Raw genomic sequence first — 56,928 nt, 5'->3', positions numbered from 1 at the left:
ATTAAAAAGGTCTAATTTGGAATCACATCAGCTGTTAGAAGACAATGGTAGAAAGATGCTGGATTAATGAATCTATCAACTTTTGCCATATCAAAAAGTAAGTATTCATAGGTAATGAGGTATCTATAGTACCACGGGTTTTGAAAAGGACATGGAAAATTGAAAGCAGATAGCCTGACACTTCCGGAGTTTTCAGCTTTATATTTATTTTAAAAGTCAGGAAAATGACTTTAAAATAAGAAAATATGTTGAGCTGGATGCAGGTGGCACACACCTGTAATCCCAGTGACTCAGGAGAGGTATTTCTAATTAACCGAAAAATAGCATACAGTTTTGTGTAGTTCAAGTAGTAGAATGATAGCATTGAGAGAAAGAGCCCTGAGGTGCATGATGCCCCAAGTTCATGGCCCTGTTCTACTACCCCTACCCTGAACACACACACTCAAAATAAGATCTATTCAATGAAGTAAGTCAGGTTCAGGAAAAGAAACGAGGTAAATTTTCTCTTCTAGGTAATGTTGGGTAGAAAATAGGAACCTGAGCCATTCAAAACATATATGGAACATATACATATCCACTTGTAAATATACGTAATCAATCTGACTGAATTATGTTACAAATTGGATAGAATTCCTTGGTGTACCCTCTCTGCAAAACAGACAGTATAAAAAATGAACACCAGAAAACAGAAGCATATCTTCTCTGAACAGAGGGAGAGATGTTAAGGGGATGTGGTAAGAGTCAGAGGAATAAATCTGTGGATGGCTGGGCAAATACAACATGGTATTCAACGTACATATGGGAGAATAGAACTAGTAAGCTCAGGGAATAAGAGAGGTTGATAAAGATGACAGCAGTTGACGTAAACGGTGACAGAGATCAAGGGGCAATGTACAAACTTATTGATACATTGTACATTAATTTTTAAAAGATTATTTCTTTCAAAAATGAAAAGAGAAACCTAGTTTCCACCAGTTTCACATGCTTATACAATATACGTAATGACTGGAATTATGATGGGTGGTATCTTCTCATTCATGGAGAATCCAATTTTCATTCCCTTTATCTCACCTCTGGGTCTTTTAATCATGGCCTGAGTGACCATATCAAGTTCCCTGCTCTCTATCAGATGGCTCCAAAGGACACATCGATGGCCACTGCCATGGTCTCCTTACTGCTTCACTTCAGATGGAACTGGGTGGGACTGATAACCTTAGAAGATGAGAATGGCTTGTGGATTCTTCCTAAACTGAAAGAAGAGATGGACAAGAACAGGGTTTGTATAGCCTTTGAGGTCGCAATCCTAAGTTATGGCCTATCATTTGAAATCATGGCACTGTATAACCAGATTAACAAATCTTCAGGAAATGTCCTCATCATATACGGTGATAAGAAATACACACTACATTTATTAGTTTGTATTGATCAGTATTTAATAAAAGGTAAGTTTGTATCCTGAACTCACAGTGGGAGTTACCCATGAGGAGGAGATATTTCATGCGAGGTTCATTCCATGTCCCTCTCGCTTTTTCACACCATCACCCAGATGTTTCCGGATTCACAGATTTTGTCAAGGCAGTGAACCCTTCCACATACCCAGAAGACTTTTTCCTTGCGAGGCTGTGGTTTCTCTCTTTTAATTGCTCAGATTCTGAGTCTGACTGTGTAACATGGGAGAACTCTCCTCACAAAGCCTCCTTGGATTGGTTGCCAGGGCACATTTTTGACATGACTGTGTCTGGAGACAGTTACAATATATACAAGGCTGTGTATGCTGTGGCCCAGGCGCTCCATGAGATGCTTCTTCACCAAACAGAAGTACAGACAATGGGAAAAAGAAAAGGGATGGTGCCTTCCCCTACAGAGGTAAATCCTTCTGTTTTAGATGGCACACACCAAGAAGAACATCAGTACATAGAGGGCTTTCTTACTGTATGAAATTAAACATTTCATGTATTTTCCCAAAAACCCCCAGACTATACTTCTTTAATTATATGTGAGATCTCTGTACATGTCTTCTTCAGGAAAAGCTGGCCATGAACAAGGACAAAATGTACTCCACTTTTCTAAAACTTCTCTTATTTACAAACAACTTCAACGTGGCAATAACTAATATTTTGAAAAGTGTAAAATTGCCATTTCCCTCTGTATTTCTTAAATAATTTCAAATGAGGACCTCCTGCATGGGAATTATATGTATGTCTCATAAGTGATTAAGTTTTGTTCTACTTTACATATTAAAATGTATCAAGCTTAAACTAGAGACAATCATATTAGTAAATGTGGAAATCTAGCTAGTGGGATGAAAATTGTCTTATTTATAACTGATTATGTTAAAAAGAGGCCTTCTAGTGCTTGGCTGAGTGACCAGGGTTTAGAAACATCTTTATTCCTCCATATCTTTCCTTTTGGGATACTTCATTAAGTGTCTCTCCTATTCTTGAATTCTGGATCAGAAATATAAGCCAATCAGGAGCTTCACTTAGTTTAGCTTTTCCATTTTAACCCTTGTATGTACTTCACCACAGTATGTTGTATCTCTTTTAGCTGCATCCTTTTCTGAAAAACATCCAATTTCACAATCATGCTGGAGATCAAGTGATTTTGCAAGAGAAAAGGAAATTGGAGGCAAAGTATGACATTGTGAACATTTGGAATTTTCCAGAAGGTCTTGATCTAAAAGTGAAAGTAGGAAAATTTTCTCCATATACTCATTCTGGCTATCAACGATCTTTATCTAAAGATTTGGTAGAGTGGGCCATAGAATTGACAGAGGAGTGTTGGATTTCTTTGTAATGACTTTAAGGACATATAAGTAATCAAACATTACCCTTAAAATTAGTATCTTATTGGGTGCCACCAATTTACTCCTGTAATACTAGCTACTTAGCTGGCTGAGATATGAATATCATCATATACTCAAATCAGTCCTAGTAGGAAAGCATGTAAGAGGCATCTCCAATTAACAATCAATAAACATGGAAGTGGAGCATTAGAGTGTTCCCTTAAGCACCAAGCTCAGATACACAGCCTAGGCTCTCAGTTCAATACTAAGACAGGAAAACACACAAACACACATGCACACACACAAATTCATACCCTGTGTACTTACTAACAACCAAGTGTTATACATTTAAGAATTTACAACTTAAGAAATTGTATTGATTTACTGTTGGATAGGAAAGGAACAAAATAATTGAACAGGCTGGGCTCTGGTGGCTCATACTTGTAATCCTGTCGACTTGGGCAGCTGACTGCCTCTCATCTAAGATTACTGGCCAGTTTAAAGCTCAAAAGGGTAGAAAAGTCCAGAAGACACTTATCTCCATTAACTACCAAGAAGCTCAAGAGGAAATTTTGCTCAAGTGGTAGATGCTAATCTTGAAGGAAAAAAAATCTCAAGGGTAGTCCTCAGACTCTGAGTTCAATTTCTAGGACCATACTTATTGAGGATGTCATCATACAATATAAAATACATCTTTTAGCTGGTTTCTGTGAGGTGACAAGGTATTGGTGGTATCACTTTACATGGTTTAAAGGTTTATTTTGCTCCACTGTGGAAGTTCCATTCAATGGCTAGTTGCCTTCTAATTAGGCATCCTTGGTGAGATGAATCAATGAAGGAGACTGAGCCACAAGACAATTCTTACAGTATGGCCACTGGAAAAGTAAGAAGATATGATAGGCTTGGGGTTCAACTAACCTTAAAAAAAGGGAGACTTGTGTATTGCCTTCCAGCATCATTTTAAAGCTTCAAAGAGGATTCTTTCTACTCCTCCGCAGTAACAACTGAGTGGGAGGTAATTATTAATGACATGAATTAAAGAAAACTTCATAGCATTGGCCTCTAGGACTTACTTTCTCACTATGAATCTCCAACATTTAAAGGTAGTGACTGACACGTGTCTGATTTTCCTCAGCCTCCACATTCTTTCTGCGGTGAGAGTTGTGGTCCTGGATTCAGGAAATCCCCTCAGGAGGGAAAGGCTGCTTGTTGCTTTGATTGTGCCCCTTGCTCAGAGAATGAGATGGCTAATGGGACAGGTAAGTTCATGACTCGGGGAGAAATTCATACTCTCTCCTAGTGTCCTCAAATCCATAGAATGTAATATTTCTGTTTTGAAATTGAAGCATCATATTTTTTTCTGCCTTCAGATAGTAATTTAGTTGTGACCATGGGAGATGCTGCTCCTTGAACAAAAGATCATGGGCTCTGAATTACATAAAGGATTAATTATTTCCACTTTGTTACATGCATTTTTATTCAAATAATCACTGATGTTTGTTTCATATTTGTCATATTAAGTACAAAGCCTTTGTAAAGATAAGGTTTTTATGTTTTTAAAAATGAACTTGAGCATACAAAGAACACAGTGATCTTTGACATCTTTATTTCCTAGTGCTGAGAAATGTTCTTGCAACAGATCAAGTCCTCTGGGTTAAGTTTTGTGTAAGAACAGGCACAAGGGGATTGTGCACAATATGACTTTAGATCTTCAAAGAGCAATTTGATTTTCTGTTGCCAACACCTCACAGGTAAGTTGGAGAAACAAAAGTAACAATGGCAAGGAAGGGCTACAGAACTCCTACTTATATTGCACAGAGACATACAGGGAAATGTAAGCTTTATGGTGAACAATTTGGGGTGAGTATAATGATGACAGCATGAAAAGGTATAGAAAAATTTTGGTGGCATGTTAGAAAGGATAAGAAATAGTCTGTGTCATAGTCACTTTGATTAAAGTAGTGAGAATTTGGAAATTGTGTCAGAATATGATGAAGGCATAAAACAATACTGAACATATCCGGTAATATTATGCTAATATGTTTTGACATGTTAGAATCAGCTCTATGTAGGGATTTCATTTTAAGCACTGGAAAGTAAGTAATGATTATTTGACTTCTTCACCCGACATGGAGCGGTGTGTGAAGTGCCTCGATCACCAGTATGCCAACACACAGAGAAACCAGTGCCTCCCAAGAGCTGTAAACTTCCTGGCTTATGGGGAGCCCCTGGGAATGGCCTTGGCCTGCATGGCTCTTGGTTTATCGACACTCACAGTAGCTGTTCTTGGGGTCTTTGTGAAATATCACAACACCCCCATTGTCAAAGTGAATAACCAGGCTCTCAGCTACATTCTGCTCCTCTCCCTCATCTTCTGTTTCCTCTGTTCCTTGCTCTTTATTGGTCGTCCCAACACAGTCACTTGCATTCTACAGCAAACCACACTTGGAGTCGCATTCACTGTCCTGTTTCTGCTGTTTTGGCCAAAACTGCAACTGTGGTTCTGGCATTCAAGGTCACTTCTCTGGGGAGAAGGATGAGGTTGCTCTAGGTGTAAGGGGCTCCTAACTTCATAATTCCCATCTGCACCCTGATCCAGGTGATGGTCTGTGGACTCTAGCTGGGAACCTCTCCTCCCTTCATTGACACAGACGCAAACTCTGAACATGGACACATCATCATCCTGTGTAACGAGGGCTCCCTTGCTGCCTTATACTGTGTCTTGGGAAACCTGGGCTCCCTGGCCCTGGCCAGCTTCACTATGGCTTTCCTGGCCAGGAACCTGCCTGATACCTTCAATGAAGCCAAGTTCCTGACCTTCAGCATGCTGGTATTCTGCAGTGTGTGGCTCACCTTCCTGCCTGTCTACCACAGTGCCAAGGGCAAGGTCATGGTGGCTGTGCAATTCTTCTCCATATTGTTCTCCAGTGCAGGGCTCCTGGGCTGCATCTTTGTCCCCAAGTGCTACATCATCTTGGTAAGGCCAGATAGGAATGTTCTGCATGGCTCCTTGGATAAAAGACATGGAAGCAGAAATAAGCATCAGTAAGACTAAACTTATATATTTGATTACTATATAGAATTCCTGAACTAAATCTACGGTAAATTTCCAGTCCTATATTTGTTTATATTATGGATGTTTTACTCCAATGAATAGGGACTATTGCTTTCAATTTTTCTTGTGAGTTTTTCATTCCTTCTACTTAATATGTATTTAATCTTTATCCCCTCTTCTTAGTGCATTTTGGACTAAATCCTAGGTGAAGAGCTACGTGTATGCATAGTGACACATAACAGTGGTAAATTCTCTTCTCAAGGTACATTCATCCCAGCAGGGTGTTAGGGAACCCAGAAGGAGAGCAACATCATATTACCAAGATAGCCTCAAGAAATCTGAGGGGGATGAGGTGGCCATTCATTTCACAGGATAAAGACCTGCGTAATGATTGTGGAGCGTAGGTTTACTGTGAATAAAGTGAGGAGGGAAAAGGAGAAAAGAAGAACATAGAGAAAAAAAGAGATAGGAGAGATTAATGAAGGGGAGGGAGAGGAGGAAGAGACAGTGACAGACAGAGATAGAGATGTCAGAAGCAAAGAGAAAGAGAGAAATGCGACACAATGTATTGTTACTTTGGGTACACACAGAAGGCAGATCATTCACAGTAAATGTTTATCAATTTTGCTTTTACTAGGAAGATGTTATTCCTTTCTTTGCATTGTTTAATTGTTATTTGCAATTACAAAAGTCATAGAAAGAGTACATTTCTTTTTTTTTCTTTTTTTGCCATTCATGGGGCTTAAACTCAGGGCCTGAGCACTGTCCCTGGTTTCTTTTTGGTCAAGTCTAGCATTCTACCACTAAAGCCACTGTGCCACTTCCAGCTTTTTCTATATATATGGTGCTGAGGAATACATCCCAGAGCTTCATGTTTATAAGGTGAGCACTTTGCCACTGGCATATTCCCAGCCCAGTACATTTCTTTTTTCTCTGTCCCACTTTTTCTCTCCCATCCCCACCCACAATTTTTATCCTTCCTTTTCAACATAGTTTCCAGCATGCTCTCCCACTTAGTTTCTTTACCTTTGGTCCCTCCATGTCTGTGCCCACACTTACACTCCTCAAGACAATAAATGAATAAACAAGACCCAAGGGAAAGAAGACAAAAACAGCAACCAAAAAACCCCAAAAGTTTGTTTCCATTTACTTGAATTCATTTCAATAAACAGCATTTTATGTCATGAGATGCACATAGCTATTGTGCCTTTGTGTTCCTCTCCTAAGAAAATCTTCCATCGGTCTCACTCTTTGTGAATGCCTAGTCACAAAGTACACAGGCTCTTCCTTTAATTTCTTTTTCTTTTTTATTTTTTTAGTGCCAATCTTGCAGCTTGAATTCAAGGCCTGTTTACTGTCCCTGAATTGTTTTTTTTTTTTTTTTTCTCATGGCTAGTACTCTACTACTTGGGCCACACATTCACTTCAGACTTCTTGGTGATTAACTAGAGATAAGAGTCTCACAGACTATTCTGCTTATTCTGGCTTTGAACTGAAATCCTCAGATCTCAGGCTACTGAGAAGATAGGATTATAGGCGTGAGCTACTGAGTGGTGGCCTGGCTATTTCTGCCCGTTTTTATCTGTTCACCAGAAGTTGTTGTGCTTTATCAACATGCTACTAGATATGATAAATCAGCCACACCTTTTAATTTAGTTCCAGTAGAATATCACACTCTTCTTTGGCTAGGTGACAGAGAGCTGTCCAAAGTCTGCATTTTCCATAGCACAGCTTTTATTTTCTTAAAATTTAAGTCTCATTTTAGTGAGCCTCCAGCATTATATGAGTTTGAGCTAAGCCTTTCCACATTTGTGTAAATACAATATTTTTTTAATCAATGGATAGAACATTTTTGTTTTATTTTTATTTTCTAAGCAATTAATGTCTCAGAGAGAAAGGAGTTTGATCTAGATTTTATTCATATTTTGGGGGAAAATTTAGGTTTAATTATTTCAACTTAAATAGCTTTTATGTTGAAGAAGTGGAATAACTTAAGGTAATGCAGAGATTTTGATGAAATTTTTTTGTGAATATAGTTCTATTGGAGACTTGAGATACTATCGCAAATCTCACATACTCTGTTTAAAATTAAAAATGTAATTAGTTAAATGTAAATGTACAAAATCTAATTCCATGCTGTAATTAAAGTCTTGATGTTTCATGACTATTTTGCTACTATGTCACCTCAAACTTCTCATTTTATGGGTCTCTTAAATCACACCCTCTGATTTACACTTGCTTCTTAGGAAGGACCTCTTTCAAGTCCCAATATATTGCCCCACATCACATAGTAAAATTCTACTCAGATGCTTTTAAAAATTGTTTTGAGGATAAATCACAAACCATTATGGTGAACTATATAAAGGGTGGAATAGCCAGACTATTCCTCTCAACCTTGTATTTGGAAATAGCTGAATCTCCCATTAGAATACACTATGCAGAGCCTCTCACCAAGTAAAGAGAATAATACCAAAGAGATCACAGAGGAAGTTATCACAGATGAAAATGAAAACAAGTTCAAACAACTCAAAATTGACCCAATGAGGACGGAAAGCAGTGACTCCTCTTTAGCTTAGAAAAAGAAGCACCTCAGAATATGGTGCCTCAGAATGTTAGTACAATTTCAAGGGAAGATACTTGGGTGGTTTTGCCCTCATTCTCCCTGTCTCTAGAAAAAAAATCAAGGAAATACTTGTGAGAATATAACCCAAGAAAACCAACAACAACTTGTAGGCCAAAAGCTTCAGTAGGCCAAAAGCTGAATTAAGTTTGAAAGGTAGAGAGGCCCAAGGCACACTGGGCTCATAGAAAATTATCAGAGGACAGAATTATTTCTATTTGGTGCTCTCTGTGTGTGTGTGTGTGTGTATGTGTGTGTGTGTGTGTGTGTGTGTGTCCCCTTCATATTCTGTATCTACACACACACACACACACACACACACACACACACACACACACACACACTTTGGTCCACCCAGGAATATTAGCCCTTCTTTTCTTTTTCTCTCCATGTATAAGTAGATATAGACCTCCATCCCATTTGTTCCCTCTCCATTCAGGACTGCACCTGGTCTTCCACCCAGTACCTGTAACCAAGGTAAATGGTTACTGCCCACCTGCAGGACAGTGGAGGTCCTCCAGGCTCTGAGGCCACTTCCACCTCCTCTGAGGTCCCTCCCTCCTTCACTTGAGCCATACTTCTTTCCTTCCCCTGTGGCATGTCTCTCCATGAGTAGTCAGGCTGCTACATGCTAGACCCTACTCTGGAGTAGAACCCTGAAATTTGGCCCTCCCAAATAAACTATTTTCTGCCTGAACCACATGGCTGTCTAATTTCATGAGCCATATATATATATATATATATATATATATATATATATATGAGCCATATATATATATATGTATGTAGATATAGATATAGATGCACATACATATATTCTCTATGTATACATATATAGTTTTGTCACAACTAATATCTGTATATACATACATACAGAGAGAGAGAGATAGAGAGAGGCTTAGCCTAGTTTGTGTGTGTGTGTGTGTGTGTATGTGTGCGTGCATGTGAGTGCTATGCTCAGTGGCTGGAGCAATGCCATTGCACACTTATCTTCTGCAATGTGTAAGGACAACCAGCTCCTTGTCAGATAATCCTGTGTGGCTAGAGTCTCTCCTTCTCTCAGCATCCTTGTGTGTATCTAGGTTAAGGCTTATCTTTCAATATAGAATCTGGTACTGCCTTCCTGAATAAGTCTTCTTTCTCTCATGCACATAGCAATTGAGCCATTGTGAGTCTCTTACCTAGAATCCTGTATTGTTTATGTTGTGGAAGTGTATTCTTTTGACTTTTACTATTGAGTGTGTTTATTTGTAAAATTGCAGGCATAATTGTCATTACAACAAATGAGGGAAGCCATGAAACCTTGGATTTACTTGGGTCTGGCTTATGTTGCTTGATAATTTTTTTCCCAAGTCTTCCCATTTCCTCCCAAATGGTACAATATCTTTCTTTGTGATGTAAGTGTAGACTCCCATTGTGTTCATATGCCACATTTTCTTGGTCTATTCATGAATTGAATTGCTTTTCTCACAGTCCTGTGAGTAAGGCTGGCTACAGAGGCTCTTCTGGTTTATAAGCCAGCCAGGTTCCCTCTGGCTGCAAAGGCCCCACACAGGGACCCACATGGCCAGTATATGTGCTAATTGAATGGCTCCCTTCTCAGAGTTTCTTTCTCTGTGATCATACTTGTGGCCGTCTTCTCCTAAATAATGTTCCTAGGAAACGTTAAACTGCGAATGACCTTGGGGTTTGTTTTTACCTTGATTTTCGAGCCCCCAAATATTAAAGAGTACAAGCTTAAGGTAAAGCACTACAGCACAAATGACAAAAACAATGAAAAAATTTCTATAGGCAGCAAATAAAGGCAAGAATTGGCAAAGGGGATTATATCAAACTAAAACCTTTGGCACATGAAGTAAAGAGTCATTAGACTGAATATATGGCCTACAGATTTTGCATATTAAACACATGGTAAGGGATTAGTAACCAGAATATGCTGGAAGCACAGAAACATAAACTCCTAAGGAATAAATTTGGCTAAATAGCTAAAAAAGAATAAATTACTTAAGGATCAACCTAACAAAGGGAAATCAAAGAAGACACAAGGAGATGGAAAGACCTCCCATGCTTATGGGTAGGCAGAATCAATATAGTGAAAATGGCCATATTTCCCAAATTGTTATACAAATTCAATGCAATCCCCATCAAGATCCCAGCTACATTCTTCACTGAAATAGAGAAAGCAATCCATAAATTCAGATGGAACAGCAAAAGACCTAGAATAGCCAAAGCAATTCTAGGCAAAAAAAGCAATGCAGGAAGTATCACAATACCAGAATTCACGCTCTATTATAGAGCCATCATAACAAAAACAGCCTGATATTGGTATAAAAACAGATTTGAAGACCAATGGAATAGAATAGAAGACCCAGAATTAAAGCCGTACTCTTACAGTCATTTGATATTCGACAAAGGAACTAAAAACATACAATGTTAAAAACATAGCCTTTTCAACTACTGGTGCTGGGATAACTGGGCAGCCATATGTAGAAAACGCAAAGTAGACCCTAGCCTATCATCATGCATGAAGATCAACTCAAAACGGATCAAGGACCTCAACATCAGACCTGAATCCTTGAAACTACTGAAGGACAGAGTAGAAAAGATGCTAGAACTTATAGGCACAGGAAGAACAACAGGGGAACAACAGATAGGGGAGAGTCTCAACAAATGGGACTACTACAAAATAAAAAGTTTCTGCACAGCTAAAGACATAGCCACCAAACCAGAAAGACAGCCAACCATATGGGAAAGTATCTTTACCAGCACAGCAACAGACTAGGCCTAATATCTGTCATCTATAGAGAACTCAAAAACTAACCCCCTCCAAGCCCAGTAAACCAATTAGGAAATGGGCAAAGGTGCTAAAGAGAGCCTTCACAGGAGAAGAGATAAAAATGGCAAAGAAACATATGAGGAAATGTTCAACATCCCTTGCAGTAAAGGAAATGCAAATAAAACAACCCTGAGATACCACCTTACTCCAGTTAGAATGTCCTATACTCTGAACTCTGGCATCAACAAATGCTGGAGGGGATGCGGGGAATGAGGAACCCTTCTCCATTGTTGGTAGAAGTGCAAATCAGTACAACCACTTTGGAGAACAGTATGGAGGTTCCTCAAAAAGACCCAGCCATACCACTCACTCCTAGGTATCGATCCTGAACAACAGGTCTCAGGATATCAAAAAGATATCTGCACATCCATGTTTATCGCTGCACAATTCACAATAGCCAAAATAGGGAAACAACCTAGGTGCCCCTCTACAGATGAATGGATCCTAAAAATGTGGTACCTATACACAATGGAATACTACATAGCGATTAGAAATGATGAAATATTGGTATTCACAGGGATATGGTAAGAACTTGAACAAATAATGTTGAGCAAGACAAGCGTAGAACACAGCAAACAAAGGGGTATGGTCTCCTTGATATATGACTGTTAAGGTAGGGGGAGGGGGAGACAGTAGAGACCAGGTCTGTGAAACAAATTACTTCTTGTCAAATGGTATTTCCCACAGGTTTGTGTCAGTGACATTACATTATGTAACTAAAACCAAACCACTACTAAACATAAAAAGGTCTAAAATAGACCTCTCTGTGGATCACAATAGCTCAAAATCTATGTATGTATGATCATATAAGACAATGATAAGCAAACTCTATTGTTGACGTTATATTTAAAGTTCTAAGTGAATTTCTTTTGGCGTATGCCACGTGGATTCTGTATATGTTTTTGGTACACTGTGTATTTTATGTATATATCTACCTGATCTATGGAAGGGAAAGAAAAACGAGGGTGTAAGATATCACAAGAAAGTACACACTGCCCTATTATGTAACTGTACCCCTTTTGCACAACACCTTGTCAACAAAATTTAATAAATAAATAAATAAATAAATAAACAAACCTCCGGGTTTGTGCCCCGTCCCTGAATTCAAGCCCTAGTCCAGTACAAAAATATAAGTAAATAAAACAAAAAATAAAATCCATGTAACATCTATCCTTAGGCCATGGACCAAACACCTACAAATATCTTTGAAAAGCATCATGCTTTCCAAAATGAAAAGAAATGCTTCTTAAATTTTGTTAAGCCAAGGCCAGTAATAATTTTTGCCATGACTTCTACCAATAGTGATTGTTTATCTCCCTCACTGAAGAGGGAATGATCATTTTGTGAAGCTGATAGGGGCTGCAATTTCACTCTGACTTTGAAGAAAGTTGGAAATAAATAGTTTTGATTAAAAAAAAAAGCTAGGTGCAATGCCTATGTGCATCTGATCTTACAAAACAATATTTATCAAAATAAACTCCTGGAAATAGAAAAAAAACAGAAGTATACGTGGCTCACAAAAGTATACAAAGATTTCAAAAAAGCATACAAAGATATACTAAACATCTTTGGCAGAAAAAAAATGCAAAACCAAATGACACTGAATTTTATCTCACTCCAGTGACAGTACCTATCATCAACAAGACTAATAACAAACGCTGCCAAGAATGAACAAAAGTGCACTTACACACAAATCATGGGAATTTAGTTGCATGGACACATTAGGCAAATCTGTATGTCTGTTCCACAAGACATATATTTGTGATATCATTCACAACTATTACATTGAGGCTTAGGCTCGTTGCATGCATACATGTTCATATCTCAAGAAGACCTCTCTCTATATATATATGCTACCAAGAATCTATAAATTCAGTGATAAAATACTGTATATTGTAACGAATAGTCAGGTATAATAGACCACTATCAACCTCATTAGAAAGCGTTTTTTTTTTGTCTCCTTCATTTTTAAATTTCTTATACTGCCAAGTCCTTCCTGCAGACTGTGATAAGTATTTTGTGATAGCCACTCCATGTCCATAGACAAGTGTACCATAATACACACCTAACACTGCAGGCATGCAGAGTGTGTTCACTGCCCTGCGCAAGCTGTCTTCTCCAGGGTCACTAAAGTCTGCATGGAATTTGGTTCTAATATATTTTAACAAGCAGAAAACATAGACTTGGTTTCAATATGGATTAAGCCTTATGATAAAGAGGAATTTCATCCATCACTACATGTTTTCAGACAAGTATATCAGGGGAATAATTGATCTATGTTTGAAAGTTCAATACACATGACCTGTTAGAAGATAAAAGTGCAGAATGGAAATGGGCAACTCAATTTGGGCATGGACCTTGAATTTTTGAAGTGAAATTGCTGGTTTTGGCGGCTTTGCTGCTTACTTGGGCATTAGTAAATGGGTGCTTTTGTGGCGGGCTTTGCACATGGAATTCTTATTGAAACCTGCTTGAATCCGCCAGTAATATCTAGTGGCTGTAATGGACATTGGGTGTGTGAACCGACCCTGTGTGTACAATGTACTAGGAACTTTGACGTAGATTGTATTCTGGCCATTTCCATGCAGCCTCTGCTGCAATCCAGTTGCTCATCCCAAATGGCTTTCATGCAAAAAGTTTCTGGACGCAGATGTGAAAACATAGATATCAAAAATAACTTCATCCCCGGGGCCTCACTATCTGTGATGTGAGAGAAATCACAGCACCTGCGATGAAGAAGGAGAATGGCAAACACATTTTCCAAATAATATTTTTCTCCTGGATGCAAGGCCTCAGATGAAGAGCCTCAGAGAAGGGTTTACACATTGTCCCTGGGGATTCACAAGTAGCTACAGGGAAAGATGGATAACAGTGTATCTCCCGGTTAATAAAAAGACACATGTGCACCTGTACAAAGATATATGACTATACATACTGGACACTGTGTGTCTCGGTTCCAGCCAGAATTTCAGCTTGGCAGATGCTTCAGGGATGTGCCCTTTGATTTTCATACTCGTTTTCCTCCAGTTTCTACTCCCTGTCAATTCCTTGGCTGGCACTACCTGCTTTTCAACCATGAAGCAACAAGCACACATGGATGGAGATGTGATGTTTGTTGCGTTTTTCCCTCTCTACACTTTGGAAACAGATCGCAGTAACAGCGATGCTTCCAAATATGAAGACAAGCCGTAAGTAACATGTCATCTTATTTCCATGTCCTGTTTTATTCTCAGGATTTTAAATCTCTGAGGGAACTCTAGATGCACACTAGATGAATGCTCTCTATTTCCTCTCCCCTGGCCTCCTATCCCTTTCATCAGCAGAACTAAAGCCCCCAAATGGTATTATTTGCTTTTTGTAATACTGTTGTCAACTTTTCACAAAACCTTATCAACATATCCTCCATATGTGTACATTCAATTAGATTTTCTTCAAGCTCACTATTTTCTCACCCTGAGAAGACATAAATTAACATGATAGGCTTCCATTATGAAATTTCACTTATATAAACGCTTCTTTTTAATCACTTTATCCTATCATTTGGATTTCCATCCTTCCTCTATTGTTTCCTTCTGAAAACAACAAGTTTTTAATTTCATAAGAATGTATGGGCTTACACACACATACCTTTATACTCACAGACATGTCAGATAGAAAGTTACTTTGGTCATTTTTACTCCCCTGTATTTTTGCTTTCCAGTTTCTCAATCTAACTGTATTAGGAAGAGAGTAGTGATCATTGCATTTTACAATGGTGTCCTTAGAACTGGCATTTCAACATGAAGCTTGCTTACAATTTTCTCCTCATCCCCCATGTTGGAGGCTCCTTTCTCCAAGATGAGGTCCTCAAAGTTGGATGCATCCCTTTTGTTTTGTTAGATAAGAGAAAATAAAATTCCATGTCTCATATTTGAGCTTTTGTCCTGGTTAATGTCACAGGAAGCTGTTCAATACGTTGGGTCTGTGAGCAGAGCTTGCTATGGAATTTTAAATGACACTATGCTTCTGAAAAATGCTCTTCAACTGAGGATTTGTTACTTGGCCTGGCCCTGGGACAGGTGGAGGTGGTTACTCCAAGAAAACCACAACAGAATATTTGGTGTCTCTGATAATTTTGTAGGACTCTAGGCATTCACACACTGAGGCCAAAAGAGTATAGGCGTAGGAGTGGTTGACAAATCCTTAATAGCTATGTGCAGATGGTTATAGAAAATAATGCTCTATGAAATGAACTCCAAGGAAAGGAGACATTTTCAGTTGCCATTGTTGCTGTTTTTGTTTTCTTTTCCTTTTGTCCTGTTTGTATTTGAGTGGATAATGCAGTGTACATAAAAGGTTGAAGAAAGGTGAACAAGTACAATAGTGGTGCCCACTAGAAAGTAGATGGAAAATGAAGTGTATATCTTGTGGGTAGGGACAGAAGGAAAATACCAGGAGAAAACGACATAAGGGGAGACATGGTTCAAAAAGGATTATTCTCTTTATTCATTACCTGAACTATGTAACTATAATCCCTCTTTATATAACCTCTATAATAATAATAAAAATTAAATAACTAAATTAATAAAAATATATTGTCTGATGAGCAAAAAATGAATATTTGGTGTCTCATGATAGCTTATTCCTTCTTTAGTGTGCAAGAGGTTTTCACTGCTATACCTGAAGTAGCAGGGAACAAATAGTCTCTTATTCTTGGCATAAGTGACTTTCTGAATCTCATAACAAATTACCTGCATATCCTTATCTAATTTATATGCATCATTAGACACTATATACACTTTCCATCTCCATTATGGGTGGTGTTTTAACATATTCCTAGGCAGAAAAGCAAGGATTCAGTCCACCAAAATAATAAGTTTCAACTACTCTGAAATTTCTATGCTAATTACACAGGCTTACCTTCAAGAACTATCAGTTTGTTTTGGCCTTGACTTTTGCTATGGAAGAGATCAACAAAACTCCTGCTCTTTTACATAATTTAACTCTGGGATTTGATATCTGTAATGTTGAAGAAGGATTGCTAACAACATTTAAAAATACCTTCATTTGCTTTTTTGGGAATTACACTGTTCCTAACTACTCGTGTATAATTGGCAGCAAATCTATAGGAGCACTTACAGAACCATCAGGAGTAACATCTGCCCAGATAGGCACATTGCTGAACCTCTACAGGTTTCCACAGGTGAGGTTGGGAGGAGTGTCTGATTTGGTGCCATTTCAGGTGTTCAGAAGAGAATGAGAAATAGTGACTGCATTCATGATTCTACTAAATTTTGTGATATCAAGGAATAAGTATTCAAGAAAATGGGCTATCTATGCTCCCATCATTTGGAAAAGGATTAAAAATTCAGAGCATAAAAAGGGACTATTTGGAGTTTTTTAAATTATGAATAATTGTTTTTAAAAATTTAGGATATGGGAAATGACTTTAAAGTGTAAAGGTATGCTGAGCTGGGTGTTGGTGTCTCACACATGTAAACCTAGCTACTTAGGAAACATATATCTAATTACCCTGCAAAAATCAGGAAGTAAGGTGTGGTTCAAGTCTTGAGGAAAAATCCAAGAAAGTGCATGGGGCTCTGACAGTTAATAGTCCTGTACACACACACACACACACACACACACACACACACACACACACACACACACCTGCCCAGCAGAATGTGAAAGATATTATGTTGAAAGAAGAAAGTGAGGCCCTGGAAGAGAAAGGAGGCATTTGTTCTCTCACTCATAAATATTAAATCTAACATACAAATATGAAATATGATATAAGGGTAGAACACATATCAGTTATATAGGTGATTGCATATATATATATATATGATTAACCTATGAAGTAGGTTAAACCATAAATGTGGAATTCCATGCTACAATCTCTCTAATCAAATAACAAATTATATACAAATGAACACCAGACAAATATAGCAAGTATTGTCTGAAGGGTGCGGGTGTTAAGGAGATGTGCAAAGGACCAAATGAATAGGAAATAGATGGGTGGCAAAATACAACATACTATTCCAGGTACATATAGAAAAATGGAACTAGGAATATATAGCTGGGAGTATAATAGAAAGGAGGATTCATTGGAAGTAGTGACAGAGATAAAGAGACAATTTAGTAACAAATTGACATGTTGCACATATATTAAAATTTTTAATGTTATTTCAAACAGTAAAAGAAAATCCTGTCACCTAGTTCGACAGGTTATTTAATATACATCATGGCTGAGATTGTGATGGATAGAAATATTCTCATTCATGGAGCATCCAATTTTCATGCCTTTTAGCTCACCATTGGGCCTTTTGATCAGGCCTTGAATGACCACAGGAAGTTCCCTGCTCTCTATCAGATGGCCTCAAAGGACATGTCCATAGCCACTGCCATGGTCTCCTTACTGCTTTACTTCAGATGGAACTGGGTGGGACTGTTAACCTTTCTAGATGATAATGGCTTGTGGATTCTTCATCTACTGAAAGAAGAGATGGACAAGAACAGAGTTTGTGTAGCCTTCGAGCTAGCAATCCAAAACTATAGCTTATCATTTGAAACCATGGCACGGTATAACCAGATTAACAAATCTTCAGCAAATGTCCTCATCATATACGGTGATAAGGAATATGCACTAGATTTCATGGAGTTTATTGAGCAGTATTTAATAAAAGGTAAAGTATGTATCCTGAACTCACAGTGGGAGTTACCCATGAGGAGGAGATTTTTCATGCGAGGTTCATTCCATGTCCCTTTCACTTTTTCACATCATCACCCAGATGTTTCCGGATTCACAGATTTTGTCAAGGCAGTGAACCCTTCCACATACCGAGAAGACTTTTTCCTTGCTCGGCTGTGGTTTCACTCTTTTAATTGCTCAGATTCTGAGTCTGACTGTGTAACATGGGAGAACTGTCCTCACAAAGCCTCCTTGGATTGGTTGCCAGGGCACATTTTTGACATGACTATGTCTGGAGACAGTTACAATATATACAATGCTGTGTATGCTGTGGCCCAGGCTCTCCATGAGATGCTACTACATGAAACAGAAGTACAAACAATAGAAAACAGGAATGAGACAGTGCCTTCCCCTGCACAGGTAAGACCTTCTATTTTGAATGGCACGCACAATAAGCACAGTCCATTCCTAGCGGACTTCCTTACCACATGAAAATAAATCTTTTAGTTATGTTCCCCAAAGTAAAAAAAAATTAAATTTCTATAAATGTCTGTGAGGTTTTCTAGACATACTCCTGTGCTCTTATGGAAAACAGGCCAGTAGCAAGAAAGAAATCAATTCCATACTTGTATACCTTATTCTAGTAACTAATAATTTCCACATACACATAGGTAATGTTGTGAAAACAGTATAATCACCTTTTCCCTATGAGTTTCTAAGGATGACCTGCTGAGCACAAGTATCTCTATTTTTCATAAGTAATCTAGATTCATTCTCCTATAGGTATTATATAACCTGAACAAGCTCAAGCTATAACTACTGACACCCATAAAATTAGTTGTTGTGGAAAACTCTAGGCACCTGAAAATTGATGCATTTATGCTTATTTAAATGAAATAGGGTACTCTTGAAAAGAGGCCTTCTAGCACTTTGCTGTGTGACCAGCTTTCAGGAAAATTATTCTTATTCCTCCAAAGACTTTCTTCTGGAGTGTGTTATCAGGTGTCTGTGCTTCTCTTGAATTCTGAATCAGAGATTAAAGACACTCAGGAGCTTTTCTATGTCTTTTCTTTTTTCTATTTTTTAAAGCACATTAGAGTCTTTATTGCAAGCTTAAGCCTGGGCTCACGCTTGTCACTGATGCAGTGGATCTGAATCTAGTCCCAACCTTCTCAGGAGCTTTTCTTAATTTAGCGTTTCTGTCTAACCACTGGGATATACTTCAACATAAGATGATGTGTCTCTTGTAGCTGCACCCTTTTCTGAAGAACACCCAATTTCAGAATCCTGCTGGAGATCAGGTGATTTTAGATAACAAAAAAAAATTGGAGGCAGAGTATGACATTGTGAACATTTGGAATTTTCCACAAGGTCTTGATCTTAAGGTGAAAATAGGACATTTTTCTCCATTTGCTCTACATGATCATCAACTATCTTTATCTGAAGATTTGGTAGAGTGGGCCATAGGAACTACAGAGGTGAGTTGTTACTTAATTGTAACGATTTTAAGAACATATAAGTAAGTCAATTGTATACCTGATTGAATGCCAGCACTGACTCCTGTAATAGTGCTGTGCCAAGTCGCAAGACCACCCCCAAGAAGACCACCGAGATTCAGACACTCCGAAATGCAAAAGCAAGGCAAGGCTTTATTTAACGAGCTGCCAACTCGGGCCTCGTCCTACCCACCGACACAGCGGAGGTTAGGAGGAAGCCCCGAGCTGTGATTACACAGGGCTTATAAAGGCAAAGAACAAGGTTACAACAATCAGCTGTGCAAGCAAGATTAGAACACAGGTACAAATCTGATTGGCTCAGGGTTCGATTCTAAAATGGCGTTCACGTGGTGGGGCCTGACTTCAAAGTCTGGCACCTCAATAGTAGCTCTTCAGTTCTGAATGTCATGATTTGAATTCAGGCCCATCAGGAATACCTGTGAGACCCTTTTCTTCATTTAACCACCACAAAAGAGGTCCTGGGTGCTGGCTGATGATTCTAATTCTCTCTACTTGGGAGGCTGACATCCTCGGATCTCAGATTATAGCTCATTTTAGAGCCCCACTAGGCAAAAAATATGTGAGAATCTATGTCACTAAAACACCTCAAAACTAAGCTAGAGCTGTGGATCAAGTGGCCGATCATTTATCTTGAAAACAGAATAGCTCAAGGACATTGCTTTGACACTGACTTCAAGCTCCTGGATCAGCACCCTCCAAGAAAAATTCAGTTTGTTTCTAAATGTGAATTTTGAATATTGTCATAAAATACACATTGCATGTTTCTTAGCGGAGTTCTAACACCAACGAAGTACCAAAGGAATTTCTTTATGTATTTGAAAGGTTTACTTAGTTCCCTTTGCTGGTAGTTTCATTTAATGATTAATTGAGCTGCTACTTAGATCTCTTTCATGAGAGGAATAATTGAATTAGGTAACACATAAAACTTTTGTGGTGACAGGATGTGGAATCCATAGCAGCATTCAATTCACTGACTGGATTTATGTGTATTGATATACTACTCTAAAGAATCAAAGTCATTCAACTAAGGAAACTTTGGGAATGTTAGGAAAAGCCTTAATAGTTTCTGACACATATTTGATGTTCCTCAGCCTGTTCATTCTGTCTGCAGTGAGAGTTGTGGTCCTGGATTCAGGAAATCCCTTCAGGAGGGAAAAGCTGCCTGTTGCTTTGATTGTACCCCTTGCTCAGAGAATGAGATGGCTAATGAGACAGGTAAGTTCACGGCAGAGAGAGAAATACAGGTTTTATCCTAGTCCCCCAAAACCATGAAAAGCACAACCAATGTTATGTATTGGAATTGTAGTCAAAGTCTTCGTTCATTCACTTAGTAGTTTAATTACAACAATGGATGATACTGCTTCTTGAAAATAAAAAAAAAAAAACCCATGGGCTCTGAATTGTGTATAGGATTAACTTTTTCTTATACAATGTATGCATGTTTATTTAAATACTCAGTAATGTTAGCATATTTTCTATCTTATGAAATACAAAATCCTTTTAAGAATGAGGCCTCTATGTTTTGCAGTTTTTTTACATTATAAAGAAAACACAGATCTTTATTTCCTAGTTGTCCAGAACTGTTATTAAAGAAGAGAAAATTCACTCGTTTGGTTCAACTCTTGTACATGGCCTGACTTCAAAGAATGATTATATTCTCTGTTTTCTAGTGCTTTACAGGTGAGTAGGAGAAGCAAATATCACAATTACAAGGAAGGACCACACTGCTCCTATCTATATGACACAGAGACAGAAAAAAATGCAACATCTTTTAGTCTTCATTTTAAATAAGGAATTTGAGTTGTGTAAAAAAAAGGCTGAAAAATATTATGGAAGAATGAAGAGATGTCTAAAACTATTATTAGGACATTAGGAATGGCAAAGAAGAAAATGAATGATTTTCATTGCAAATTAATAGTTTCAACTATAATTTGGAGCCAAGTGTAGAAACATGATGAAGTTATGAAAAAATAATGCTAAACATGTCTGGTTATACTTGGTCAAATGAAGTTGATGCTAGTAATTATCAATATGTCAGAATTTTTTTTCTAGGTAGCGATTTCCTAATTTCATATTAAGCACTGGAAAGGAACTAATGGTTATTTGTCTTCCTCACCAGACATGGAGCAGTGTGTGAAGTGTCCAGATCACCCATATGCCAACACACAGAGAAACCAGTGCCTCCCAAGAACTGTAAGCTTCCTGGCTTATGGGGAGCCCTTGGGGATGGCCTTGGCCTGCATGGCTCTTGGTTTATCTACACTCACAGTAGCTGTTCTTGGGGTCTTTGTGAAACATCACAACACCCCCATTGTCAAGGCAAATAACCAGGCTCTCAGCTACATCCTGCTCTTCTCCCTCATCTTTTGTTTCCTCTGTTCCTTGCTCTTTATTGGCCGTCCCAACACAGTCACTTGCATTTTACAGCAAACCACATTTGGGGTTGTATTCACTGTCGCTGTTTCTGCTGTTTTAGCCAAAACTGTAACTGTGGTTCTAGCCTTCAAGGTCACTTCTCCAGGGACAAAGATGAGGTGGTTGCTGGTGTCAGGGGCTCCTAACTTCATCATTCCCATCTTCACCCTGATCCAGGTGACTCTCTGTGGACTCTGGCTGGGAACCTCTCCTCCCTTCATTGACACAGATGCAAACTCTGAACATGGACACATCATCATCCTGTGTAACAAGGGTTCCCTCACTACCTTCTACTGTGTCTTGGGATACCTGGGCTCCCTGGCTCTGGCCAGCTTCACTATGGCTTTCCTGGCCAGGAACCTGCCTGACACCTTTAATGAAGCCAAGTTCCTGACCTTCAGCATGCTGGTGTTCTGCAGTGTGTGGCTCACCTTCCTGCCTGTCTACCACAGTGCCAAGGGCAAGGTCATGGTGGCTGTGGAGGTCTTCTCCATCTTGGCCTCCAGTGCAGGGCTTCTGGGCTGCATCTTTGTCCCCAAGTGCTACATCATCTTGATAAGGCCTGATATAAATTGTGTGCATGGCTTTAGGGATAGAAAATTCCCTGGGCAAATTAAGCCCTCCTAAGAAGAATCTTACATATTTGTTCAAGCGGGTATTTTTTGCCATTAGATATTAGTTTACATAGTTGGAATCATTTCAACAAATAAGCAGCTTTTACTCATTTTTCTAGTAATGGCACAGTGAGAAGTTGTAGCTAGAGACAGGTCAATTTGAATTTCGTTTCATATATTTTTGGTTCTTTCTATTTACTATGAACTTAGTTCCAGTTTTCTGATGGTTCAGAGATATTTGAAGAAAACCAAAGTATATCAGCTCTTGGCACACTGTCAATCCTCAAATCCTTGCTGATCAGGTGACTGACTGCTCTTTGAGGACCACAGTTCAAAGCCAGCCCCAGCAGGAAAAGTCTCTGAGACTCCATGTCCAATAAACCCCCACCAAGAAGCTGGAAGTGCAACTGTGTCTCAAGTGGTAGAACACTAGCCTTAAGCATACTTGCTTAATGATAATGCACAGTCCTTGTGTTCTAGTGCCAGGACAGGCACACACACAAACACACCCACACAAACAGAGAGAGAGAGAGAGAGAGAAAAAATACCACTACTTGTGGTGTGGGGGAGAAGAAGGAGGTCAAGGGGAATCAGGGTAAATGAATGGACAGAGGGAAGGTGGGCAAATGAATTTCTCATATTCAATGCCTAAATGTGGAAATGAAACTATCACACATGAGAGGGTGGGTTGGGAGAGATGGGGGAGAAAGATGTAAGTGGTGTCATGGACCAAGATGCCTTGCACTCACAAGGTGACATGGTGAATTGCAGCCTTTCTCTATGTGTGTGTGTGTGTGTGCGCGCGCGCGTGTGTGTGTTCTAGTACTGAGGTTGGCACTCTGGGCCTGAGTGATGTCCCTGAGCTTCTCTTGTTCAAGCCTATGTCTCTACCACTTGAGCAACAGCACTACTTCCAGCTTTCTCTGAGTAGAATGTTTCTGCCTTGGCTGGCTTTGAACTTGATCTTCGATGTTAGCTTCCTGAGTTGCTATGAAGACAACTGTGAGCTACTCATGCCCAGCATTTTTTTCAAATGTAGTATGGCAAGTTCCCCTCCCTCCCAGGACCACCACCTTTGCATGTCTCTGGTCAGCTGGGTGTTTTGAGATTGCCTTGCTTATGAGCCTGATTCATGTGGCAAAGCCCTGAACCAGAACTCCTCCTTGTGCCGCACCCCTCTGTTCCTTATCCCTCCTCAGCACCACAGATTTTGGGCACCAAAAAAAAAAAAGTTAAGTCAACTGGACTACACTTGATACACATAGAAAATGCACAGGACTCAACTGGGAAATTCTGGCATGTAGTGTTGTGTTGGGGACCTTCCTGAGATCATTTCATACTCCTTTATCTCTGGTCCTGAGGATAAAAATGAAGCTGAAGGTAGTGTTGGTTGTTGTGGGGAAATTTTTTTCTGCAATATGATAGGACCTGTTGGTACTCATAATCCCTCTCTCAGATCTGCACTGAGAACCCCTGCATCTGGCTTGGTTTTATTTTCTAGATGCTTCACTTTGACAATTTTTTCCTTTGTGTAACTCCTTTTTCCATCTCTTTCAACTTGAGTCAGGGTTTCATCATGATTCTTCCTTTTTAGCATGATAGTCCAAAATTTGCTGCACCTTAAAATGTGGCCCTGCTTCATAAAGGTGAACCACAAGTCAAGGTTTTATCAGGAAATCCAAAAGTGCCATGATAACCTGGAACAGATACTTATTGCAGAGATTTGCATAGTACGCAAGTAGGCTCGAGATGAGTGCACAGCTCTACAGAAAGGCTATAGAGCCACAGTGAAGGACCAGAGTAACTCCATATTGTACTAAGACCCCATTCTGTATCTGACTGACCTTACTGTAAGCCCTACTCCCCACCCCTCACTTCCCAGTAAAGACCATAAAATCTTACAGAGAGTTCACAGAAAAACCGTAAACAACTATAAGATTGACCAGCAGAGAAGAGAAACATAGCTGCAGTAGCCCTCTTGGTAAAAGATGCAGATAAGTTGACTCTGGGACAGAACCTGACTGTGGCCACTCCGCACGCTCTAGAGGGGGTGCTAAAAGAACCGCCCAACTGATAGATGAGCAATGCTCGCATGGTCCATTACCAGACCTTGTTATTTAACCCGGCACATATCAGCTTCTGTGTACCTACAGCATTAAACCCAGCAACTCTGCTGCCGGATCCGGATGTGGAAGAGCCTCTGCATGATTGTGAGCAGATCCTGGCCCAAGCACATAGCCACTGGCCAGACTTGCTGGATTCGCCTCTATCACATGCCAAGCACACCTGGTTCACCGATGTCAGCAGCTTCATTCTGGATGGAAAAAGGTTTGCGGGTGCGACGGTTACTATGGACACTGAGATAGTGTGGGCGGAGGCATTCCCTCAGGGAACTTCTGCACAAAGAGCAGAACTAGTGGCACTAACAAAAGCCTTACAGATGGGAAAAGGAAAGAGACTAAATATCTATACGGGCACCCGGTACGCTTTTGCCACTGTACACGCCCATGGAGCCATCTACCAAGAGTCGGGGCTACTGACAGCCCAAGGAAAGGCCATTAGAAACAAGCACATTTTGAGACTCATCCGGGCCCTATGGGAACCAGCAAAGATTGCCATTATGCACTGTCCAGGTCATCAAAAGGGAGTTGATTCGGTGACTAGAGGGAATAATCTGGCCGACCAGGCAGCCAAGGAAGCAGCCCTCCAGCCCAGAGCAGAAGTATTGACTCTAGTAGACCCAGGGAGATGAGCTTTGCCTCCTGTGCCCCAGTATTCCCAAGACTTGGAGTGGATAAAGAAAATTCCCATGTCCCACAAAACCCCAGACAGAGAAGTAAACAATGACTGGTGGAAAACTTGTGAAGGGAAACTTATCTTGCCACAAGGGCTGGGTAAGGGGACCCTTCAGAGAATCCACCAAGCTTCTCATATGGGAACCTGAAGAATACAGGACTTGCTCCAACACCCCAAAGTGATAATTAGACAAGGAGATCAACTTATTGAAGATATTGTTAAAAATTGTAAGGCTTATCATCTCACCAATGCCCCCAATCAACAAGTTACTAAAGGAGCTCGCCTCCATGGGGATAGGCCAGGCATGTATTGGGAAGTAGATTTCACAGAAATTAAACCTGGAAAATTTGGATACAAATATTTGCTAGTTTTTGTAGACACCTTTTCAGGATGGGTGGAAGCTTATCCAACAAAGCATGAGACCGTGAATGTAGTGGCTAAGAAGATCCTGGAAGAAATCCTACCCAGGTATGGCTTCCCATCCACCATTTGTTTGGACAATGGACTGGCCTTCATCTCAAAAGTAAGTCAGGGAATAGCCGCTGCACTGGGGACGGATTGGAAATTGCATAGTGCTTATAGACCCCAGAGTTCAGGAGAGGTAGAGAGAATGAATCAGAGTCTAAAAGAGACCTTAACTAAATTGGCCTTAGAGACTGGCGCAAAGTGGGTGTCACTCCTTCATTTTGCTCTGCTTAGACTAAGAAATACTCCCTATCAGCTTGGCTTTACTCCTTTTGAAATAATGTATGGGTACCCCCCACCCATTATCCCTAGCCTTCAGACTGAATTGCTTGCAGATTTGGATGATACTGAATTTTTGTGTAAACTTGATTATTTGCATCTCATGCACAAGAATATGTGGCCCCAGCTTAAGGCATTATATGATTCTGATTCTGTCCCTACCCCCCATTTATTCAGACCAGGGCACTGGGTGTTTGTCCGGAGACTTAACCCCAAATCCTTAGAACCATGGTGGAAGGAAACCTACGTAGTGCTACTGACTACTCCCACTGCCCTCAAGGTAGATGGCATCTCCACTTGGGTCCATTGTTCCCATGCCAGGCCAGCTAACTCCTTTGTCCTGGACGACGACTACCATGGTGGTACATGGGAGGTCTTCAATCACCTGACTCAGCCGCTTCACCGTCGCCTCAAGAAAAGAAAGTTAGACTGAATATTGTCATAATTTTTTTTTCAAATTTTTATTATCAAACTGATGTACAGAGAGGTTACAGCTTCATACGTTAGGCATTGGATACATTTCTTGTACTGTTTGTTAACTTGTCTGTCATACCCCTCTCCCACCTCCCCCTTTCTCTTTCCCCCCCTGAGGTGTTCAGTTCACTTACACCAAATAGTTTTGCAAGTATTGCTTTTGTAGTTGTTTGTCTTTTTTTAACCCTGTGTCTCTCAATTTTGGTATTCCCTTTCAATTTCCTAGTTCCAATACCAGTATACACGGCTTCCAATATACTCAGATAAGACTACAGAGATAGTGTAGGTACAACCACAGGAAGGTGATACAAGATCATCATAATTTTCTTTTTGCCTTCTTTTCTTGCTACCCAGGCTGATGTTGATGCTATTTTGGCAGCTCACTCCAAAGTGGGGTGACCCTCTTATTTTAGCAACTAGCAGGAGTCCTTTAAAGTTCCATGCAAGAAGGCATTGGTAGTTTGGGGCTTGCTCAGGAATATAGCCACCCAACCCTTAGAGCACAGCTGAGAAGTTTATGTATTATTTTGTTGTTGACATTTGGATCTTAAACACTATACAGCTAATGCTAAGTATGTATAGCTGAAAGTTAATTTCCAGTTTGAAGTAATCCTGCAGTCCCTTAGTAAAGTAGACTAAGGTTATAAGTTCCTTGCTAGGTAAGGGCAATGCCCCTCAGTCAGCCTGAAGAAGCTACAGAAGAAGGATGATATTCACCCATCAGCCCCCCTTTAAAACCAAGGGACCAGAGTTGTTTTTGGTTACTACTTTGGGGCTATATTGGCCCCTGCCTTATCTCTATATCATCCCTTAGACATGCAAGCCATTGAAATGGCCAGAATGGAGCCATGATTGGCTCCCAAGGTACCAAAGAGAAAAGGGGGAAATGCAGAGCCAGACTTTGAAGTCAGGCCCCACTTCACCACGCGAACCCCACTTTACCAGCGAACTTGAGATAAGCAGGCCCTGTGTGCAAACCCAGGACAAGCTTATTAGGTCCCAGCCGGTCAAGAACTCTAACCGTTGGGAATGCTTAACTCTAACTTCCCCCAGAATGCCTCGAGCCCTGTGCCTCGAGTCCTGAGCAAATTAAATTTGTACCCGTGTCCTAATCTTACTTACTTGAACACCTGATGGCTGTAACTTTGTTTTTGCCTTTATAAGCCCTGTGTAATCGTAGCTCGAGGCTCCCTCTTAACCTCCGCTGTGTCAGAGGGAAGGACAAGGCCTGAGTTGCTGCTTGCCTGAATGAAGTCTTGCCTTGCTTTTGTATTTCGGAACGTCTGAGTCTCTGTGGTCTTCTTGGTAGTCGTTTTGCGAATTGGCACAACACAAGAACATATACATGTAACAATTACAATAAATATGTTTAAATTGGCATTGGAAGCTCCTTGACAGAGTTTTTAATCTGTGACAGATATCTTATTTACTGTGTTGCTATCCCAGAAATGGGACAGTTTACAGCAAGCAAACACGTGTTTCTTCATTGTGCTGGAGGTCAGGAAGTCACCAGTACATGGATGTTAGGTGACAGCATTTTTTTGTTGTTTAACGGTATCATATTATGGATGGTCATCATACCGCACAGGACACAGAAGGACAAGAAAGTGGAGATAAAGGGATGAGGGACAGATACAGAGACAGATAGAATGTTTTATGTGGGTGGGAGGCTTGCTCTAAGATCAAAGCCACTTCAGATATTAAGCTGATCTCATTCTTGAGGGCAGCACCCTAATGATCTCATTACTTCTTAAGTCTGTGCATCAAACAGATTTCCATTATTATAATGAAAATTAGCTTCCAACAGAAGGACATTGACATAATAAAAGTATGTTATATTTTTGAAATTATGATTGTTTATAATAAATTAAAGCCATGAAGAAGTAAATTAATAATAAACAAAGAAATACTTTCTGTTTTAATTTTTTAGTTTTTTTACTTTATTTTTGTTGTAAAGGTTATATACAGAGGGGATACAGTTACATAAGTAATGTAATGAGTACACTTGTTTTTGAGCAGTGTTACCCCCTTCTTCATTTTCTTCTGCTTTCCCCCTACACCCCTCCTCTCCAACATAGTGTGTAGTGAGTTTCACTGTTGCATTGGTTCACCTGTTGTTCTGCTGTTGCTGTGATTCCCCTGCCCTTCCCCAAGTCAGATAAATGCAAATACATATACAAGACAAAGGATACAGAAATAAAAAATAGTGACAAAGGGCCTAATCCAAAGGGTAAAAGACTCAGGTCCTGAGCCCTGTCCCTGGCTTCTTTTTGCTCAAGGCTAGCATTCTGTCACTTGAGACACAGTGACACTTCTGGCCTTTTCTATATATGTGGTGCTGGGGAATCGAACCCAAGGCTTCATGTATACTGGGCAAGCACTCTTGCCACTAGGCCATATTCTCAGCCCTCCATAAAACTCTTGTCTCTAATTTACCAGCAAAAAGCTGTAAAATGGACCTGTCGCTAAAGTAGTAGAATGCTAGCTTGAACAAAAATCTTAGTGTCAGTGTCCAGGTCCTAGACTCAAACCCAGGACTAGCAAAAAGTAAACATAAAAAAAGACATTATATACACACTTAAATATGTGTACATACAAAATTGAAAATAGTAATGGAGAAATTAAGAATATGTGTGAAATTCCATCATAGTGGCATGAATTCCTGAATCACCCCTTGGGAGGCTAGCATGAGGCAATTTAAAGTCAAACTTGGCTATGTATTGTGACCTTGCCTCAAAACAAAATAAAATGAAAAACACTGTGTGTGTGTGTGTGTGTGTGTGTGTGTGTGTGTGTGTGTGTGTGAATTCCAAAGGGATCAAAGATCTTGAGGTAAAAGCAGATACCCTGAAAACATTACAGGAAGGAATAGGGAAAACACTAGGGCTCCTTGGCACAGGTCTAAACTTTCTTAGTAAAGGCCCAGAAACACAGCAAATCAAAGAAAGTTTGGACAGAAGGGATTGCATGAAACTACAGAGCTTTTGCATGGCAAAGGACATAGCTTGCTAGATCAACAGAAAGACGTCAGATTGGGAGAAGATTTTCACTGGCCATACAACAGACAAGGGCCTCATATCTAAAATATACTTAGAACTCAAAAATTAAATTCCCCTAAACAAATCCTCAAAAGGTCAATTGCCTTCTGAAGACTTAAAGAGAAACTTCTCTGAAGAGGACATGAGAATGGCCAAGAGGCACCTGAAGAAATGCTCAACATCACTGACCATAAAAGAAATGCAAATCAAAACAACATTGAGGTTTCACTTGACCCCAGTTGGGGATTCACGCTGCCCTTCCCCCAACCCTGGGGCAGTGTAAAGCTAGCCAGTCCCATCTTCCGGCTTCAACTGGAAGAGAAGCCCCTGCCACTGGGGCAAACACGTGTGTGCCATCATGGTAGCGGAGCCCCCAGAGACACAGCTCTTGGAGGGCTCTGGTTTCTGCCCATAGAGGAAGTTTCATGACATCACCTGATGGGAAGCCAACCTCAGCCAATCGCTAACTTCCAACTAGTCACCCCAAGTCGATCTTCTTCCCACCTTCGACACCGTAATAAATTCTTCTGCCCTCCCTCTGAATGGGTGAGATGGTTGGACCATCCAGACAGACTTCCAGAATTTCTTTCCTGCATCGGCTCTGGACACGTGAGGGGGACTGATGGGGAAGGGGATTTCGGCATTTCTCCTCAGCTTAGTGAAGTCCACAAAGATATGCTTTACTCCTTCTGCTGGCGGGAGGGGTAGGGCTGAGTTTCTTTCATAGTTGGGGATTTGGGCATCTCCCCAGGAGAAACAGGGAGAGGAGGTCTAGAACCCCAACACCCAGTAAGAATGGCCATTATAAATAAAATTAATAACAACAGATGCTGATGGGGATGTGGCCAAAAGGCCACTACGCTGTTGGTGGGAATGTAAAATTCTTCAATCACTCTGGAAAGCAGTATGGAGGTCCTTTAAAAGGCTAAACCTAGGGCTCCCCTGTTACTCAGCACCTCCACTCCTGGGAATTTACCCAAAGGATCACAAGGAAGACCACACTAAAGGTACCAGCACAACCATGTTCATTGCATGTATCACCACAACCATCTTGTCCTTTGAGATAAGGATATGCTAATTTTTGTCTATATTAGTCGTGAGCCTGTATCCTTTTGTCTCTATCTCCCAAGGAAATAAATTTTAATAATGAGCCAGACTCCCTGATTCTAAATAATCATGTTGATTTGTAGGCATTTTTTAAGAACTAACTAAATTCCAATGAACGTTACACATTGTTAATTAATCATCAGATTTTAAAACTACGGTAGTACAAATTCTTTTTATAAGCCAGTAATGAACAGGTCAAGGAAGAAATAAAACAAACAAAAAAATCCAAGTCCATTCATACCATATTTAAAAAAGTCATACTGAGAGATAACTTAGGAGGATAACTAAGGAGGTGAAAGGCCTTACAGTAAAAGTATCAACTACTAAAAATTAATATTGAAGACACTAGAAAATTCAAAGACCTCCCATATACATGGATCCTCAGAGATCCTGTTGTGAAAACAACCATAATACTCATTCATATTCATCTACAAATTCAATGAAATCTCCCCCAAATTCCTACAGCCTTCTTCACAGGAATAGCAAAAGCAATTATAAAATTTATATGAAAATTATCTGGGTGCCAGTGGCTCAGGTCTGTAATCATTGCAAGTCAGGAAGCTGAGATCTGAGGATTGCAGTTCAAAGCCAGACCAGGCAGAAAAGTCCCCCTGGGGCTATTATCTCCAATTAACCAGGGGAAAACTCACAATAATCCTGTGCACAAAGTGGTAGAGCACTCGCATTGAGTAAAAGAGCTCAGGGACAATGCCCAGAGTTCAAGCTTCCTAATGGACAAAATGACAAACAACAACAAAACTTACATGGAAACTATACAAAATCCAAATAACTAAAACAATTTTGAACAAAAAGTGCAATGGTGGCATTATTATAATAGCAATCTTCAAATTATATTACAGAGCCATGGTTAAAAATTAGAATGGTTCTACCATACAGTTTCATATACCAACAGAATAGGGTAAACATTCTAGAAATAAATATAGAAAGGTACAACTATCTGAGATTTGACAAGTGTCAAAAACAACCTCTTCAATGATGGAGAAAGGCAAGGCTATTCAACAAACTAATTCTAAAGGAAATGCAAATCAAACAACAGTGATGCTATATCTCACCTCAGTTATAAAGCAATCATCAAGAAAACAAATGACACATTCTAGTGAAGATACAGAACAAAAGCATCACTCCGAAGTGAACTTGTGGTAGAGCACTGGCCTTGAGCCAAAGAGCTCAGGGACAACACCCAGGCCCTGAGTTCAAGCCCCACAATGAATAACATTACAAAGAAAGGACACTCATGTACTGCTATTCATTAAAAATAAGTTCTGCAACTTTTGAAAGTCAGGAAGGATGTTCCTCAAAAAACTCAACTTAAAAAAAAAACCTAAAATCTAGAAAGTCAAAGAAGTGTGAATCTACATATCATAGAATAGGAACACCCAGAAATCCATGTTTATTTCAATACTATTTATTTATTTATTTATTTATTTATTTATTTTTTTTGGCCAGTCCTGGGCCTTGGACTCAGGGCCTGAGCACTGTCCCTGGCTTCTTCCCGCTCAAGGCTAGCACTCTGCCACTTGAGCCACAGCGCCGCTTCTGGCCGTTTTCTGTATATGTGGGGCTGGGGAATCGAACCTAGGGCCTCGTGTATCCGAGGCAGGCACTCTTGCCACTAGGCTATATCCCCAGCCCTCAATACTATTTATAATAGCTCATCTATGGAATCAGCCTAGGTGTCCTACAACTAGTGAGAGAATGAGGAAAATCTGATACCTATACACTACAAAGTATGACAATCCTAAAGAAGAATTCAATAACGTTGAATGCTGTTTACAGAATATGTGTAGAAAGGATGAATATCACTTTGAATAAAATAAGCTCAAAAGGGCAAATACCACATTCTTTCATTCATATGTATAATCTAGACATGAAATAATACTGATAGCCATAATAATAGTAATAATGGGACAGGGGCATGAAAGGAGAACTGTCTGCTAGGGTAATCTATGGAAGGGAAAAGTGTGTAAAGAGAAGGCACTGAGTGCGCACGACAACAGTATATGACCCTGTGTGTGTGTGTACAAGTATAACATAATGAAACACTAAATTATGTCTGAAAAAGAGCAAAGAAAAGGTGGAAGGAGGCTAATAGTATAATACAGGAGAATAATTTGATCAAATATGTTGGAAATACCACAAAGAATCCTGTTTATGAGTTCAACAACTAAAACTAAATTATTTAATAAAGAAGACTAAGGAAATTACTAGCTCACAGAACACTTGCATCCTGAGAGTTTCATATTTTCATTTCAGTTCAGTTGGGCTTTTGAAATGATGAATTTTGAGAACATTTACTTCACAGTTTATTCAAATTCTATTGTTTCTAAGTGTTAGGACATTTTTTTCTGTTTTAAAAATTGTATTATGGTCAGGAACATAGTCTTAATGATATTTATTTTCTATTTATTGAGTTTTGTTTCATGCCAAAGGAAATTTTCTCATGACATATTTTTCATAGAGACTTGCAAATAACATGTAATCTGATTTTTGTTAGTCAAAGGTCTGTAAATTCAACTAGACCTTAATGGTTCATGGCATGTCCTACATATACTCTTGTTAGTTTTCTGCCTGGAAAAACTGAAGGGAAATTAAACTTATTATTGTGTGACTTCTCTCTTTGAGTCTAATTTTCTTTGCTCCAAAGTTAATTGACCTAAGGAAGTTACTAATTTCCTTCATGAAAATGATTTATATTTGTATAATTATTGCTTTTAAGAGAGAAGCATAACTACATTTGAGCTTGCTTATAGATAATATACATGTAAGTCATATTTTAAAATTTATTCTGTAAACTTTTATATTAATTGTAGAACATAAACCATTTAATGTGATCACAAATATATGTATGCCACACTATTTTTATTCTTTCTTCATTTTTCCATTTTTTCTTTTTTCTTGTTTTGCAATTAGAGAATTTTCTGAACATTTGTTTAAGCTTTTTTAAAATTTTATTTATTAAATTTTGTGGACAAGGTGTTGTGAAAAAGGGGTACAATTACATAATAGGGCAGTGAGTACATTACTTGTGATATCTTACACCCTCGTTTTTCTTTCACTTCCCTAGATCAGGTAGGCATAGGCATATATATATTACCCAATGTACCAAAAACATATACAGTAGCCACATGGCAAATGCCAAAGGAAATTCACCTAGAACTTTAAATATAACGTCAACAATAGAGTTTGCTTGCCCTTGTCTTATATGATCATACATATATAGCTTTTGAGCTATTGTGATCCACTGAGAGGTCTATCTTAGACCTTTTTATCTTTAGTAGTTGTTTGGTTTTCGTTACATAATGTAAGGTCGCTGACCCACACCTGTGGGAAATTCCATTTGACAAGAAGTTTTTTGTTTCGCAGACCTGGTCTCTAGTGTCCCCACCACCACCTTAACAGTCATATATCAAGATCATGCCCCTTTGTTTTCTGTGTTCTAGGGTTGTCTCACTCAACATTATTTGTTCCAGTTCTGACCATATCCCTGAAAATATCAATATTTTATCATTTCTAATCGCTATGTAGTATTCCATTGGGTATAGGTACCACATTTTTGGATCCATTCATCTGTAGAGGGGCATCTGTGTTGTTTCCATATTTTGTGAACTGTGCAGTGATAAACATGGATGTGCAGATGTCTTTTTGATATCTTGGGACCTGTTGTTCAGGATAGATGCCTACGAGTGGTATGGCTGGGTCATAGGGTAGGTCTATATTGAGTTTTTTGAAGAACCTCCATACTGTTCTCCAAAGTGGTTGTATTAATTTGCACTCCCACCAACAATGGAGAAGGGTTCCTCTTTCCCTGCACCCCCTCCAGCATTTGTAGTTGCCTGAGTTCAGAGTATAGGCCATTCTAACTGGAGTAGGTGGTATCTCAGGGTTGTTTTTATTTGCATGTCCTTTACTGCCAGGTATGTTGAACATTTCCTCATAAGTTTCTTTGCCATTTTTATCTCTTTTCCTGTGAAGTCTCTCTTTAGCTCCTTTGGCCACTTAATAATTGGTTTACTGGGCTTGGAGGGGGTTAGTTTTTTGAGTTCTCTGTAGATGACAGATATTAGGCCTTTGTCTGCTGCTGTGCTGGTGAAGATCCTTTCCCATATGGTTGGCTATCTTTCTAGTTTGGTGGCTATGTCCTCAGCTGTGCAGAAACTTTTTATTTTGTAGTAGTCTCATTTGTTGAGACTCTCTCCTAACTGTTGTGCCCCTAGGACTATATTCAGGAGATTCCTTCCGGTGCCTATAAGTTCCAGCGTCTTTACTACTCTGTCCTTTAGTAGTTTCAAAGATTCAAGTCTGATATTGAGGTTCTTGATCCATTTTGAGTTGATCTTGGTGCATAGTGATAGGCTAGGGTCTACTTTGAGTTTTCTGCATATGGCTGCTCAGTTTTCCCAGCACCAGTAGTTGAAGAGGCTATGTTTTTTCCATTGTATGTCTTTAGCTCCTTTGTCGAATATCAGTTGGCTGTAAGAGTGCGGTTTTATTTCTGGGTCTTCAATTCTAATCCACTGGTCTTCCAATCTGTTTTTATACCAATACCATGCTGTTTTTGTTATGATGGCCTTGTAGTAGAGCTTGAAGTCTGGTATTGTGATACCTCCTGCACTATTTTTTTTTTTTTTTTTTGCCTAGAATTGCTTTGGCTATTCTAGGTTTTTTGCTGTTCCATATGAATTGATGGATTGGTTTCTCTATTTCAGTGAAAAATGTGGCTGGGATTTTGATAGGTATTGCATTGAATCTGTATAACAATTTGGGCAATATGGCCATTTTCACTATATTGATTCTGCCTACCCATGAGCATGGGAGGTCTTTCCATCTCCTTGTGTCTTCTTTGATTTCCCTTATTAGATTTTTGTAGTTTTCATTGAATAGATCCGTCACGTCCTTGGTTAAGTTGATCCCTAGGTACTTTATTCATTTTTTGGCTACTGTAAATGGAATTGTTTCCATAAGTTCCTTTTCTGTTTGTCTATTGCTGGTGTACAGAAAAGCTGCTGACTTTTGTGGATTGATTTTGTATCCTGCTACTTTGCCAAATTGGTTTATTAGGTGTAGGAGTTTGGGTACTGAGTTTTTTGGGTCCTTCAGATATAAGATCATGTCGTCTGCGAATAGGGATAACTTGATTTCTTCCTTGCCGATGTGGATCCCTTTGATGTCCTCCTCTTGCCTTATTGCTATGGCTAGGGATTCCAGCACTATGTTGAAAAGAAGTGGGGAGAGTGGGCATTCTTGTCTTGTTCCTGAGTTTAGGGGGAATGATTTAAGTTTCTCTCCATTTAATATGATACTAGCAGTTGGTCTGTTGTATATTGCTTTTATTGTTTTGAGGAATGTTCCATCTATTCCTGTTCCCTCCAAAGCTTTTAATAGGTATGGATGTTGTATTTTGCCAAAGGCTTTTTGGGCATCGACTGAGATAACAATGTAATTCTTAATTTTAGATCTGTTTATGTGGTGAATTACGTTGATTGATTTACGGATGTTGAACCATCCTTGTGACTGAGGAATGAAGCCTACTTGGTCAAGATGTATGATTTTCTTGATCAGTTTCTGGATCCTGTTAGCTAATATTTTATTGAGGAGCTTTGCGTCTGTGTTCATTAGTGATATTGGTCTGTAGTTCTCTTTTTTGGTTGGATCTTTGCCTGGTTTGGAAATGAGTATGATATTAGCTTCGTAGAATGAGTTTGGGATTTCTCCCTCTGTTTCTATTTCACGGAAGAGTTTGAAGAGCATTGGTATTAGCTCCTCACTAAAGGTTTTGTAGAATTTGTTGGTGAATCCATCTGGGCCTGGGCTTTTCTTAGTAGAGAGGTTCTTGATTATCTTCTGTATCTCACTGTAAGTTATTGGTTTATTTATTTGATTTGTTTGTTCTTGGTTCAGTTTGGGCAGTTTGTACTTCTCTAAGAATTGATCCATTTCTGTAAAATTATTGTTTTTTGCTGAGTAGAGGTTTTGGAAATAGCTCCTTATGATTGTTTGAATATCGTGTGTACTTGTTGTAATTTTTCCGGTGGAGTCCCTGATTTTACGTATGTGAGTCTCTTCTCTTCTTTTTTTTTGTAAGTCTTGCAAGGGGTCTGTCAATTTTGTTTATTTTCTCAAAGAACCAGCTTTTAGTCTTATTTATTTGTTGAATGGTCTTTCTATTTTCAATCAGATTTATCTCTTCTTTAATCTTTGTGATCTCTCCCCTCCTAGTCGTTTTAGATTCTGTCATTTCTTGTTTCTCAAGTTGTTTTAGTTTCATCGTGAGGGTATTCACCTGCTCTGCTTCCATTCTTTTAATGTGGGTGCTGAGTGCAATGAGCTTGCCCCTCAGTACTGCCTTAGCTGTGTCTCATAGGTTTCTTTGTGATGTGTTTTCTTTGTCATCGTAGCTTATGAATTCGTTGATTTCATCTTTAATTTGGTCTGTGGCCCAAGTGTTGGATAGTAGCATGGCGTTTAGCCTCCAAGAGTGTGTATAGCCTCTGTGGTATCCTTTGTTGTTGAGGGTTACCTTTAATCCACTGTGATCAGATATAATACATGGGATGACGTCAATACTTTTGTATTTGCTGAGGTTCTTTGTGTGGGCTCTGACATGGTCTATTTTGGAATATGATCCATGGGCTGCTGAAAAGAAGGTGTATTGGGTCTCTGTAGGGTGGAAGGTTCTATATAGGTCTGTTAGACCATTTGGGAAATGGTGTTATTTAGGTCCTCAGCTCCCTTACTAATCCTCTGGGTGTTGGATCTGTCTCTTGGAGAGAGAGGAGTATTAAAGTCACCCACTATGATTGTGTTTGCGTCTATCTTGCTCTGTAATTCTGCGAGAATTTGGTTGACATATGTAGGGCCTCTTTTGTTCGGTGAGTATACATTTATCACCGTGATTTCTTGATTCTGGATTTTTCCTTGTATTTATGTAGTTTCCTTCTTTGTCTTTTTGAGTGGACTTTAATGAGAAATCCAGCTTGTCTGAGATCAGAATGGCTACACCTGCCGTTTTGGTGGGTGCATTTGCTTGGTAGATCTTGCTCCATCCTTTCATTCGAAGCCTGTTTTTGTCCCTTGCTGTAAGGTGGGTCTCTTGTAGACAGCAGATGTCAACTTTTTGTTTGCGAATCCATTCTGCCAGTCTGCTCCTCTTTATCGGGGAGTTTAAACCATTTATATTTAAAGATATCAAGGATAAGGGTGTTTTTTCTCTTTCCATTTTCTTGTTGGGCTGTTTTTTCCTCTTTTTTTTCCCTGTCTTTAGTGAGCTGGTCTTTCTGCTCGACTTTGGCTATTGAAGTTTCTTTCTGATTCTGTCTGTGTGTCTTTTATGATCTCTGTTGTGGGGGGTTCCCCTCTTAATATTCGCTGTAGGGCTGGTTTTTTATTCACATACTCCTTTAGATCTGGTACTCCCTTCGAATGTGAACTCCAATTTCGCTGGATATTTGATCCGAGGATGTAAATTGTTATTCTGAAGTACTTGGATGGTGTTCTTCCACTCACTTCGAGCTTGGTAAGTTTGTGTGGATAAGTCGGATGTTATTCGAATCCTCTTCCCATTGAAAAAAGTTTCCTTCTTCGCTTTGGCTGAATTCAGAATTTGCTCTTTAATCTTGAGGTCTGTAGTCTTGAATATTATGTGCCTTGGGGTGGCTTTCCTGGGGTCTGGCTGCCAGGTGTCCTATGAGCTTCGGTTACCTAGATGGGGTCCCCTGTGAGATTGGGGAAGTTTTCTGCAATAACTTTATTGAGAACATGATTAAGCCCTCTGTTCTGGTATTCGGCTCCTTCTTCTATTCCAGTTATGCGCAGATTATATCTCTTGTCTTTGTCCATTAATTCCTGGATTAGTCTTCCCTGAAGCTTCACCTTTTCTTGGAGTGTGGTCATTTTCTGGTTGTTGTCAGCTGCTTCATCATCCAGGCGAGAGATTCTGGATTCTATATGGTCCACTCTTTGTGTTATGGTTTCAATTGCTGAGTTTATGGATGTCAGAGAGCTATTTATGGTTGTCATATCAGCTCTGATCATGGAAATTTCTTCCTCTAAAGAGTTGTATTTTTAAATCTATTTTTTCATGCATTTCAATTCTCAGGATGTGGAGATTTTCTTTAAAGGCGGCTTGCATTGTATCCATTTTTGCTTCCATTTCTTTAATTGAGGCTTGCATTGTATCCATTTTTGCTTCCATTTCTTTCATGGCTTCCTGGGTGTCCTTCCAGATTTCCACTCTAAACTCCTGAAATTGTTTTCTGATTTCATTTCTGACTCTTTCGATCATTCCTGTTAACATGGCCTCATTTGCTTTTTTAGTCTCCATCTCCTCTTCAGTCGTGCTGCTTTTTGGAGCTGGCGAGTTGGCTTGCCCTTTGATGAACTGAGTTATGTTTCTTTGTGATTTGCGCATCTGGAGGTCTGTGTAGATCTTCCCTCCCTTCTGTGTAGGCGTGTCTACGACAGCAGGTGCTGTCTCTGTGGCCCTGCCCACCAGTGCAGGGTACGCGTACCAGAGCGGGTGCTGTCGCCGGGGGCCCTGCCCTCCTGTGTGCTGTGTGTCCACTACAACAGGCACTTTAGCGGGATATGCCGCCCAGAGCGAGCCCCAGGTTGTTGGGTTGTGCTTGCGCCCTCCTGTGAGTCCGTTGGGGGGGCGGTATGTGTGTGGTCCAGTGGGATCGACTGTCCGAGTGTGGCTTGGCACCCTCAGACCTCGCCTCCGCTGCGAGAGGGGGACGTGATCAGGCTCAGGTGACCCTGCTGGGCTGGTATTGCCCACCAGCGCCTGTGATTTTAGTTGTAAGAGTCTGCTAGGTCCAGGCGCCTCGGGTGGGGCTGCACTGCTGGCCGTCCCCCGGACCCTGTTGGGAAGGGGTGGGCCGGTTCTGCCAGTTCAGGAACCTGTGGGGCTTTGGGGCTGCTCCGCCCTTTCCCTGCTAAACTGACTTCCCAGCGCCTGATGGGGGCCCCCCGCCTGATTTGGAGGTTCTTTGTTCCCTCAGGGTGGGGAGGGGGAGGGAGGGAGATCTAGCTTCTTTGTCGGGCTTGGGTCTCTGATAGCTGGTCTCCCATTGGGGGAGGGGATAATGGGGTCACTCACAGTTGCTGCTTTGTGTGTGTGTCCCGCACAGCCATTGGCCCTTCAGGGGTTGGCGAAGTGTCGTGGTGGCTTCCCAGGTTCCCTCTTTCTGCCGCGCTGGGTTCCCTTGTCTGAACCAGGTGTGGACCCGAACTTCTCGTTGCTGCTGGTGTGTGTCTTGGTCCGCACCCTGCCTTGTGTCCGTGGGGTCTCCCGTTATATGAATTCTGCACTCCTGGCAGCCTGTCTGCCGATCGCCATGTTCCCCTTTCCCAGCCTGGCCCTGTTTGGGCCAGGGTCGGCTGGTGGGGGGAGGGTGCCCCGGAGATTCTCTGGCTCCATGTAGGTTTTCGGTTCTTCTTTTTTGTTCCTTTTTGTTTTCCTGCGTTTCTCCACTGCTTCTGGCTGCTGGTTTTTCTGGGTTCTTGATGGGGTGTTGGGTGTTGGAGTTCCCAGCTCGCTATTCAGTTGGAGCGAGTCAGGGTGCCTCCCTATTCTGTCGGCGCCATCTTTCTCTCTTGATCTTATTTTTCTAAGATCTGAAAGTCTATAATTATTTATTTTAGATTTTATGACATATTTAATGCATGCATTCATAGCAATTTTAGGACTCCCTTTACTGTATCCTGCAAGTACAAATTTCTTGTGTTTTTATTTTCATTTGATTCTAGAAAATTTTAAATTTCTTCTCTTATTTCTTCAGGGAACTACTGAAAATTAAAGTTTAGTATTCAACTTCTATACTATTTGTATTGATTCTGCATGCACTTGATATATAATTATTTTTTTTTAATCTGGTGAATTAAAACATGTTATTTTAATTTTCTAAAATTTGTTAAGTTTTGCTTTATGGCCTAAAATGTGATATATTTTGGAAAAAGCCTGATCACTTGCTAGGAAGAATGTATATTCCAAAGCTGTTGGAAGGATATGCTTTAGATATTTTTAAGTCCATTTGATTAGTGGGGTAGTTTAATTCTAATGCTTTTTTTGGTCGGTCGTGGAGACTGAACTCTTGGCCTGCATGCTGTCCCTGAGCTCTTCAGCTCAAGGCTAGCACTCTACCACTTTGAGCCACCAGCAACACTTCTGGTTTTCTGGTGACTAATTGGAGATAATTGTCTCACAGACTTGCCTGCCCAGGCTGGCTTTTAACTGTGATTCTGAGATCTCAGCCTCCTTAATAGGTAGGATTACAGGCATGAACCACGTGGGTACCTGGCTGTAATGTTTCTTTGTTACTTTTTTTTCTAGAAGATTCATCTGTTGATAGGAATTGGGAATTAAAGTAACCCATAATTATTGTCTTTGAAACATATCTATGTCTTTACATACAATAATGGTTGCTTCATAAAATTAGATCTACTATAGTTAGATGCATATGAATTTGTCACTATTATATCTTCTTGAGGCTTTGTTCCTTTATTAATATATGTCACATTCTTTACCTCTTCTGACTACTTCTTTTCTAGAGGTGGAATTTGTTAGAGTTAGGTATAACTATTCCTAATTGCTTTGTTCCCAAAGTCAAATCAAAATTAGAACATTACTATCAATCCTTTCACTTTCCATGTTTCCACTTTTCACTTGTAGCCAGTGAATAGTTAAATGATTTTCATTTTAATTTGAAAGGTTTTTCTGGTTTTAATAATTTCATTGTATTTTCCCCTGATTGATTTGAGTGTTTCTCTTTTTTTTCACCCTATTGATGTTAGGAATTTGCTGGTTTATAAATTGAACATGTTTTATTCATTTATTCTTACTCACTTTTCCATTCGTCATATGAAACATTTTTTTCCCTGAGCTCTCACGTTGATGACTCTCATTTTCATCTATGTGTAGAATTCTTTAAGTGTCTTTAATGATCACAAATTCCCTTGTTTCATACATATGTCGGAAAGTCTTTATTTTTTCCACCAATTTTAAGGTATAACTTTCCTGAATACAGAAATATTGAGTGTCAGATATACACTTTCTGAGCTTGAAATACTTTATTATAAACTCTGGCTTTTGTGACTCTGATTAGAGGCTGATGTAAATATCATACTATTTACCATTCTAAGTAAGATGGCAATTTATTTTTCTTGCACGCATCAGTATTCCTTCCTGTTCTATTGTTCACTGACTGCAATGTGATACAGGGAAGTTCTTTTCTAATCATTTCAATTTGGATTCTAAATACTTCCTGTATGACATTCCTTATATTTGTGGAATTTTCTGCTATAACATCATTGAACATACTTTCTTCGCTTTTCATTTTCACTTCACTTTCCTTTTCTACCTGATAGACTGTTAGATTTGATTCCATGGCCATATCACTGTGATTTTGAAAGTTGTGGTCCACTTACTTTGTTCCTGTCATTGGAATCTATCTGTTTTTCAATTTTGTCTTCACTCATTCATATTCTTACATGTGTTTGATCTAGTCTGTTGATGACATGTTCCACTGTGTATTTTTACTTGATTTATTGAAAAATTTCATTCTATCATTCCTATTTTTTATTTTTTTTAATTCTGAATCTCAGACTCCTGGTGAAATTTTTCATTCAATGTTTAGAAATATTTTCCTCCAGGTCTTGAATTGCAGTCCTATCCAACGTCATTGATGCTTTCTAAAACTAGACTTTGAGATATGGAGGTAGGAGATAAGTGGCAGAGCATCTTCCAAGTGGCAGATAACTTCCAACCAAGTGCAAAGTTCAAACCACAATATCACCAAAATGAAACCAAACCCCAAAAAGTAGACTTCAAATTTTGGTCCAGCATTTCAACCATTCTAGTGTGTTTGGATTTGGTTATTGAAGAGCTGAAGGCTCTTAGAGGAGTCATATTGACTGTTATTCATATTTATTGTGCTTCTAGGTAGCAATTAGCGCATTTGCTGAGGACATCTCTTTTTGTTTTACTTGGAGGACACCTCTTAGGGATTCAGTTCCTATACCACTCAGAGAGGCGAAAAAAAATTCATAAGAGCAACAACCCTATTCAGGTCTGTGTTGTTTGTAGGCTAAAGGACAGGCTGTTCAAGGGACAGTTATCAGATTCTTGTCTGCATTTGATTTAGCTGCTTCTCTTCCTTGCATACCCAGAGCTGTTGCTAATGTCAATGTGCTTTGCAGCCTAAGGGCACCACAGATTCCCTCTTGTACAAGATCCCTTCATTTGTGTGCCTTCAAAGCTGCCAACAACCAAGCATGTAGGTGTGGAAATAAATATATTATATATATATATACATACATATATATGTATGTATATATATATAAATAATACCTGAGGGAATCCACCACTACCCGTAGTCGTGGTCCCTAGAGCATTCAAAATCTTGAAGAATTGATGAGCATAGGAAAAATAGAAGTGTGTGTGTGTGTGTGTGTGTGTGTGTGTGTGTGTGTGTGTGATCCAGGAGTACAGAGTTCTTAGTCCATGCTGCAGCAAACTATACTCAGCAGCCTGTGCTCTCAGTCTCTGTAATAATTCACTGGCAATTGGGCATATTCTCACCACACACAGTGGCACCATCGATTCCCTTAGTTATCACAGTAGGAATTCGCCATCGCCCAAACTTCTGAATGTTTAATGTCTGACCCTCTTTCTTCTTCTTTGATTCCTGAACTTAGGGCCTGGGTACTGCCCCCTGAGCTGCTGCTTCTTCTTCTTCTTCTTCTTCTTTTTTTTTGCTAGTCCTGGGCTTTGTACTCATGGCCTGAGCACTATCCGTAGCTTCTGTTTTGCTCAAGCCAAGCACTGTAACACTTGAGCCACAGCGCCATTTCTAGCTATTTTCTATATACGTGGCAATGGGGAATCAAACCCAGGGCTTCATGTATATGAGGCAAGCACTCTTGCCACTAGGCCATATTCCCAACCCTGACCCTCTTTCTTCTATGACTATGTCCTATCTAAACACCATAGGTGAACACCCTCAGATTTCTTGACATGCAATTTTTCCCATGTTTTCTTTCCTAGAGTAACTTAATCTCAAATAGATCTTCTCTTATGATGGTACCCATGTAGATATCTCTGAGATATGGAAAGCAACAAAATGAATTTCTTCTCCAGTGCTGGCCAGTCACTGGAGGAGGAGTCACTGCCACATGAGGTCTCCACAGTGAGTTTAAGGCTTGTGAGAAATTCAAGCATGTCCTGTGGCTAGCCCTGTCAGTCAGTTGTGCTGCCTGGCCTTCTTTGTGGTTCTCTTTTCAGATTCCCTTCATTGTTCGAGAGCTAGCATTAGAGATCTTACTTACCTCTGATTAGATTTCCTGTTTCTTTGTGCTTCTCAGGTGTCCTATCATTTCTGTCATTTCAAATACCTTTTCTCTTTCTCTCTTCAGAAAAGAGCCTGTCCTTTGTTGACTCTACTGTAATGTCCAGAATCACATGGGAGAAGCTTCTTTCAGTGCTATGTCTTGATCCAGAAATCTATGCTACCCTTTATTACCATTTATCTCTCTATTTTATTAAACACTTTCATTTTGCATGAAAGATTTTTATCTCCCGAAATACACAAATACTTGGTAGTTGGGCCTAGTTAAACACAGAGAAGGATGTGAAATACCAACCCTGGCTTTGTTTTTTTGAAAAAACAACAACAACACTGATTTCTGTTAAGAAAACAGTCTAAGATGCTTTATGACATTGTGCAGACATCAATACTGCAAGTAAGTTGATGCCCTTCAACTTTAGAGACCATCAAGTCAGGCTTGAAAATTCCTAGGCTCTGTGTATTATCAGATATGTCAGTGCATACTCTGGTATTTAGCATTTATATTTAATAAATATTTATTGAGTGTTTACTGTTCAGTAGGGTACATATTTTTGAAAGTAAGACTTTTGATGCAATACATGCACATATTTTGTACAAATTCCAGTGACTAAAATTTAGGATACAATAGATTAACAAAATGGCTGATTTGGCAATATGTGGCTGATTTGGCAATATGGGGCAATATTCTGTAGTTGCAAAGAATAGCTCACAGCTCTATTTTTGACCTTAAGAAGCCCCACCCTCAGGACCCTTGACTAGGTCCTAAGTCTACGGCACTATTGAGAAGTGGTGAGACCTTTAGGAAGCGAAGCCTAGTGGAAGAAATGTGGGTTATGTGGAATTCCCTTGAAGGGGATATTGAGACTTTCTTTCTTTCTTTCTTTCTTTCTTTCTTTCTTCCCACCGTCCCTCCCTCTCTCCTTTCTTTCTTTCTTTCTTTCTTTCTTTCTTTCTTTCTTTTCTTTTCTTTCCTTCTTTCTCTCTTTCTGGATGCCATGGACTAACAAAACCGTCCCCTTGACATATTCCAACCAGGCCAAAACAACAGTGCCAAGAAACCAAGGACTAAAATCTTTAAACTGCTAGCCCAAATAAAATTTTCCTCTTGAGCTCCCCGCCCCACCCCTGGCGCTAGCTCCTCCTCAGTGCCTGGAGGAGACCGAGAGGGAATTGAAACCGAGAGGAGTGTCAGGAGTGTCAAGAGTGTCAGGGTGGCAGTGGCCTAGGGTGGTGGCACTTTGGTGTGCATGCCCTGCAGTCGCGAAAGTGCCAGGGAGTGCTGAGCTAACTGAGCACGCGCCCGGGGAAACACATAGAATGAAAGAAGTAGACAATCTTGAAAGTATAAAAGAAGAATGGGTTTGTGACACAGGATCTGACAACCAGCCTCTTAGTGATAACCAGAAAATGAATTGTGAACACTTAGTTGACAGCCTTTTTGAAGAAGCTCAGAAAATTGGTACCAAATACTTGTCTCCAACTGAACAGAAGAAACAGGAGATATACATATAAAATTGTGGAAAAATGGTTCACTGTCAACGGTGACTTTAGAACTTACTCGGATGGTGCAAGTCAACAATTCCTGAACTCCATCAAGAAGGGGGAATTACCTGCAGAATTACAGGGTCTTTTTGATAAAGAGGAGGTGGATGTGAAAGTTGAAGACAAAGTTGTATATTGACAAAGCCTGTGTTCCAACCCTTCTCAGGACAGGGTCATAGACTAGGAAGTGCTACACCAAAACTTGTTTCAAAAGCAAAGATTATTGAAGTTGAAAGTAAAAATACTTTATGTGCTGTTTCACTGAACAACTTGGAACCCATTACTAATGTACAGATCTGGTTAGCCAATGGGAAAAGAATTGTCCAGAAATTTAATATTTCTCATAGGATAATCCACATCAAAGACTTCATTGAAAAGTACCAAGCACCTCAAAGAAGCCCTCCTTTTTCCTGGCTCTTCCTTTCCTCAGATTGCTAGATGAGACACTCACCCTTGGAGAAGCAGCTTTACAGAATACTGTAATCTTTCAGAGACTAAAAGAAATTGCTGAGCCTTTCAGAAAACTTTCATAGAATTGATTTTTGAGAGACTAAGTAGAAATTTTGCAGGGAAATGATGTTTGGAATGGAGCATGTAAAAGTGGGAGAAAGGAGAAGTTTGATTCATTGGACTTTTGGTTTGAGTGCTATTTAACTCTCTTGATGAGAAAAAATTTAAATAATCACAAGTTAGGAAACATAGCAAGAAATTATATTCAACACACGTTTTACCCCAGAATGCTTACTCAAATAAAAGTACTATTATTTTCCAACACTAAAAACAATTTTAAAAAAATACACTGTCTTGTAGGGGATCATACTCCCGCACTTCACACCAACCGTGTGGACTATCTACGAGAAAAGTCAACAGCACTGTGAAAACTCCAACTGTCAAAACCCAGAATTATTAGTGTATTTCAATATCTTCTTATATTAACATCTCTGATAAGATTATCAGGTTAATTTATGACAAAATTATACCAAAACAGATTTGCTTTAGTAAGTAAAAGTGAACCTCTCACAAATCTTTGTGTTTTACTCACCATTTATCAAGTGCTCATTTATGCAACCCAAATAGCATGATTTATGTTTCCAGTTTTTACTATAAAATATTTATTTATTAAAGAATCTAATGACTCACCCCATTAGTTTCCAGTTAGGGTCATTTTATTATGAAGATAGAAGACAGATAAGTTAGCAACAGAGATAACTGAAAGGGACACACCTGGCGGGCCCAAACACCATAATGGGCCTGACATAAAGATTGTACTAATCCTTTATCTCATATGGATATAGAATATGCTGTTCGGTTTTGTATATCAAGTATCAATGTTACCTACTCCTTGACTCTGGCTCTTAGAGATTCTTGATCCATTTTCAAAAGAAAGCCACAAGATAGAAGCCATTTCTCTCTTTTCCATTCTTTAATTATTGTGAAAGTCAAACATATAACTAAGTATTAATTACATGAATATGACAGTCTGTGAAACTTATTTAAATTTCATTTTTCTCTTAACAAAACCCCATGTGAGGAGATACACTTCCACTCTCATATAATTTATTTTCAATTTGTGACTGACTCAGTTTTCCTTCTGTTTTTTGCTGTGTTACCAGTATGGCCAATGGAACATTAATACATATGATATGAGTGTAGTTGGGCTAGTATTGTGTGCTACTCCTACTTTTTTAAGAAAACAGATGTGTACAAACAGAGCTCAGAGGTGGCCTGGGACTTCGGGGATGAGCAGGCCAAGCATCTCCAGCTGTGGAGGGCAAGCTGACAGATGGGCAGGAGGAGGACCCTGGTTGGCCTCACCTTTTGTATCTGCTACTGGCTTTTTGTCTCTAGAACAGGTATGTCCTTTCTGTCCTAAAATTTACCTACCCTACCTTATTCCAATGGTAGCAGACATTTGTTGGTGCATTTTTGCTACATGTGTCATGGAAACTGAGCTGGGTGGAGATCACCTGCTGTTCAAAATCTAATATTTCCACGTGGCTTCCCACTTCCATGGTGTTTGTGGGGATAATCTCTGCTGGGTCCAGAGCCTTGTCCAGATTGGCTGTTCCTGTGCTTCTCATTTTGCACAGTGTAGCTGAAGTTATTGTTTGTGGGTACTAGAAGTGTTTTCGGGAAGAGAAAACCTCTCCCGCAAAGACTTGTATTGTCCTCTTCCTCCTGGCTGCTGTGGGCTGCCTTCCCTTTAATGACACCCAGTGTAATCCAGATAGATATTTCTGGGCTGTAATTCACATATTCTATGTAGGATCTTATAAACTACTTTGTAAATCCCCGAAGCCCAGCACAATTAGTGACATTGACCAGCAGTACGGAAACTACATATTCAGTGTGGCGCACCTGACAGTTGCATCTCATCCCACAGGTGACCTCTCCAGTGTCCTAGTCTTCCTGTTCCTGTCCTTCCACAGATTCCATGGCAGCTGCTGTGCCAGTGGAATCTTAAGATTTTTTCTCATGCTCACCACAGTGAAATTGAAAAGCCTTCTGGCCCCAAGGCAGTGTGCAGCCTGGATTTTCTTTGCTAAGGTTGTCACAGCTGGGTTGTCTGTACTCTTGTTCGATGTGGTCCTGTCCAGTGCAACTGTGGTATGCCTCCTGCTTGGTGGAATTGGAGAAACCTTACTGGTTTTCTCAGAGTGGAAGGGCTCCTCATGAAGATGGGCAAGACAGTGAGTACACATCCGGAGTCCACCCTGCGCTGGCATGGTGTTAAAATGGCAGAACAACACATGTCCTGAGACCACAGAAGGATCTGTGGGTGGAGCCTTCCTGCATGACCACTGGTGCCTTCACCAAGCTGATCTCGGTGGTAGCTAATGATGCCAAGACCTTACTGTGTCTCCCTGCTTCAAGGAGAACTTTCTGGAAGCCTGCTGCAGAGGAATGGTCTGTTACATCTTCGCATGTCTCCAGTTACACCCAGTTCCACTGAAACAGCAAATACAGGATTGCACATTGAAGGCTCTCCCCCCGGAGTTCACTGAGTCTTTTCTGGGACCCTCTTTGCCTTGCTCTCCCCTGGCTTGCCTATAGCCCATTGTTCCACTGCCCAGCCTGCAAGTGGATGTGCAGAGCTGTGCTGCTGAGGGCCGCCATCTGCACCAAGCAGGAGCCCGGGCTGACTGGGAGTTCTGCACTAAGCAAGAAGCCAGCACGACCACTTTAAACTCCAGAGCAAGTGGTGGCCTTTGGTGGTTTATGTTGCTATTTATTTCTTGCTTTTAACCTCTGTCTATACCATGGGGACCAGTTCTTATCCCAGGCAGCAAATGGCATCTGGCAAATGCCATCTTGTGCTTGCCCTTTGCAGTGCCATTTTAGCACATGGAGAGGTCTCAGCCTGGACAGCACCACACGGTCACCAGGCTCATTTCCATTTCCAGCAGGACTGACCTTAAAAACTTGTGGAAAGTTTTAGACTTTTTTTTTGTCTTAAGGCTCTCTGGCAAGTGTCTGTCTGGTTTGGTTTGGTTTGTTTTTGTATTGCATTGCAGACTGTGTTGTTTTTAAAATCTCCAGTCTTTTCTTACTTTGACACCAGTAAGAGATATTAAAAACACAGGGTTTCTCATCACTCCACCCTCCTGGTTCCTTCAGTTTCCATCTGTTTCCTGAGCTTTTTCTTCAAGCTGTCACCTCTGTCTTTTATACCCATGTTCACTTACTCAGCTCTGAGAGCATGGTGGACACAAAAGACTGTGAAGCTAGGGGGTCCCCAGATCTCCAAGTCCCCCCAGTTCTCACTCACTGGGGCTGTCCCTGCTTGGAATCTACAATCTCCTTCCACCCTCTTTAAGCCCAGGTTCAAAGCCAGGGTGTTTGGGGATTTTTATTTGTACAAATAATACGGTTTCTGTCAAGAGAGGCAAGTGTGATTGTGTATTACTACTATCTTCTATGGGCAGAAAGAAAAATAAACTATTTTCTTGGTTAAAAAAAAACACAAAGCTCAAATGTCAGTCTGCACCCAAATTCAACCAATTCCTGCTTAGTGGCAATGCCAGGCACTAACTCACTTGCCAGCAAACCACCTAACTAATGTAATGTAATATTATAATAACAATAAAATAATTTGCAATAAGATGTCCATTTATCCATTGATTCCATCTTCTTTCCAGTATATTACATTTATCTGTACTCTATTTATAATTTTCTCATCATCTTACTATCTCAGAATGTATTACAATAAGGCTGTAAGACATGAAAGTCCTGTTTTAGCAAAGTAACAAATTGTGATTTAAAGAAATTAGCTTAATGAGTTAATGAAAGTTAGTGTAAGTTGGAACAAGAATTTTAACTAAAGTTCTCTGCTTTTTAATTTATGTATTCTTTAATCTCTTAGATTGCTGGTGTGTGTTTTAAATTTTACATCATAATGAAACTAGTCATAAAAACCAGCTGCAACACTAATTTGGTATTACATATATTGTTATATACATAAAAATCAAATAATCTCATAATTTCAAAGAAAAATCTGAGTAGTTAACAATTTCATAAAGGAAATGACATTATAAGGACATGTACACACATGAGTATGTGGGTGTATATATGTACATATGTATCCATACATAGTATGGTCTATAAGAAGAAATTAATTCGATTTTGCCTCTAGTAGTTGTGTTGCATTAAGCAACTTCAGAAAACTTAACAACTAAAGTTTCCTTGTAAAGCTGACAATAGTTTTGTGTGTGTGTGTGTGTATTTTTGCCAATCCTGGGGCTTAGACTCAGGTCTGGAGCACTCCCTGGGTTCCTTTTGCTCAAGGCTAACACTCTACCTTTTGAGCCAGAGCACCACTTCTGGCTTTTTCTGTTTATGTGGTGCTGAGGAATCAAACCCAAGGCTTCACACATGGTAGGAAGGCACTGTACCACTAAGTCACATTCCTAGCCCAATTATAATATTCTTAAAGTGCTATATATTTATAACATATGAAAAAAAAAACAGGAAAATCCATGGTCGTGTATAAATTGAAATAGTTTATTTATGGAGGTAAACATGGACAAATTTTGCTATTAAGTTTCCTGAAGCATTACAATAATAAGCAAGAATGTAAAAAATAAAATTTGTATGTTTCTCCTAAAGTATATCAGAAGAATAGCACATGAGAAAAGTGAACTGAAAAGTTCCAGATTTTGGAACATTTCAGTATCTAAACTATGCTTGCCATATGCAAGAAGATAAGACAAGAACTTGAAACATTCACCAGGAAAAGTTTTAAAGTGCTTTACTTATAAATTAGATTGATATATATTTAAAATTTATACCTGGGGCTAACAACAGATTTTAATCATTGAGGAAACTATAAAGTATTCTTTAAAAATTTCTAGAAAAGGGCTGGGGATATGGCCTAGTGGCAAGAGTGCCTGCCTCGTATACATGAGGCCCTGGGTTCGATTCCCCAGCACCACATATACAGAAAACGGCCAGAAGTGGCGCTGTGGCTCAAGTGGCAGAGTGCTAGCCTTGAGCAAAAAAAAGAAGCCAGGGACAGTGCTCAGGCCCTGAGTCCAAGGCCCAGGACTGGCCAAAAAAAAAAAAAAAAAATTCTAGAAAAAATTCACCACAGGCAAAAATTGGAGAAAAAACAAAGAGAATAAAAGAAAATAATTACAATGGCTGGGTATATGGTCTAGTGGCAAGAGTGCTTGCCTCGTATACATGAAGCCCTGGGTTCAATTCCCCAGCACCACATATACAGAAAATGGCCAGAAGTGGCACTGTGGCTCAAATGGCAGAGTGCTAGCCTTCAGCAAAAAGAAGTCAAGGACAGTGCTCAGGCCCTGGAGTCCAAGGCCCAGGAATGGCCAAAGAAAAAAGAAAAAAAGAAAAGAAAAGAAAAGAATTACAATGAGAATATGAAATGCTTTTGAGTTTCAATAGACCGAAAAAGATGACAGAAGACACAGTATAAAGAGATAATACATGAAAAGTTTCTCCAATTCGCAAAAAAAAAAAAAATCATAATAATAATGGTTAACCAACTTATAATCACACCGTGGTACTTCATCATGAGTATTCGGAATACGATATTAAACAATGCATATTAAAGTGGACGAAATTCAGGGGAAAAAAAGAGTACCTTAAAAATATTGTATGTGGTTCAAGAAGAAATGTATTCATTACATGATATATGTAACTTAACCCCTCTGTATATCATCTCGACAATATCAATAAAATACATTAAAAAAGAATACAATGTATATCCTACAAAACAAAGTAAGCATGAAGAAAGGGATGGGTAGAGGAGGAATGGGTTAGATTGTTGAAAGGAATCACATTGACCAAGATACACTGTATTTATAAACTGCCTTGCTAAATGGCTGCCGGAGCCAGCCAACAGCTAAGAGGGAATCCTGATTGAGGGGGCCAGGATTAAAGAAAAAGAAAGATAGACAAGAGAAAAAAGAAGACAAGAGACAAAAGGTGGGGTTCTGGAGGTCTGCAGCTTAAGATTGAAACTCAAGACTGCAGCCAGGTTTATTCTTAACTTCCAGTTTATATGCAGTTTTGGAACCAGGAAATAGCATACGGTTGCTAAAATTCAAGAACACAAAGAGGCATTGAAGTTTGCAACATTTGATAGGAGTAAACACAGGATGAGGTTGATTAACATAGGAATGTACTCCAGCTGACATATTAAAGCAATTCCTGGTAGGGGCAGAGATACTAGTAAACAAATGTCCTTGCACTTAGCATATCCTTGTGATGGCAACACAGCCAGAGATCAAAATGAGATTAACTGCTGGCTCCCCTCCTGACAAATGGCAACTGCTTAAAGTTAATTAAAACAAAAAGATGCATTTTTGTTTTAGGTTAAAAAATGAAAAATGTACTCATTATCTTACTTATGCAACTGTACCTGCTGTACCCGCTCCGCGTATAACATTTACAATAACAAACTTTAAAGAATATGGCGTGTATGTGTGTGTGTATGTGTGTGTATGTGCGTGTATGTATGTGTGTGTGTGCAGTGTGTGGGAACATAGGGCTTTGTGAAAGCTACACAACCAGTCTACCTATGAGCCACTTTCCAAGGCCAAAATATTACATTTCTATGAAATACGATATTTCTACAATTCAGCTAACTGCTTTTTCAAAAGAAACAAGGTAAGGCAGCATATCATTCAAGTTAACCTTCAATGAATAGAATGAAAATGAGAGCCAGACCACATTTTGACTATGTAAGACCTCTAAAAGTACACAATAATCTCCAGGGGGCCTCAAAACACACTCTAAGAACCATTGAAAAAAATAAAAATTACATTGATATTGTAATCACTAAGATGATGACTTATTAAAAGTACAAAGAGAAAAATACCTTAGCCAAAAATTATAAAACTTGAAAATTAACAGAAGGAAAATACGTGAGACGATACCAGAAGAAGGAATTAATTGGGGTATACAGGTAAATAAAATAACTTTGTTCCTGTGTTAGATTTCATGCTGCTTATAACATGTAAGCCAGTGCATAAAGTAAAGCAGAATCAAAATGTCAGGTTTTTATTTCATTTTAGAAGGCATATTAAAAGCATCAGAGTATAAAAATCTAGAAATAAGCATACCTGGAAAACACACTGAACACATATAAGGCAAAAAATAAATTGCAGCAACACGAACATTAGAATGCAGACATAAGGCAAGGGTCAGTTCTAGAAATGAAGAGGAGAACCTCATGACATAGAAATATTATATCTACAGAAAAGACATAGCAGTATGCCTGAAGATATTCTCTCAAAGCATAAATGAAAAATCAGTACAGCAACTACAGAGTTGACAAACAGCCATATAAGCTTTAGCATAATTTCCTGAATGAACAACAAAAAGCCAAATTCCCTTGGGGAATCTAAACTTTTAACATTCACTTAATGTACTTACTTTCTTTTTCCCAAAATACCATTATAACAAAAATTATGTACAAGCACATTGGAAATTACCAGAAATGGTCACAATTATGTAATCATTATGCTATTATATTTGGGTTAAAGTTTCAAATAGTTTTATCCTTCAAATGGTATACTCATGTTTTAAATTGAGTTAAAGAGGAATGGTAAGAAGAGTTGGGTTTTGTTGAGCTATAGTATCAGAAAAGCACTTAAATAACAAGAGTGTTGAGGAACTCAGCGGTAGCCTCTACTGCAAACTACTGGGGATGAAAGGGCATGAGTGGACAGGCACAGTGAATATCACAGCTTTACTTGGAATTGTTACATCTGCATACCAGCATTTGAAAAAATATACAAAATAAACTATATATTTTCAAATGTATTAGATGGGTGTATACAATAATAAACTGTGGTTTCACTGTACATGGCAAGTAAAATTATTAAAAGAGCGTTCCATAAAACAACAAGAATGGTTCTCATGGAACATAATGTTAACTAATTCAAATGAACTCTAGTAATTTTATCTATTTATATTTTATTTTCTTAAGTAATTGTACAAAGGGCTTACCATTCAACATGTCAGTTTATGAGTACACTACATTTTGATCAGTATCAACCATTTCATCATCCCCCCATCCTCCCAAACCAATCCCTCCATTCAATTTTCCTAATTTCACAGAATATGCAATAAATGCTAATAAATATTATTTCATCTCCTACGCTCTTAATTCATCTGCCCCTCTCCCCTTGACCTTCTCTTTCACTTTTTAGGTACCAGCTTCCTGGTATTAGTTTTTATGCTGTGACTTAATTCTAAGACGTCACGCTATTTTAATTTTCTCTTGCACATACCATAATTTGGTTATTATGTATGTATGCTACCTATACATTGGTATTTATTTGTTTGTTTTAAATTTATTCTTTTTTATCTTTAAGTAGTTGTACAAAGGATTCATCTCAACATATCAATTTATAAGTAAATTGTACATTGACATTATGTCATTCCTTCAATCCTTCTATCATAATAAATAAAGAATAGTGATTATTAAATGCATTCTTCACTAGGAAAAAGAAAAAGAGTGGTCTGGAAAAACGAGATCCTCATTTGGTAAATTGTTGGGATAATGCTCACTTTGGAAAATAGCAAGCCAGATGATATGAAAAGAGGATGATGCAAAGCAGGTACAGTCTTCCGTGTGATCCTGTGATTGACACAGGAAGCTGAACTTGAATAATTACGCTGAGCATTTACATTTTAAAAGTTTCTGCACTTGTGTGTGGATATGATGTCCCAAAGCTTTGTCCCTATGGTAATGACATAGAAATGTTCAAGGCCCTTCAAGAGGTGGCCTGAGCTTGAGGTAGCCAGGTCCCAGGGGTATAACTTTCAGCAGGAATTAATGTACAGGTTGTCGGGGGTATTACGTTTCTTGGGACTGGTTAGGTCGTTATAAATCAGGTTTGTGTTTCCCTGCTAGTTCTCTTGTTTGCACTCATGTTGCGGTTCCAGTTGCTCTGCTAAGACAGATCAAATGGCTACGATGCAGTCCCTGGTCCTCTGCTAAGACATATGACAAGGCTCAGATGCCATGTTCTTGTCCCCTGCTAAGACACAGCACATGGCTACAGTGCAACCCCTGGTCCTCTGTTAAGTCACAGCACGTGGCTCACATGCATTCCCTGGTCCTGTGTTAAGACACATCATGTGGATAAGCTGCAGTGCTTGGTCCTCTGCTAAGACACAGAACATGGCTCAGATGAGGTCCCCAGGTCCTGTGCTAAGAGAGAACACACAGATCAGTTGCAGTCCCCTGGTTCTCTGCTAAGACACAGCATATGGCTAAGATGTGGTCCCCTGGTCCTCTGCTAAGGCACATCACATGGCTAGATGTAGCTCCTGGTCCTCTGTTAAGACACATCACAAAGCTAAAATCTGGTCCCCTGGTCATCTACTAAGACACCTCATATGCTCCTCTGGAAAGCAAGAGCACATGGCTCAGATGCATTCACCTGGTCCCCTGTTAAGACACAGAACATGACTAAGATGCAGCACCAGGTCCTCTCTTAAGACACAGCACATTTCTAAGATGCAGTGGCCTTGTCCTCTCCTAAATCACAGCACATGGCTAAGACATAGCACCAGGTCCTCATCTATGACACATCATATGGCTAAAATGCAGTGCTTGGTCCTCTGCTTCAACAGAGCATATGGCTCAGATGGGGTCCCCTGGTCCTGTGCTAAGACACATCTCATAGCTCAGATGCAGTCCCCTGGTCCTCTGGTTAGGCACAGCACATGGCTAAGATGGGGTTCCCTGGTCCTCTGCTAAGACAAGTCAAATGACTAAGATGCAACATGGGTCCTTGGCTAAGAAACAGCACATGGCTAAGATGCAGCCCCTGGTCCTCTGCTTCGACAGAGCACATGGCTCAGATGCCATCCCCTGATGTTCTGTTAAGACACAGCACCTGGCTACGATGCAGCCCCTGATCCTGTGCTGAGACATAGCACATGTCTAGGATGTAGGGTCCTGGTCCCTGTTAAGACACAGCACATGGCTAATATGTGGTTTCTGGACCTGTGCTAAAACAGATCACGTGGCTAAGACGCAGACCCTACTATATTCCTTCCTTCTCTCTCCCTTTCCTCTTTCTCTCTCCCTTTATCCTTGTTTTTCATAATGCTAGGGACCTAAACCAGGACCTCTACTACAGAGCTACAATTGTATTTATCATATTTTTCCATTTTAAATAGTCTTTAATTTTTAGAGAAAATTTAGAAAAATTGAATAGGAAGAATAGATTTTCCAAAATTTTCTACCACTCATATTTGTGAACTCCCCATTATCATCCTCTCCTCAAAGAATGACACTTTTTTGACATGTTCTTTTTACTTAATTTTATTGGCAAGGTGATGTACAGAGGGGTTATAGTTACTTACGTAAAGTAATGAGTACATTACTTGTCAACACGTTTCCTATTAGGATTCCTGCATACCTTACAATCACAGGCATATTGCACCACAGAATTTTTTAATTGTAAAGATGGTATGTATGAATCCTAATCTTTGCCTGCCACGTAGCTAGGATTCTAGGCATGAGCCATGATTCCTCGCCCCTTTCTAAGATTCCTAATACTAGGACATGTATCTAGTATTTAGCTCTCATTGGCAGCGAGACAAAAGATGTCAGCTAGGTATGACTGCATAATGAAAAGAAAATCATGTTTTGCTATCATATGTTTAGATATTTCATTTTATTTATTTATTTACCTATTTTTACCAGTCCCGGGGCTGGAACTCAAGGCCTGAGCACTGTCGCCCTCTTTTTGTTGCTCAAGGCTAACACTCTGCCACTTGAGCCACAGAGCGACTTCTGGCTGTTTTCTGTATGTGTTGTGTTGTGCTGGGGAATAGATCCCAGGGCCAAGTCAAGTAGGATATTA

At 39.6% G+C, this 56,928-nt stretch overlaps 2 pseudogenes; both read left to right on the top strand.

Moving 5' to 3' along the window:
- Window positions 1-45,307: 45,307 nt before the first annotated feature.
- LOC125345617 lies at window positions 45,308-46,141 on the top strand (annotated as a pseudogene).
- A 1,219-nt stretch (window positions 46,142-47,360) lies between these two features.
- On the top strand, window positions 47,361-48,349 carry LOC125345618 (annotated as a pseudogene).
- Window positions 48,350-56,928: the final 8,579 nt, after the last annotated feature.

This window comes from Perognathus longimembris, unplaced genomic scaffold (assembly GCF_023159225.1).
Source record: "Perognathus longimembris pacificus isolate PPM17 unplaced genomic scaffold, ASM2315922v1 HiC_scaffold_5973, whole genome shotgun sequence".
Lineage (NCBI taxonomy): Eukaryota > Metazoa > Chordata > Mammalia > Rodentia > Heteromyidae > Perognathus > Perognathus longimembris.
The sequence above is the reverse complement of the archived record's forward strand: the minus strand, read 5'-3'. Positions and strand labels throughout refer to the sequence as shown.